General features: G+C 44.2%; 1 protein-coding gene across 2 annotated transcripts; it reads right to left on the bottom strand.

The window, feature by feature from the left end:
* Positions 1–37,381: 37,381 nt before the first annotated feature.
* Positions 37,382–65,222, bottom strand: faap100 (FA core complex associated protein 100). 2 transcript variants are annotated; one of them, XM_080209204.1, is made up of 9 exons: positions 65,064–65,222; positions 63,180–63,298; positions 55,231–56,213; positions 53,883–54,039; positions 52,106–52,896; positions 46,430–46,572; positions 45,613–45,729; positions 42,712–42,798; positions 37,382–38,783 (listed from the first exon to the last, which is right to left on the bottom strand). In XM_080209204.1, exons 1-9 carry the CDS (start codon positions 65,220–65,222, stop codon positions 38,652–38,654), a joined length of 2,688 nt encoding a protein of 895 aa, XP_080065330.1. In that variant the 3' UTR covers positions 37,382–38,651. The 2 variants fall into 2 exon arrangements, with proteins under 2 accessions (XP_080065330.1, XP_080065332.1); XM_080209206.1 differs by lacking the exon at positions 45,613–45,729.
* Positions 65,223–72,089: the final 6,867 nt, after the last annotated feature.

Raw genomic sequence — 72,089 nt, 5'->3', positions numbered from 1 at the left:
CAAATTTCTTTCATCTTTTAATTTGATGCCACAAAACCTTTGCAGCTCGCCAACACAGCTTCACTCATGCACAAGATCAGCCTACATTACTTTTCTGAATTTATGCCAAGACCATAATCATTTTTCTGGAGTTTTATATTGATCTTTTTAAAGTATTTATTTTTGTTTCTCCTCACTGGGACCTACAACAACCCACATTTTGCTGTAACATCAACAGTGAAGCTATCAGCACTCACCATTCTTAAGTGTGAAATGGGTCCGCAAAGTGTGGCTTTCCTTCATGTGCAGTTAAAAGGGAAATTGGAAAGTTGTCCGATTTTCCCTGATCCTCCACAAATGTGACTTGAGGAGGAAGCTGTGCCATAAGAGAGATTTGTAATTTGTTTGAATGGTCTGTCAAATCTGTAATTGCTTTTAAGAATATCTTGAAAGAACTTTTAAGAGTCATCAATTGTAAAGGAGCCAACTGTAATTTTCTTGAATAATGAGAAGCACTGATCCATGTGACCATGCAGCTCTTAACCTGGAAGTATAGGAAGGAAGTTAAGACAGAAGCCGCATAGCAAAACAAAAAGGGGAACTGTAAGCAAAGGACAGCTGCAGCAGAGGGAAGAACAGAGAAAGCACATTTACAAGGAGGGGTGTGTGTGCGTGTGTTTGTATGTGTGTGTTTGTGCATAACACTGTTAAACAGGACATAAATCAAAAGAGATGCTTAGACAAGGATTATGAATTGAACATTTTTACTGCTACTGCTTCAGTTTTGCCAGAGTCAACCAGATTGTTTTGTTAGGGGTTTATTAAGTTTCTGGGGAATCTGTGCTATCAAGACTATCATCAACCTCACTAAGGAGGTTCTGCAGGAATGTACTGTCTGGGTGATGACCAACATTGGGAATGTTGTATAGAATACAACTGACATTGAACCCAACTCCAGTGCCACATTGAGTGGGAAAGTGAGAGATCCTGCATACCAGAGGCTGAATTCGAGAACTTTGGAACAGGATGACGTGTGGGTGCTCAGGGTTTTGTAAGATGTATCTATGTTTGTATTGATAAATTAAAGTGAAAGTTACCTTTTCATTTGAAATATCATTTGCCTGTATACACATATTTACTTTACATTGATTTTGATCTGTTATAAAGTAAAAATTTAAAATGGTAACACTTTGTCAGTAATTTTTTTCATTTGGGGTCATTCCTTGAACTTGGTTCTTTTGCTTTGTAGTTCCCTCAGGAATGTTAACAGGTTTCACTAAACTGGTATTTCACTGAGAGATACTGCATTCTGTATGAAGGTGGGAAGTTGCTGTGCCCACCTGTTCATCACCCACAAAACATAACAGAAAAGGTCAGGGCTTTGTCCACTCAAGTGTAAATGAATTTCTAATGGTATGTTAAGTCATAAATACTGCTAAACAACTTCACCAGCACTGAAAATATATTTTTCAGGAGTTAAATTTCTGTTTTACTTTTTCTTTCAGTCTCTTTTATCTCTTTTTTTTTAGTACGTCGCGGCACAGTGGTTAGCATTGCTGCCTCACAGCACTAGGGACCTGGATTCGATTCCCGGCTTGGGTGACTATCTGTGCGAAGTCTGCACATTGTCTGCAAGGGTTTCCTCCTGGTGCTCCAGTTCCCTCCCACAGTCTGAAAGACCTGCTGGTTAGGTGCATTGGCCATGCTAAATTCTCCCTAAGCGTACCCAAACAGGCTCCGGAGTGTGGCAACTCAGGGATTTTCACAGTAACTTCATTGCAGTGTTAATATAAGCCTTGTGACACTAATAAATAAACGTCTTTCTTTTTTTCTCTCTGTTTCACTTTCTGTCGATGATTTGACATTGAATTGAATGGCCTAACTTACACTTCCTGGTTTTAACTCTGTGCCACAATAAGGATTCTTCAATTTGATTGGCTGAAGAGGTCTGACATGGCGGGGGTGGGAACAGGATGGAATTTTAACAGGATGAAAAGAACTGACAGCTTTGGTCAGGCAGGGTGTTAATGTCCTAAAGTTCAGGTTCTTCACCCACACCCGCCTCCATGTCTGCAATAACTGAACCTGGAAGGCAGGAGGCCAACTAACCCACTTGAAGGAGATTGGTCAGCATTTTAAATATGATAATGGAGCTCCGAGTATTTTAATTTTCATTCTGGTCAGCTGAGAATCTCAAGCCTCAGGGAACACAACATCTACGTGCAGGCAAATACAGGACGTACATTCCTTACATTGACATTCATTACATTGTAGCTTGACAGCCTGCCTGAAGAACCCTCATGATCAGGTACATCCCCAACTTTTCCTGAGGCCTTGATTCCACTCCCTCCTCTCGAGGCCCCTGATCTTCCCATGTATCTCCAACTGTCACCCCAACCTCCAATCCATACCAAGGCCTTTGATTCCCCTCCTTCTCATCCAAGCTACCCTTCCCCAAGCCCTTGACCTCCCCTTCCCTGACCTTTGATTCCCCTGCAACTCCCCCACGACCCCCAGCCTCCACTCAGCACCTGCAAGGCCGCTGACACCAACCTCTTTCACTGCCTATATCTCCAAACTCCTGTTCCCCTCCGCTCCCCTGCACCTTCCCCCCATTAGGCCTCCAATTCTCCCCATAGAGTTCAAAAGAATCCTGATTTGCAGGTTCCTGTGGATTTCAGACCCCTCCACTCCCAGCAGACATTCAGCTCATAGTGTTGTTTTCCCTGTTCACACAGGTCTCAGATCCCCCTCGCACTGTATAGAACATAAGAACATAAGAAATAGGAGCAGGAGTAGGCCATCCAGCCCTTCGAGCCTGCCCCGCCATTCAATAAGATCATGGCTGATCTGTCGCTGCTCAGTTCCACTTTCCCGCCCTCTCCCCATAACCCTTAATCCCCTCTCCTATCAAAAACCCATCAACCCGCGTCTTAAAAATATTTAGCGAGGCAGCCTCCACCACTTCAACGGGCAGAGAATTCCAGAGATTCACCACCCTTTGAGTGAAGAAGTTCCTCCTCAACTCCGTTCTAAACCGCCCCCCTTTTATCTTGAGGCTGTGCCCCCTAGTCCTACTGTCTTTTTTGAGCGGGAATCAATAACCATAAATTACCATTCAAAAATCCCCAAAACATCTGTGGGAGTCTAATAAATGGGCGGCACGGTGGCACAGTAGTTAGCACTGTTGCCTCACACGCCAGGGACCTGGGTTCGATTCCTGGCTTGGGTCACTGTCTGTGTGGAGTTTGCACTTTCTCCCTGTATCTGTATGGGTTTCCTCCGAGTGCTCCGGTTTCTTCTCGCAGTCCAAAGATGTGTGGGTTAGGCGGATTGGCCATGCTAAATTGCCCCTTATTGTCATGGGGACCAGCTAGGAAAATGCATGGATGTGGATAGGGCCAGGTGGATTGTGGTTGGTGCGGACTCAATGGGCCAAATGGCCTCCTTCTGGACTGTAGGATTCTATGACTCCATGACTCTAAATAACGAGTGCCACTTATTCACTGCTGACCACAACATCTGCGCACATGAGTTTGCTATATTTTTGAATAACTTTTCATGACATCAGAATGATTTGCACTAAAAATCCAAAAGCTTCCACAATTGCATCTTTGATATGTGTGTGCGGAATGGGCATAAATGATGGGTTTTTGTTCCACCCCATGCTAATGAGATTCTCAGAAACTTCCTGTCTGATTTCTGGCAAAACATACATTTCAGGGAATTCCAGATTGTTGACAGGCTGTTTGACTGTGACAGAATCACAGTGGAGCTGGATCCTTTTTCTCATTCAACGTTCACACATGGACACTTTGCACCAGGGATGATTGAACAGCAATTGAGAAGCAAAGCCCCTGCCGATTCCAGGTACAGCTCCTGCTACTGGGACCAGCTCAGACAGTTTGGATATCAAGCCAACATGGCTTTAGTGTCCTTAACCACTGAGCTCAGTGAGGGAGGCTATAAAATTGGTGACACAGTCCTTATTGCTTATACTTATCATGAACAGCCAGTTATATCAGGCAAATACATTAGTCAGTACATAGAATCATAAAATCCCTAGAATAGCAGAAAGAGGCCATTCAGCCCACTGAGCCTGCACTGACAACAATCCCACCCAAGCCCTATCCCTATAATTCACACATGTATCCTGCTAGTCCTCCTGACAATAAGCGACAATTTATCATGACCAATCATCCTAAACTGCACACCTTTGGACTGCGGGAGGAAGCCCACAGAGACACGGAAAGAATGTGCAAACTCCACACAGACAGCGCCCAGAATGGAACTGAACCCGGATCTCTGGTGTTATGAGGCAGCTGTGCCATTGTGCCACCGTGCCGCCCAGTTATAAAGCTACTATTCGCAGCAGACTGGCTAATTCATGAATATTTCAGTTAAAGCCCTTAAGCTGTAATTCTTGCAAGGTAACATTTTAAAAACTCTGCTGATTTCAGGCAAATTGATCTATTATTTAACTATCTTCCAGATGGAACTGTTACCTACAGCCCTGAGTGTCACTATGAGTATGGGGAGCCTGGTGAAATGGTAGCTGAGTGATGGGGCAAGTTGTATTCACAAGCCATGTTCAGGTTGCAGGATTTTATTGCATTGTGAAGCACTTCCTTTTCTCTTTCAGATGGCGATGGCTCCTGTATGAACAGGGTTAGATGCCAAAGTGGCGACTAACACAGATCATGTTCAACACAGTTTTACCATCCACTGCATATTGTGGGCAAACCCCGTTAGCATCAACACCGATTGTAACCAATAGGAGCTGTGTTTGAAAATAAAATCACTAATAAGTCTTTCTATGTGAGCTCATTCACTCAATTGTTAGGGTACAGAAGAAGGCCATTCAGCCCATCTTGGCGGTAGCAGCTCTCCAAGTGAGCAACTCACCTAGTGCCATCCACCATCTTCTCCCCATAACCCTACACATTCTCCCTTTTCAGATAACACTCTAAATAGTCTCAATGTTAATGCAGAAATTCATATGTATAAAGAGTCGGACGCAGTAACTTTATCAGGTGGATAAACGGGAAGAAATCCTAACAACATAATAACCTAATAACAATCGAATCAGAGACTCCAAAGAGTGCATCTTAAGGAGAGTCCAGTTTGTAACGTTCTGCTGCCCTGAAGACACATAAGGTCGGATTTCATGGAATGTCCTCTGCATCCTGTGAAATATTTTGGTTCAAGAAGAGGAGGTTTAGGTCACTCCATATCACATGTCTCCCTGTCACACATTAAGACTGTGCTGACAGCGCCATCCATCACCCCTGATTACTGATCAACAGTGCGAGACAGATGAACAAAGGAAAGCTAACAAACCAAAGAAAAATCGAAGAGGGGAGCTTGGAGATGGTGCGACAGTGGCCCAAGGCATCACATTACTCTGTAAAGTTAACCCTTCCGGAGGAACCTCTCACCGATAGCACTAAGTCCCAAAGGATGTTCCAGTGTCCTCAGGTGTTAGACTATTTTTATTTGACTGCCTATCCCTTGCCCCCATCGATTCATTCTATCTTCAACAATCACCGTTTGCTGATTTACCACTTCTGCTCTCTTATTCTTGCAACCTCTGTGGTGTCCTGAACTTCTGTTACACCATTGTGATGTCGCATTAAAAAAATACAGATGAAATATAAATGTAAGCCAGCATTGATAGCAGGATTCTGGCTGAGAGAGCCAGAATGTTAATTATTCATGATCAAAAGCAACTGAAAGATTAAAAAGATAGAGGTGATTCCTACAGGAAGACTGCAAAATTATTAATGTTTTGCTCCACTAAACCAGATACATGGAAACACTAGCACTAGGAAGTTCCCCTTCAAGCCATTCATATCCTGACTTGGAAATATATCGCCTTTCCTTCGCAGTTACTGGGTTAAAATCCCAAAATTTCCTCCCTTACGGCATTGTGGGTCAACCCACAGAACATGGACTGTAGTGATTCACAAATGCAGCTCATCACCACCTTCTCAAAGGCAACTAGGGATGGGCAATAAATGCTGTAGGATGTCTCACAACACCAGGTTAAAATCCAACAGGTTTATTTTGTAGCAAAAGCCACTAGCTTTTGTAACACTGCTCCTTCGTCAGGTAAGTGGGAGTTCTGTTCACAAGCAGGGCACATAAAGACACAAACTCAATTTACAAAATAATGGTTGGAATGTGAGTTTTTACAGGTAATCATCCTGTGTTGTGAGACTTCTTACTGTGTTTACCCCAATCCAACGCCGGCATCTTCACATCAATAAATGCTGGCCAGTCAGAGACGCCCATGCCTCACAAATGAATAAACAAAAAATGAATCAGTTAGGAGTTTAATCATCTGTATTTGGCACTGTGTAAAATTAACTGATGCAATCTGCAATTTCAAACCAATACATTTTACAATGTCTTGTACTGAGAGAGTGCACTTTCTCAGTTGGACGCATGGATTGTGACAAACCTGAAAGGCCCCTAAATTCCCAGAGCTGGGGCAGGGGGAAGATAATTGTGTTTGGAGAAGAAGGGAGATGGGATTTGAGGGAACCCGATTAAACCAGACCCTCTTTTTTCAAAGTGGGAAACAATGTGAAACTCTTCCTGTGTGGCTTCACTCAGAGCTGGAGCTGGTGGGGTGGCAAAGGAAGGAATTAAGGGTTATGGTGAGCAGGCGGGTTAGTGGAGCTGAGTCTATGAAAAGATCAACCGTGATGTTATTGAATGGTGGAGCAGGCTCGAGGGGCCAGCTGGCCTACTCCTGCTCCTAGTTCTTATGTTGTTATATCCTCACCAGCTCTCCAATCAGTTCCACCTTCACTCAGCCACAATACAATCACATTTACTCCATCAAGGTGATCATGGTCTGTTTCACGGTGGCAATCAATGGCAGAAAGACCAAGAAAACACTGCAATTCGGTGGGTCTTTGGCTGGATGGAATGGCACTGGCTCTCAGATAAAGAACAAAGAAAATTACACCACAGTAACAGGCCCTTCAGCCCTCCAAGCCTGCACTGACCATGCTGCCTGACTGAACTAAAATCCCTTACCCTTCCAGGGACCATATACCTCTGTTCTCATCCTATTCATGTATTTGTCCAGACGCTCCTTAAAACTCACTATCGTATCCACTTCCACTACCTCCCCTGGCAACGAGTTCCAGGCACCCACCACCCTCGGTGTAAAAAGGCTTGATGATAAGAGAGGGGATTAAGGGTTATGGGGAGAGGGCGGGAATGTGGAACTGAGACACGACAGATCAGCCATGATCTTATTGAATGGCGGGGCAGGCTCGAGGGGCTAGATGGCCTACTCCTGCTCCTATTTCTTATGTTCTTGTGATGAGACAGCTATTCCGATATACCCGGTCTCCAGTCAGACAGACATCGCAGCTGTGACATAAATTGCACACAGTTTGGGACATAGTTAAGATTCAAACAGAGCAGTTATTGGAAGCCCCACTCCAGATGTGGCAGTGGAGCAGAGCTCCAGCAAATTTGGCCCCGAAGTTTTGTATGTGCACAATGAGAGGAACACTGTGGCCAGAATTTCCCTGTCCAGCCTGCCACAGGAATCAAAGCAGGCGGGGAGGGGTGAGGCAGAGGGTGAGGGAGGAGGGTAGACCGTGCAATCATCCATTGACTTTGGATGGAATTTTCTGCCCTTGGGACGAGTGCGAACGGAAAATCCTGCCCTGTGTGAATAACACTGTATTATTAATATAAAATTTAAACCACAAAGTGACCAGACTGACCCACCTTCCAAGGTAAGATCTCACAATGTATGGGTTCAAGCCCTTATTTGAATCAATTGCATAAGATGTAGGCTGAAATCAATCCTGCCATTTAGATTAGAACAGTAATAGTTCATTCAGCCCCCTTCAGTTTATTCTGATATTAAGTTACATCTTGGCTGATCTGTATCCCAACTTCATTTGCCTGTCTTTGCTCCATATCCCTTGGCAACCTTATAATTTAGGCAGTCAGGTCTTCGAAATTACGCTGGTATTCCCCTGAAATTCTTCTCTCCCTTTATCAAAGTGGAAGCCTTAACCAATTTATTTTGAACAGATTACACTTGCTCAATCTTAAGGTGAACAAGGATCCCACTCTTGTTTTTTTCATTTACAGGCACCTCTGGCTAGGCCAACACTGAGTTCCCAACCCTAATTGCCCTTGATAAGGTAGTGGTGAGCTGCCTTCTTCACTCCAGTGGGAACTTTATAGAGGGTGTTCCAGGATTTTGACCAGTGACAGTGAAAGAACAGCGATATATTTCAAAGTAAGATAGTGAGTGGCTTAAAGAGGAACCATCAGTTGGTGGTGTTTCCATGACCTTGTCCTTCTGGATGGTAACGGCTGTGGAAGGAGCTACCGGCAGAACCTTGATGATGGTACACATGGCTGCCACTCTGCGTCGGTGTTGGAGGGAGTGAATGTTTGTGGAAGGGATAGCAATCAAGCGGGTTGCTGTGTCCTGGATGGTGTTGAGTTTCAAGTGCTGTTGCACCCATCCAGGCAAGTGTAGCATATTCCATCACTCTCCTGAGTTGTGCCTTGTAGGTGGTTTTGAGGACTGCTGTGTGTACAGATGTTGGTTAAGGATAGAAGCAAGCTTATTTTTGATGCTGTGTATAGTTGAGTGTCGATGGACCTCACCGCAATGCCTTATGTGGTTAGATAGTCCATTATTGACCCGTGTGAGCTTATAAATAAATAAGGCACTGTAGAATGGTACAGCAGTGTAAGTTGGCACTTACAGGGGAGAAGGAGGGGAGAGTGCTGGAGCAAGGAATTGATTCAGAAGTATTAGAAAACAATGCAATCCGTAGGTCAGCTTGAGTCATGGAGGGTGCTGAAGAAAATCCAGTATTTCCAGAGTTAATAATTTCTACTATGCTGGGATCTCCTTTACTGTTCTACTCCTTGTTTATCCTGGAACCCACTGCAAACCTCATAGCTTACAAAGCTGTCCTGTGCAAACATCATTTTAATAAAGAATCCACTGATTTACTAATGTGACTTCAATGATGCTGGCATCCCCCTGCATCAATATTTACTCAGTATGAAGAATACATGCTGCTCACAAACTTCTCCTCTAGTCAAATGGCATTGTCATGAATCTTTCTGGCTTGTGAAGTTTACATGTTGCTAATGCCAAATATTTGCAGCTTCACAAGTTCATTTTGGTCGCCAAGGGATAACGCCGTCAGCCAGTGGGGCACTGAGTTTGTGGCTGGTGGCTTCAGGGCCCTGGTTGGTGGCCAGTGGATTTTATGCCTGGCAAACATTCGAAGTTCGCAGCTAATGATTTTAGTCTTGGCACAGCAGTGAGTTTCTGAGTCTTGTTACTGCCCCAGGCCTAACATGTGGACATTTGTCTCATCCGATACAGTTCTGAGTTCAAGACCCAGGGCTGCCCAATTGCACCCAGAAATCTGGAGCAGATGTTGTTGGGTTTTGTTAATTCGTAGCAGGACCATTAGAGAGGCAAAGCACAGCAAGTCACCTCAGTTTGGAAGCAGCACTAACACAGCACGAGAGAGCCTGCTGCCCTTAGATCAGTCACCTTTCACCTTTAGGCAAGTCGCCTGGTGCATAGCAGCACAGAGCTAGCTCACAGTGCCAGGAATCCGGGTTCGATTCCAGCCCTGGATGATTGTCTGTGTGGAGTTTGCACATTCTCCCCGTGCCTGCGTGGGTCTCCTCTGGTTTCGTCCCACAGTCCAAATTGCCCCTTAGTGTCAGGGGAATTAGCAGGGTTACAGGGATAGGGCCTGGTGGAATTGTGGTCAGTGCAGACACGATGGGCCAAATGGCCTCCTTCTGCACTGTAGGGATTCTATGATTCACAAGACAGTGATCACGGGTCTCCTCTTCATTGGCAGGGCTGTGCACTGCCACCTCTTTGAATGCTTTGGCCCCTTTGTTTGAATCTGAGCTCTGGATCTAAAAAGGATGCACAGCCACTCCATCCAATGCTTTTTAAGGATCTAAAACAAAATGGGGTTGATCCTATCACAAATTAATTCTCAGTGAGATAAATGCTTTATAATTAGGGCTAATTCAAATGCTTCACTGATAAGTAGATTGGAAAAAAACAAAAACACCATATTGTTGAGAAGGCATAAGCCACGTTTCTGAGTTTGGAGAATGCCTGAAGAGAGATGCTTGGCATCTGACCCACATTAGTCCAGGCCAGGAAGTACTTCATGTTAACACTAAATGCAAAGGGTTCAAAATATAAAAGCCTGAAGTTTGGCGATCTATCACAGGAAAGAATGCATAAAAATCACGGTAAAATCGTGATAAATATCGGGAGCGCAGATTCCTCTTCAAATGTTCTGAGGTAGCAGAAAACTGGCACCTTTATTTTATCTGTAATTTTGCTTGGATTATAAAAAAATGATGAAGTTGTATTTTTATATCAGAGCTGCCTGGTTGCGGGGTTGGAGGGGTCCAAGCTTCCCTTGATCATTCAGTGGGTATATTCGAAGGGCTGAATGATGTCCTCCTGCTCCTATTTTCTATGTTTCTATGAAGGCAGGGTCAGGCTATCGAGTTGGATGATCAGTCCTGATCATAATGAATGGAGGAGCAGGCTCGAAGGGCCAAATGGCCTCCTCCTGCTCCTATTTGCTATGCTTCCATTATATGGTGCTGTGCAAGACTCCAGTTTCATTCAATGTTGTGTGCTATTAGGTGCCCTCACTTGGTTATGGGGAATCTATGATTAGCCTCTGAACTAGGATGGGGAAAAATCAGCCAGTGCTCTTCGCGATCACCTTGCCATGAACTGTATCCAGCACATTTCCATCAATAGCAGAGTAGAGCAAACTTCCGCAAAGCAAGGATGACTGAATTTACTTGAAGCGTAAAAGATGAATGATTGGGAGTAAAGTGCTGTGGTGAAGCTTGAACCTTGCACATACTTTGACTTGTGCAACAGTGCGAAATGCTCAATGTTAGATCAAATGGCCATTGTACATCTCAACCCAATCTCCTTTCCATTCAATTTAAAATTGAGAGGGATGTAAAAAGCACACATGCTCCAATATTGCCCATTTTACACTACTGTGCAAAGCCAAAATTACCCCACTGCCCTCAATCTAGTCCAAATCATTGGGTTAATAAAAAGGCAGACACCCTAACATTCATAGAGAGAGATGCTTGATTCACTGATCCATATTTAAAATATGATGGATTTTATTATTATTTCAGCAAATATTTTATCCTCAGCATTTGACACGCTTCTTTACATGTCCTTTAGCTTCACGATAATGAAACTCCATAGATATTAAAATTATGTCCTGTAGCAAGCTTGACGTATCAGACCCATGGTCCCTTTCATCCAGGCTTTCTAATGGCTAAAGCACCAAGCCTTGCTTCACTCGAGTGCCCAGTTAGCCACCTATCCACAAACTGGCAAAATTCGCCACCGGTGTGGCTGGCAGAGTATCCACTGGGCAGCATGTGGGCTCAAATCCATGGCCAAAGGTGGAGAATTTCTAAAGTCAAAGGGTCACCTGGATTTGAAATCAGCTCTGTTCTCTCCTCAGCCAGACATGCTGAGATTTTCCAGCATTTCCTCTTTTGGTTCCAGATTCCAGCATCCGCAGTAAATTGTTTTTATCCACTTTTTTTCTGAAGGCATCCTGTTTGCTCAATGTCACCTTGACACATCTGCAAAGCTGAACTTCAGCCCTTACGACTGCCAAGGATCAAGATGGCAAATGTTAGTTTGCTGTTGTTAACAGAGCAGATATCATCACTTTTACAAATGCAATTTCTAAATTACGGACAATCCTGGGAATCTCTAAACATCACTCTGCCGTGAAAACATTGGTTTATTTGCACTGACAGCCATCTTTGATGCTGTCTGATGTTCCTTAAGATGATCCTTAAATCAAGCTTTTGGTCACTTGCCCTAATACCTCCTGATGTGCTCTGAATTCAGATTTTATTTGATATTTGCTCTGTGAGGTAGATGCAACCCAGGATATGGTGACAGTTGAGGAAATTCTGTCCTTCAAAGGGTTCAAAATTGATAAGGAAAAAATGTTGAATTGACAGTTGGTATTTAAATCTGACAAGGCACCAGGGCCAGATGAGATGCATCCATGGATATTGAAGGAAGTGCGAATGGAAATTGCAGAGATGCTGGCCATAATCTTCTAGCCTTCTCTAGACTCAGGGGAGGTGCCTGAGGATGGAGAAATGCAAATGCTAAGCCCTTGTTCGAAAATGGTTACAAAGCTAGCCCCAGCAATTACAGGTCAATCAGTTTAACACCAGTAGCAGGCAATATTCAAATAACAATTATTCGGCATAGAATTAGTAGTCACATGGAAAAATGCAGGTTCATTAGGAAGAGCCAGTATGGATTTCTAAAGGGAGAGTTTAACTAACTTGCTGGAGTTTTTTTGAGGCCGTAACAGAAAGAGTCAGTGAGGGTAATGCTGTTAATGTGGCATACTCGGACTTTAAGAAGGTATTTGTTACAGTGTCAAACAATAGATACGAAACTTGGACATATTATGAACAATGAAGAGGACAGCGTAGAACTGCAAAAGGATGTAGATAAGTTGGTGGAGTGGGTAGGTAAGTGCAGATGAAGTTCAATACAGAGAAGTGCAAAGTGATACATTTTAGTAGGAAGAACATGGAACAAGAATGCAATATAAGGGGTAAAATTCTAAAAGGAGTGCAGGACCAGAGGGGCCTGGGTGTATTTGTGCATAGATCATTGAAGATGGCAGGACAGGTGGTGAGAACAGTCATGAAGCATATAGTGTCATGGGCTTTACTTCTGGGGCTTAGAGTACAGGAGCAAGGAGGTTATGCTGAACTTATGCAAGACACTTGTTAAATCTCAGTTGGAATATTGTGTAGAGTTCTGGGTGCCACACTATGGGAAGGATGTGAACACATTGGAGAAAGTGCAGAGAGGTTTACAAAAATTTTTCCACGGACGAGAAACTTCAGTTATGAGGATAGATTAAAGAGATTGAGACTGTTCTCCTTGGTGAGATGAAGGGTTAAAGGAGATTTGATAGAGATGTTCAAAATCATGAGCAGGACTGGACAGAGTAGATAGGGAGAAACTGTTCGCCTTCATAAAAGGATTGGGAACGAGAGGGTATAGATTTAAAATGATTTGAAAAAGAAGCAAATGTGATGTGAGATTTTTTTTAAATGAGTGGTTCAGGTTTGGAATGCACTGCCTGAAAGTGTGGGGAAAGAAGATTTAATTGAGGTGTTCAAGAGCGCATTAAATGATTACTTGAGTAGAAATAATGCGCAGGGGTATGGGGAAAAGGCACCAAGGCATGATGCTCATTTGGAGAGCCAGTGAGGACACGACAGGGCAAATGGCCACCTTCCGCACAGTAACAATTCTGCACGGCATCTTGGGCTGTTTTCCTAAGTTAATGGTGCTTTACAAATGCCAATTCTTACTGCTGAGAGACCAGTACAAAGATTTACGGAAGGAATTTCAGAGCTGACAATATTACCAATATCAAAATATCCAAATGCGCTATCAACAAATTTGAATATTTGGGATTCAAAGTTCTTTTAGCTTCCTCAATGTTCTCCCTTTCTGTCGCACAGGTGCTAACACATGCTGGTACCTCAATCAAGTGTCCCTGTAACAGCATGTGGTAGCCAAGTGGTTAAGTTATTGGCCTATCAATCTAAAAGCTGGACTACTGATCTGGTGATGTAAATTCAAAGCCCATCATAGCACTTGGGGGAATTTAAATTAAGTTGATTAAATAAAACTTGGAATTAAGCGCAGATCAGTATTACTCGGGCAGGGATGAAGATTTTTTTCCCTCAGAGGGTTGCGTGACTTTGGAATTCTCTGCCTCAGAAGAGGGTATGGGTGATTGAATATTTTTAAAGCAGAGAGAGATGGGTTCTTGTCAGGCAAGGGAATCATGGGTTATCAGGGGATAGATGGGAATGTAGAACTTGAAATACAAGCAGATCAGCCAAGGCCTTATTGACTAGCAGAGCAGGCTCCAAGGGCTGAATGGCCTACTTCTGCTCCTATTTTGTATGTTTTTGCATATTCCGATCGGATCTTCGGTGGTATCTACAGGTGCCAGAACTAAACTCAGCCCTTCCTTTGCCAAAACATTCCACATTCACATTAAAAAAAAAGCAATTTGGATAAAGGAGCCATTTGTGATTCTTCCCCCCTAACTCACCGAGGTTAAGTGTAGCTCTCCTATTGACTCACTGACCAAGATCAACTAACACAGCACAGACCAGAAGCCATTCTGACCTTTATGAAATCCAGCATTTCTGAAGATAAAGGGCTTGAACTTTATTTAGCAAGCTGCCAGTAAACATTTGGGCTGAGTTCCCCCATCCCGCCCGCCACTGGAATTTTAGCAAGCGGGCTGTGGAGAATGTAAAACCACATTGACGCTCGGGCGGGAATTTCCAGCTTTTAGACCAGCACGGACGGAGAATTCCAGCCTTGGTTTCAGAGCACAAGCAAACTGGAATTCACCTATTTTTTAATACTTCAGTGCTAAATATAAACATAGAAATTTTTGGGTGACTTTGGAGGAAAGGTGCATTTCCTCAATATTACATTGCTGAATTCACCTCAGTTAGCCTTAAATAAGGAATAGGTGCTTGTTGGATTGCTCAAGGGAATCCCGGAGTGGAAGCAGATTGAAACTATAGCTGGTGCTAATCTTTCATTGGAATCCAGCCTGAGCTTTATTTCCCATCTTTTTCTGAATAGCCTGGCGGGGTTTTTTTCCTTCGTCGCTAACTGTTCAAAGGTCATGCTGAGGATTTGCAAAGCATCAGCAGGAATTTACACACCATTCATCACCGGGCTGCTTAGAATTCCTGTTGTCCTAAGGGATCAGGATCTGTACACACGGGAACAGAGATGTATTTGCATCGAGGGGTGCTTGCAATTTACAGTACCCTAGCAGATTTCGAGTCGTTAAGTGAGGAGCCCCGTGTACACTCCCCAAATGGAAAAAGCAGGTGACGTGTTGGATATCAGCTTTATTAATGAGTTTTCCCTCAATTCTTTTCCATTCAGCTACACATCCCCTGCTGCTGCTGTTGTTGGCAAGCTGTGAAGGGGCGAAGCACGTCAGAAGTTTGGCACCGGGGTGTTGTCAAGTGATTAATTTGATAATTGAATATTTGAGCCTTTATTGAAATGGCCAGACAGAAGTTCTGATAGATTGAAGTGGTGTAAAAATGTTAGTTTAACAAATTCTTAAGAATGACAGCAGATTTTGAGTATATATTTATCTGTGCGGAGTTTGCACGTTCTCCCCGTGTCTGCATGGGTTTCCTCCAAGTGCTCCCATTTCCTCCCACAATCTGAAAGACATGTTCATTAGGTGCATTGAACAGGCGCCATAGTGTGGCGACTAGGAGAATTTCACAGTAACTTCTTTGCAGTAGTAATGCAAACCTTACGTGTAACTAATAAATAAATTTACATTAATTAAGGAATCAGAGTTCAATATTTTGTGTGGGCTGAAAGAATGTCTTCCTGTTCTTTTATTTTCAATCTGCAGCCATCTAAAGCCTGGTCAGCATGGATTTTTAAAAAAATGAAAGCCATTCTCCTTCCATAACAATCATGTTAACCCAAGTTTTGAGTGTCCACTTGTTAAGTAAATATCCTTCAGTGGGTATCACATGGGTTTTACCATGTTAATTAAATACCCAGCCGTAAGTATACAATAGGATTTTTGCTGTTTCAGAAATGTACCCAAGTAGACCAGTTTGTTCATTGATTGTCATACATTTTGGAAATCCTTCCATAACAATCACTGCCAGCCTTGACTTAGTGGAAGTGCTCTCACCCTTGAACCTGGGAATTGTGATTGAAGTCCAACCCCACAAAATCCAGGCTGACACTCCAGCCTGGTATTGAGGGAGTGCTGCACTGCCGCAGGTGCTGCCTTTTGGATGAGGCATGGATCAGAGGCCCCACCTGCCCTCTCATAGGACATTTAAAAAAATGCGGTATTTGGAAAAAGGGGAGGTCTCCTCTTGTGGTGATCTTGGAATCATAGAATCCTACAGTGCAGGATGAGGCTATTCGGCCCATCGAGTCTGCACCGACCACAATCCCACCCAGGCCCTATCCCTATGCATTTACCCTAACTAGTTCCCCTGACACTCAGGGACAGTTGAACATGGCCAATCCACCTAACCCACACATCTTTGGACTGTGGGAGGAAAACAGAGCACCTGGAGGAAACCCATGCAGGCACAGGGAGAATGTGCAAACTCCACACAGACAGTGACCCAAGCCGCGATTTAAACCCAAGTCCCTGGTGCTGTGAGGCAGCAATGCTAACCACTGTTCCACCGTGTCGCCCCCAATGGTGGTGGCGTGTTACAGTTCACTTAGGGGTCAGAGTTGCTGTGGTTTATAGGCATGTTATGGTCTGGAGCAATGGACAGCGATGGTAGAAGCTCCATCATGTGTTTAACCAGGAATCTCTCTCATTCTCACTGCCTGCTATTGGCCTGTGTTGGAAGGATTTGCAGATGGATAGTCCATCTGATAGGCCATGTGATGAACACGCCTTTCGTGGCCATTAAGTTCTGACGTAGGACTCCAACTCGGAATTCCTAGTTTTACCCACTGCACCACATGACCTCCTGCTCCTATTGTACTGGCCAATATTCATCCCTCAACCAACATCACTGATGAAGATTATTTGCTCAATATCTCACTGCAGTTTGTGCAGGCTCAAAATAGACAAAATGGCTTCTGCCATTCGTACATTACAAGTGTATAAAAGAATGGAATTCCCAAAGTAGGAAGAAAAGATTAAAGAGGACGAGTTAAGGAAAGTTTTGATGAAGTTCTGGAAGTTGAGAAAAATGTCGAGAAAATGAAAGGCATATGGGGAGGGTGGCAGCGTGGTGGCACAGTGGTTAGCACTGCTGCCTCACAGGGCCAGGGACCTGGGTTCAACTCCAATCTCAGATCACTGTCTGTGTGGAGTTGGCACATTCTCCCCATGTCTGCATGGGTTTCCTCCAGGTGCTCCGGTTTCCTCCCACATTCTAAAGATGTGTGGGATGGTGGATTGGCCATGCTCAATTGACCCTAGTGTCAGGGGGATTAGTATGTAAATATACAAGGTTTCAAGAGTAGGGCCTGGGTGGGATTGTAGTTGGTACAGACTCGATGGGCTGAATGGCTCTTTTTGCACAGCGGGGATTCTATAAGAGATTTCCTGAGTACAGGAAAGGATGGAAGCTCTGTTCCCAATGGTGAAGTGGAGAGTATGGAGCACAGGGCGGGAAAGATTATAAGGTATAATGGAGCTATAGGAAGAGTTAAAGAGAAGGGAAAGGATTTTGAAGTAGATATGCTGGTGTATAAACAAATAAAGCTCACAATGATAAGGATGACAGATGACAGCCTCATAGTTTAAGATAGGATGCTGACTGCAGAGTTCTGAATGAGTTAACATTTTAGATAGAATTGGGGATCTGATAAGGAGAAGATTGGAGAAATTGAGCCTCAAAGTGATGAAGATGTGGATGAGGGTTTCATTACAAACCATGGGTGGTACGATAGCACAGTGGTTAGCGCTACTGCCTCACTGAGCCAGGGACCCAGGCTCAATTCCCTCTTGGGTGACTGTCTGTGCAGAATCTGCACATTGTCCCCATGTTTGCGTGGGTTTCCTCTGGGTGTTCTGTTTCCTCCCACAGTCCAAAAGATGTGCTGATTAGGTGCATTGCGTTTAACCAGAGAATTTACTTCAAAATATATCATTATAATTAGACTTTATTTTAATTCATGTTGTCTGAACTATTGCCTTACAGTGTCAGGTCCTGGGTTCGGTTCCTGGTTTGGGTCACTGTCTGTGCACATTCTCCCCACGTCTTTGTGGGTTTCCTCCAGATGCTTCGGTTTCCTCCCACAGTCCAAAAGACGTTCTGGTTAGGTGCATCGGCCATGCTAAATTCTCCCTCAGTGTACCAAAACAGGCGCCGGTGATGAGGGGATTTTCACAGTAAATTCATTGCAGTGTTAGTGTGAATCTACTTCATAGGATCATAGAATCCTGCACTGTAGAAGGAGGTCATTCAGCCCATCAAGTCTGTACTGACCACAATCCCACCCAGGCCCTATCCCCTACCTGTGACACTAATAAATAAACTTTAAACATTAAAAAAGGGCAGTGAAACAAGGGCGTAGGTGGTGATCTTTACTGGTAAGTTAGCTTTTGGCAACAAATTGGATATGAGATTTGGAACTGAGCTCAGGGTCAAATAGAAGTAGGTTCAGTCTGAGAAAGAGGCCAGGGAAAGAGATGGAAATCAATCAAGATTTTTCCGATGGGAGTGAAACAGGACATTTTACTGACATTGGGCTAAAGAAGGTTTTGGTTCTTCAGTGTTTGGCATTAGATGGGCAAACAGCACAATGCTGGTTGTCTAATCAAGGGTGGAAATGAAGAGGTATGGTTTGGGAATGATCAAAGTGGAGATGGAAGCCGACCTCATGTAATGGAGACAGTGGCCAAGGGGTAATATGTATAAATAAAGGTAAGTTCTTGAGACACTACTCAGAGTAGTGTGCAGACATGGAGGTTTACAAGGTACAGGAGTCTGCAAGTTTGGCTTCAGTTTACCTGGATTTGAGAGTTTTATAAATCAACTAGCAGCCTGATTACAATCCTGTTAGACATCAGGCAGAAATCATATGGCCGAACAGTCTTCTAACACTCATTATGGAAGCAGGCACAAGTGAAGTGACAACTTGGATCAGTTACTGGAGGGCAACAGTCACCCATTACACTGCACCCAGGCATACATCAGCCTCCAGGTGAATGGAAAAGAATGGGGTGGGGGTAGGTAAGTTGGAGAATAGTGAAAATTGAGGGATAAACTAGTCATGAAGAACCAGGGGTTAGAAAACTTAAGAACAAAGAACATTATAGCACAGGAACTGGTCCTTTGGCCCTCCAAGCCTGCACTGATCACACTGTCCTTTCTAGACCAACTACTTATATTCCTCTATTCCCTGTTTGTTCATATGTTTATTCAGATAAGTCTTAAATGTGACTAACATAACTGCCTCAACCACCTCACTTGGCAGTGCATTCCAGCCCCCCCCCCCCCCGCCACCTGCTGTGTAAAAAAAACTCCCCTCCCCCACACACATCTCCACTCAACCTTTCCCCCTTTATCATGAACTTGCACCGCCTTGTAGTTATCATTTCAGCTTTTGCAAAAATCTTCCAACTGTTCACCCTATCCATACCTGTCATAATTTTATAAACTTCAATCAGTTCACCTCTCGGCCTCTGTCTTTCCAGAGAGAACAATCCCAGTTTATTCAATCTCTTCTCGTAGCTAATACCCTCGATACCAGGCAACATCCTGATAAATCGAGGGAGATAAGGCTGGTTATAGCACACGCAATAAGAAGTCTCACAACACCAGGTTTAAGTCAGGTTCCTTCGTCAGGTGACGAAGGAACACCATTTCCGAAAGCTTGTGGAATTACTATCAAATAAACTGGTTGGACTTAAACCTGGCGTTGTGAGACTTCTTACTGTGTTTACCCCAGTGCAACGCCAGCATCTCTACATTATAGCACACACTTACAGCCATAATGTGTAGAGTTTACTAAGTGTCAGCAAGCTTTAGAAATTTGCCATTCTTTAATGGGTATCTCACTGCAGGTTAACCATTCACCAGTGAGTAGACAATCTGCCTGGGTTTCAAACTGTTTGAGGCTATCAGTCAGACTGCTGCGGCAACCTTAGCTCAGAAGATAATGGGTGAGCTGCGAAAAGTACGGGTTTTATTTTATGCCGATCAGGGCAATTTCAGTCAAATTTGAATCTGAATTGGCAATGGCACTTTATGCTTTATTTTCCTCTTCCCCTTGTTTGGTAATGGAGAAGACGCAGACAGTCGTCTCTGTTGGAACCTCTGATGGCTCCGAGAAGCAGAGTACGTTTCCTCCCCGGGGAGCTGAACTAATATGAACAGAGACAATCTGCAAGAGGCAGATAGAGAGGGGCAGCCCAGAGCACTGTCAAAACGCCATCTGAAAATTCCCACAGGGCCACTCTGTGGGGGCACGTTGTGGATTTTTTTTTATCATTCACATCACGCTGTTGTGTTTGACAAGGACTAATGAACGCTGACACTGGGAGGTTATGCAATATTTATACAGAGACATGGCAACGCATTGCACCGACCCTGTGGGCCAGTTATGGATCTCTCACACTATCTCTATTAACCCTTAGGTAACTGCAATCTCCCAGCAACAGCTCAGTGTCCCATTGGGAGGGGTAAGAAATTTAACCTTTTGTGCAGCAGGATCCAAATTCTAGCTTTAAGAGTGTATTTCACTCACTGCAATGTAACCTTGCCAAAAGTTATAGGTGATGCTGAATATTGTAGGTGGCTATTCAAATGGGTTGTGGTTAGCACTTGAGGTGCAAATATAGCAATGAGGAAGAGGGGGCAGAGCTGTATTTGTAGCTCTGAAATCATCCAGAGGTGAGTTGCAGCTCTTGTACCACAGAGGGAGGGGAGGGGCGACGGCCTAATGATATTATCACTAGACTATTAATCCAGAAACTCAGCTAACATTCTGGGGACCAGGGTTCAATTCCCACCATGGTATTTGAATTCAACAAAAATATCTGGAATTAAGAGTCTACTGGTGATGATAAAATCATTGTCGATTGTCGGGAAAACCCATCTGGATCACTTTAGGGAAGGAAATCTGCCATCCTTACGTGGTCTGGCCTACTTGTTGCTCCAGAGCCACAGCAATGTGGTTGATCCTGAACTGCCGTCAGGCAACTAGGAATGGGCAATAAATGCTGGCCTGTCAGTGAATAAGACAAAAATGAAGAGAAGTAAGCCTGAGTTTCCACAAAAGGGTGAAGGAGTATCAGATTCACCAGCATTCTGGCTCAGTCTTGTATCCAGAAATGTAGAAGAAACATTCAGAATTGAATACCATTGGTGGAGACAGGCCTGCACTTTGCATTATGCAAGAGGGCCAGCTCCCAAAATCAAGAGGGAAAGGGCATAGCTTAAAGTAGTAGCTAAAAGTTTTATTACCTTGGACCTTCACCTCACGTCTCATTTTCTCTGACACATGAGCCAGTGGAGACTGTGACTGGGCTGGCGGAGACGATGGTGGTGGGTGAGGGGGAATTTGTTTAATCGAATCGTCACACACTGATAGGGAAAGGTCAGCTGGTGGAATAATGTGCAAAGCAGGCTGTCAGTTTGTCAATATTCACCCAACCCCACTGATCAATCCAGGTCGTTTAAGTAGTTAGCGGGCCTGCGCAGCAAGATTTAGAACATTTTAAATAGACATCGATCAGGGGGCGACTTATCAGAACGTTTGATTTTTTAGACTTTGTGAAGAGCAGTGTTGACATTTCCAAAGCTCAGAGGAGCCACAATGGTCTGGGTTCGAAACAAGTGGGATGAGGTTGAGCGATTGTGTGGGAAAGACAAACAAGGAGGGAGACAAGGGAATGTGACGGAAGAAGTGTCAGTTAACTGGACAATTTCATTCCCATTGCAGCCCAGAGGCAGTTATATAAAGAGAAACAAGCCTGTTGTGTGGGTTGATACCATGTGCCCTTGGTTCACAGACGCAAGTGCCATGTCTGCCACTCAGTCTAGCTTCACAAGGCAGTCAGTCTGTCACTTCTTGACAAGGGGGCTAAACGAGACATCAGATGGAAGCAAAGCACTCCCAGTAGCAGGGCCATTGAAATGGTTCCGTTTTAATTGGTCTTCCAGACAGGCAGGTGAGTGAGCTTCTGTGACGAAGCGTACTCACAGATAATTCCAAACGTTGGATTAGTCTAACCTTGTTACAGGTGGTCCGCGTCAATCCTATCCAGTTCCTGCCACATTAGGATTCAGAGCTGAAATCACTCACCTGAATCCTCGAAAATAGACAAAGGAATTTGCAGTCAGGGTGGATCAATACTGGAAGATGAGACTCCGAACTTTATAGCTGAGTAGGACTGGAACTCAAGACCCCTCAACATGCTAATGTCCCATTAAATTCTACCCCATTGCTGACTAATCATACAGCAGGATCTGAGGATAGCTCCCCAAGTGGCTTGGGGCAAAATACTTGTAGACCAGAATGGCCTGTTTGGGCTTTAAGTACCTTATCAGTTAGTGCTGCAAAACAGACAGTACCATTGACCTAAGCACCCTCAGGTTCAATGGGAAAAATTGAGATTGATCCCTGCTTTTGATTACTGTCCATATCGGTGTTACAGTTAAGATGTTTATTGGATTGTTATGGTTTGGGACTATTTTATTCAAGGGCTCTTGTGACCTGTTCACAACTCTGCCTGACAGTGAGCCTGGTTAGTCTGATTGTTAGAAACTAAAGGAAGCCCAGATTGTTTCATTGGGAAGAGTTTGCAGAGTGTTTACACCTGGAAACAATGGCAGCAGCCTCTGCACTAACAGTTTATAGACTGAGAGTCTCCAATGTCCCAAAAAAGTATTCAGTATGTCAGGTTGTAAATTTTGTAAATTATCCATTTACTTTCAAAATATAAGAGAATTGATATCTCAAGGACAGCAAATCAAGTATTCATTTCTGGATATATGGTCCATATGACTCTCATTGCTCATAGGCTTGAGAGGGGAACGATTTCTAAGATATCTTGAAGCTCACAGACAAGCTTAGTCTGCCGGGATCTGGGAGAGACAGGGCAGCTAAAGGCAGCAAGGTGCTATGATTCGCTGTGAAGGAATGTGGGTAGGTGCTCATCTCGGACTGGAAACACCAAATTCATGGGTAGTTAAAACAAGACTGGAAGATTTGCCTAGCTTTAGCTCGAAGGAAAAGTTTCCAGGAAAATTCGCAGATTGTAAGCGAGTTTTGGAGTTACAAATTTCCAAACCGGGAAAGGGAAGTATCAGAAGTAAACCCTTGGGAGCTAAAAATCATTTTGGATGGATTCTGGGAGAACTAAATGTCGAATTAAAGGACAGTGTAATGGATACCTGTGAAGTATGTCTTCTTGGTTGTGCTAAAAGTGAAAGAGGATATGTTCAATGCTTTGGCTTAAAGTGTAAGTTGCCCACAAAACTAGTGTCTAGACAATACTGCTAATAGTCTGGTGTTAGGGTAAAAATCTTAAAACGTAAAATCTTGTGCTAAACTTTCAACAATTCACAAGTAGTTTGAATTCCTTGTTTTTTAAGTTATTGGTCTCCATGGTGATCATAACAAGGATGATCATGACTACGATCTAAGTGGCTTTCCAATATGCACACATGAAGTTTAGCTCACTAATTGAAAGAATACTGAAATGTTAGAAACTTGAAAATAAAACAGAAAATGGTGGAAATATTCAGCAGATCAGATACTATTTGTGGAACAAGATTTTGAGTAAGTGTTTCAGGTGGATGACTTTTCATTGGAACTGGAAAAAGTTAGGAGGTTTGGCGCAAGTGGCAGGTGGTGCAAGGACATAGGGAAAGTCTGTGGTAGACTGGAACACAAGAGAGATTCCAGGATTGGGTGGCTCTCTGTGTGAAGTTGGCACATTCTCTCCGCATCTGCGTGGGTTTCCTCCGGGTGCTCTGGTTTCCTCCCACACTCCGGAGATTAAGTTTAAGTTTATTAATTAGTGTCACAAGTAGGCTTACATTAACACTGCAAGGTTTTACTGTGAAAACCCCCTAGTCGCCACACTTCGGCACTTGTTCAGGTTCGCTGAGGGAGAATTTACACCTAACCATCACGTCTTTCAGACTGTGAGAAGAAACCAGGGCACCCAAAGGAAACCCACGCAGACACAGGGAGAATGTGCAGACTCCACACAGGCAGTGACCCAAACCAGGAATCGAACTTGGGTCCCTGGCGCTGTGAAGCAAAAGTTCTAACCACTGTGCCGCTGTGTGCAGATTAGGTGGATTGGCCATGCTAAATTACTGCTTAGTGTCCCAAGATGTATAGATTAGGGGGATTAGCGGGGTAAATATATGGGGCTACAGGGAATGGGTCTGGGTGGGATGCTCTGTCAGAGAGTAGGTGCAGGCTCGATGGGCCAAATGGTCTGCTTCAGCACTGTAGGAATTCTCTGATTCTACGAGATTGAATGGCAGTGAGGATAATGATGGAGCAAGGAATGAAACAAAATAAACTGATGAGCCTCGGCCAGATGTTCTGCTGCCTGAAGCTAAGAGAAGAGGAAAGAAAACTGAAACATGCGAAGAAAAGGAATCATAACAGGAGCAGAGATTATGATCTGAAGTTGTTGAACTCAGTGTTGAGTCTGGAAGGCTGTAAAGTATCCAATCAGAAGATGAGGTGCTGTTCCTCCAGCTTATGTTGAGTGCGACTGGAACAGTGCAGCAGGCCGAATGTGCGAGAGTAAGGTGGACAATTAAAATGGCAGCAACCTTGGGGATATGCAGACCGAAAGGAAACAGCTTCACAAAATAAAAACAAAACAGGTCTTTTTTTCAGAGGCAGCCAGGTGATTAGATGTCAGACTGCGCTGGTTCAGAGGAAGACAAGGATAGAAAGCGTGTAGGAGCCCAGGTGTTCGAGCTGACCCTCGATCAATGTCCAGATTTAGCCAGATGGGCACGACCCCTACTTCAGTCTGACTGAATAGGCCAAAGTCCATTTACGCACATGGGAATCTGGGATTTGTTCGCTGGTCCCCATTGGGATTACATCCCACAGTTCCTTCCATTTTCCATGAAAATCACTAACAGATGGCTGGTCTGAGAAGCCCTGTTTTGATTAATGAGCAGCCCGGCTATTAGAAAGACACCGAGAGCAGGTTCGAAAAAAAAGGCACAGCACCACCTACTGACACTCACGGGGAGCAGGGAGAGAGACAAATCGATTGACAAGGTTTCTAACCAAGCCCAATCTATTACATTAATCTGTTTGCATAGAAGCTGCAGTGCAACTTGATTCCTGGACTTGAAGCATTGATATGGAGTGGTTAATGTTACCCGAAACTGTTTAATCACTATCCAACCCGCAGGAAGAGACAGACAATTTACAATGCTGGTACAAATAAGCTGGGTGCTGACCACTCTCTGTTGCAGAGTATTTAGAAAGTTCATTTCTGAAAAAGCATATAATTCAAATCTTAAGTTAAAATTCTAATCACTTTGAGATATTTTCACAACTTTCCCCAACAAATGAGATCATCTAATTAAGCGCAGTCCAGGAATCATCACTCACTGGGTCGTCCAAGCCTGTACTCCTTAACATCATACCAGGTGGTGTGTTTAAAACATCAGGGCTTGCAACTTTTCTCCTTGTTTTTTACATAAGAACGTAAGAAACAGGAGCAGGAGTAGGCCATCTAGCCCTTCGAGCCTGCCCCGCCATTCAATAAGATCATGGCTGATCTGTCGTGGCTCAGTTCCACATTCCCGCCCTCTCCCCATAACCCTTAATCCCCTCACTTATCAAAAACCCATCAACCCGCGTCTTAAAAATATTTAGCGAGGCAGCCTCCACCACTTCAACGGGCAGAGAATTCCAGAGATTCACCACCCTTTGAGTGAAGAAGTTCCTCCTCAACTCCGTTCTAAACCGCTCCCCCTTTTCTTGAGGCTGTGCCCCCTAGTCCTACTATCCTTTCTGAGCGGGAAGAGTCTCTCCACCTCTATCCTATCCATCCCATTCATCATCTTATACGTCTCAATGAGATCTCCCCTCATTCTTCTAAACTCTAACGAGTACAAGCCTAATTTATTCAGCCTCTCCTCATAGCTCAACCCCCTCAACTCCGGCATCAGCCTAGTAAACCTCCTCTGCACTCCCTCCAAGGCCAAAATATCCTTGCGTAAGTACAGCGCCCAAAACTGCACACAGTACTCCAGCTGCAGCCTCACCAATGCCCTATACAGCCGCAGCAAGACCTCCCTACTTTTATATTCAACCCCCTCGCGATGAAGGCCAGCATCCCATTCACCTTCCTGACCACCTGCTGCACCTGCAAGCTGGGTTTTTGCACAAGGACCCCGAGGTCCCTCTGCACCGTCGCCTGATGCAGTTTTTCTCCACGTAAGTAATAATCCTTCCTACCATTATTCCTTCCTCTCCTGGAGCTGTTGACGGAGATAGTTTTGCATTGGCATCAGATGTCCTCTGTTATTTCAGACAAGTGGCCATTCCTCTATATGTAAGCCTCAACAGTGAGTGTTGTCAGAATCCTTAAGCCACATTATCCAGGTTGTCTTCCCTAGCTCCCAATCAGTCACTAACCTCCTCTTTCTTGCCGACCCACCCTCAACAATCTCATTTGTCGGAGAAAGTTGTGGAACTATCTCATTTCTTTATTTGAACACAGTTGGCCTCTGTTCTGCCCTGACCAAAGCACCAAGACCACATTCGTTGAACTCACCACAAATCTTGTGTAATTGCAAGAATGACAATTTACCCCTCCTTGCCTTCTTATTACATTCAACAGGGTTCGCCATGTTATCCTCCTTCACCACCTCACATCAATGATAAAGCTCTTGCTTGGTTTACACCTTACCCAATGCAGCTGGTATTTCCCCAGGGTTGGCATCTCCAAGGTCCCATAGACATGCAAATTGGCATGCTCTTGTTTTCTGACAGGTTCGCAGGATAGTGATCAGGAGTAGGAACTGTTACGATCCCAGTCGAAATCATAACTGGGCAGGAAGATTCCAGAACAGAACGCTGGCTCAAAAGACTAACTTTTACTTTTTTTAATAGAATGTAGAGGAACAGAATCACTGGACCACTAATTAGTTTTAACAACAAGAAAAAAGCAGTTATTAACAAGGAAAATTGTATTATTATACAGCACTTATTTGCCTGCCCTTTATCTCAACAAATATACACAGATTTTGAGATTAACACAGATTACTAAACATATCTTAAACTAAAAGATTTTCAGTAATGCAATGTCCCTTTAAACTCACAAGATGCCTGTGGTCAAATACACTGTCCATTCAGGTGAAGGTCTGTGGATTTCTCAGAATCCCCCCAGATGATTGTCACATGAAAGTTTCCAAACTCCACTCCCAAAGAAAAAACTTCAAAATTTTCTTTCACAATAATGCATTTCATTATCCATTTGAATTCTCCAATCCAGTCCAGGTTTTCCAAATGATTCTTTTAAACAAAGCTTCCACTTCACTTTAAACAATTAATCCAGGATCCAGATTTTATCACTTCTCCTTTAGGATGACAAATTGTTCACAATTACTTTAATCATCGACTCCCAGACTCTATTAAGATAGCATCAGACTTTTGATTTACCTCAGACGTCAGCTTTCCCACTTTAAATCTGTTTACTGCAACTGTCTCTTTAACTCGGAATATTCTGTTTACTTTTCCCCTTGAATGCTTCTGAACAATACCTTTGGTCTTTGTTCTTGTAACGTCAGTTTTCTTCAGACATTCTTTGTGTCCCAATTCCCTGGTTATCTGCATTGTATCTGGTTCTGTGGAAAGCCTGTCACCCTCTAGTGTCCTGCCTACAACTACCAACAAAGTCAAATTAACTAATAACAAAGAGCCTTCCTCTTTTAAAGGGCCCCCAGTTGCTAAGCAACCACTGCAACTTATATTTAATCTTTGCACCATAACCCTCTCAAAGCACAGTAGAATCACAGGCGGAATTGAAACCAACACCCACACATCTAAACAACTTTGTCCGACATGAATCTAACTATAGGTTTTACCCTTCCAAACACAGAAACATTAAATTAAATCCACTTAAAACTATACCTTACTTCTAACGTTTACCAAAACAAGTATAAATCCCCTAAAAACTGCCTTTGTTTTCCTAACAGAATTCCTGTTGAGTTACCATTTCCTTACCAAGGAAAGCTTACCTGAAGGTCAGAGGCTGAATGCCAGTGATTGCTGAAGTGTTCCCCGACAGGAAGAGAATACTCCTGCCTGGTGATTGTCGAGTGGTGTTCATTCATCTGTTGTCGTAGTGTCTGCAAGGTCTCCCCAGTGTACCGTGCCTCAGGATATCCTTTCCTGCAGTGTATCAGGTAGACAACTTTGGCAAAGTTGTACCGTGTACCTCATGGTGTTCTCATGTGAGATGACAGCATCTGTGTCGATGATCCGGCACGTCTTGCAGAGGTTGCTGTGGCAGGGTTGTATGGTGTCGTGGTCACTGTCCTCCTGGGTAGTTAGACGCAGACAATGATCTGTTTGAAGTTGTGTGTTTGAAGCAAAAAGTGGCAGTGTGTGGATGGCCTTGGCGAGATATTTGTCTTCATCGATGACATATTGAAGGCTCCAGAGAAGATGTCGTAGCTTCTCCACTCCGGGGAAATATTGGACGACGAAGGGTAATCTATCCGCCGTGTTTGTCTTCTGAGGAGATCGGTGCTGCCTCCAAGGCAGTCTTCATGACACACGACAACGCAGAATCGCTGAGCAGAAACTGATAGCCAAGTTCTGCACACATGAGGACGGCCTCAACTGGGATCTTGGGTTCTTGCCACACTATCAGTAACCCCCACAACTTGCCCGGGCTTGCAAAATCTCACTAACTGTCCTGGCTGGAGACAATACACATCTCTTTAACTTATGCTTAACCCTCTCTCCACTCACATTGTCTGTTACCTTTAAGACTTGATTACCTGTAAAGACTCACATTCCAACTATTATCTTGTAAATTGAGTTTGTGTCCATATAAGCCCTGTTTGTGAACACAACTCCTCACTCACCTGAAGAAGGAGCGACACTCCAAAAGCTTGTGCTACCAAATAAACTTGGTGGACTTTAACCTGGCATTGTGAGAATACTTATTAGGCAAGGGAGGCAGCTATTTTGAAATTCATACTTAGAAGTTGTGGACGTTATGTTATAGGTTTAGGTCTCCTATTGGATAGTATTCTGTTATTCATAGCGTTCGGGGTTAAGTTCAGATACTGGACTCTGTTTTATTTGCACTCTTCCAGTGAGGCTGTGTAGCTCTGTTCCTGTTATTGTGTGCGTAAGAATGCACCCTGTAATGCTGCATCTTGGGTTTGGGGTTGTATCCTAATTTTTTTTTTAACTTCATTCATGGGACATGTGTGTCACTGGCTGGCCAGCATTTATTGTTCATCCCTAGTTGCCCTTGGAGGGCAGTTGAGAGCCAACCACACTGCTGTCGCTCTGGAGTCACATACAGACCAGACCAGGTAAGGTTGGCAGATTTCCTTCCCTAAAGGACATTAGTGAACTGACAATCAACAATGGTTTCATAGTCACCAGTTGATTCTTAATTCTAGATTTTTTTATAGAATTCAAATTCCACCATTTGCTGTGGTGGGGTTTGAACCCTGGTCCCCAGAACATGAGCTAAGTTACTGGATTAATAGTCTAGCAGTAATACCACTAGGCTATCACCTAGTGGTATCCTTTTAATTGGGGATTTTGGGACACTATTTCAGGCTACAAATGGTTGTATTTGATCCCATAGGTGTTCCCTTATGCGATGTAGCTCAGACTGCGTTATTGCTTGAGTGAGGTATCCCCTACTCTATGCAATATCCTTTCATTATCCATACGAAGGGAAGAACTTATTACAGTGATCATAACTAATTCTAATTGATAATTAACAGGCCAAACCAATTGTAACGATATTTGACGGTCTTTTCCATTTGTCAATGTGGAAAAATGATTAAGCTGTACAGTATCAAACCCTGAGGATCTGTTGTGTTGTTTATAAAAATGGGGAAAAGTCTTCAATAAAAATATTCCGAGAAAACATTTTCTTTAATGAAAATATTCATTTGCTTTTTAAAAGAAATCTATATTTTCCTCCCTTTCAATTTGAATAATGACCATGTCCCAAGAAAGCTTGATATCAGAGGCCAAGTCAAGGATTCAGACAGGCAGGATTTTGACTATAACTAAACAAAACAACGTGAACCAGATGAACAAGCTTGTTCAATAGATCCACCGATAGATAATTGCCTCCAGAAAATGTCCTTCTTTGCTTGCTTTGTTCTAAATGCTACCAGCTTACCCAAGAGGCTGGGCAAGTGGATGAATGACTCCAGTTTTCAATGCTGAACAGGCCCGACCAATCGCTCACAAATCCAGTGCTGGGCCAGCAGTTCAATGCATTGGCCCACAATCAGAAAGGCAATCGGGGTAGTTTCTCTAAGAGCTTTGCCAGTGCTCTCCGAAATTTGTATTTTTTTCAGATGGAAATTGTTTTTACCCTGACTAAGCTGAGAGCATATTAAATAGCAGGAAACAAAGAATGTCACACAAATAACGCTGGCAAGACAGAGAGCCCCTGGGTTACACCTACCAGTGCCCTTCAGAGAATTAACTCCATAAAACCTACCAGTCCCAATGTGTTTAAATATGCAGATCTTACGTGCATATCTTAGAAAGATACGCACATATACATTTCTTTGTTCTTTTATGGGACGTGTGTGGCACTGGCAAGGTGAGGATTTGTTGTCCATTCCTAACTGCCCATGAACCATGTGGTCAGCTAGGCCATTTCAGAGGGCAGTTAAGAGTCAACCACATTGCTGTCAGTCTGGAGTCACATTAGGCCAAGCAAGGACTAGATTTCCTTTCCTAATGGGCATTAGTAGAATAGAATCAGAGAATCAGTACAATGCAGAAGGAGGCCATTTGGCCCATCAAGACTGCAGCGACTGCAATCCCACACAGGCCCTAACCTGTAATCCCATGTATTTACCCTGCTAATCCCCTGATACTAAGGGGCAATTTAGCATGACCAATCAATCAAACCCGCACATGTTTGGACTAACAAACTATAGATGGGTTTTTACAATTAACGAGTGTTTCATGGTCATGACTGAGACCAGATCTGTATTCCAGATTTGGTGGGATTTGAACCCACATCCCCAAAGCATTAACCTGTGTCTCTGAATTTCCCGTCCAGTAACATTTAAAAGTTGACATTAAGATCAGCATACCCTAGAACCTACAACTTACTTCGAGGATATGAAAAATTTACTGACCAGGCCCTTCACTTGAGATCATCACAGATTTAATTACTTCTCACATTGGCAACAGCACAGGGGGTGTGAGAAATTTCCCTCCTTTGTACATGGTTGGACAACAAATGCATTTGCATTTGAAGGGGTTATTTTATGAGGGAAGGGTGGGCCTGTATTCGTTTCAGTTTAGAAGAATTGAGAGGTGATCTTTTTGAAACATGTAAGTTCTGGAGAGGACCTAACTGGGTGGGTCCCCAAAGGGTGGTCCCTTTGTGGAAGAGACTGGAATTAGAAAACACAATTTAAAAATGAGGGGTCTCCCATTTAAGATGGAGGCAGGGGATTTTTCTCTCAAAGTGTAATGACCTCAACAAGACCGATGAGGTTGGTGTCTTGGAGTATGAGCTCCCTGATTGAGGTAATGTCTGCCTGCCCAATCGGGGAGTCTCACCTGCATATATATTGAGGAGTGTCAGAGTTACTGACAATCTGGATTCTGACTTTTTGAAAGACTGAAGCACTCGAAGGAGTGGAGATAGGTTTGTAAATAAAGGGAATTTGATGAAGGGGACACTGGCCTTTGAGGAGTTATTTCACAGAGTGTTGTTGGTCTGTGGAATTCTCCTTCCCAGAGAGCAGTCATGACAGAGTCACTGTATCTTTTTAAGGCTGAGTTAAATTATTGATTAAGAAGGGATTGAATCTACGGCAGTAGGATGAGAGCAGAGAGGAAAATAGAGAACACTATCATATCAGCCATGGTGGAATAGGCTCAGGGGGCTGAATGGCCTGCTCCTGCTCCTAATTCAACTTTACATATTTATCGAGCATTCCTTGCTTAGAACATTGCAGAGCATTTCGCAAGAAGAGTGATGGACTAGACTGAAGAAGTGAAGAAAGTTGGGAGAGATAAAATCCAAAGGCACAGTTTACAGGAGCCCCTTAATGTATTGGAGAGAATCAGCAAAGTGGAATGGGGACAAAATTCCAGCGGGAAGAGTCACAGAGGTTTCCCTGCTGATTATAGATTTCCATACGGGATCAGTGGTTCTTCATTCCCTCCATTGCAGAGCAGGGTGCTTTATAAACTGTTTCACCACATGCTAAACTATATCATCAACATAACTCACTTTAGCTTTGCTTTTCCTCAGTCTTTCCACAATCATCACTCAAACCTCAGTTCCCTGTGATTTCTCACTCGGCTGTATCATGAAGTAAAACCGAATAGTCTCTGTCAGACTCCCCTTACAATCCAACGCTGCAAATGCTTTTCTTCATAATCCAGCCCAGCCCATGATTGGCGATTGATGAAGTAAAGCTTTCCTTCGGGCAAGAGGAAAATGCTTCAACTTGAATCCAATCATCTCTCAATGTTATTTGGCAACAGCCACATTTTGTAACTGCTTTCAACGTGTTCCAGCTGCTTGGAGCTTTTCTTTTATTCCTTCATGGGATGTGGGCAGTGCTGGCTGGGCCAGCATTTATTACCCATCCCAAATTGCCCTTGAACTGAGTGGTTTGCTTGGCCATTTCAGAGGGCACTTAAGAGTCTACCGAAGAGTTTTAAGAGTTTGGAGTCACGTGTAGGCCAGACCGGATAAGAATGACAGATTTCCTTCCCTAAAGGACATTAGTGAACCAGATGAGCTTTTACGACAATCATTTTATGGTCATCTTTTAATTCCAGATTTTTAAAAATTGAATTCACATTTCACCAGTCACCATGGTAGGATTTGAACCCAGGTCCTAGAGCATTACCCTGGGTCATTCAATTATTAGCCCAATGACAATACCACTACACCACACCTCCTACTGGACATGTGCATTTAACAAACTAGATTAAAGTATTGTCAGTTCTTTGAAAGAGCTGTTTGAAAATGCTTCCCCCATTTTACTCACCATAATTAAAGATGAGCAATCTTTAAAATTCATTTATAGGATGTGGGCTTTACTGGTGAGGCCAGCATTCATTACCCAACAATAATTCCACTTAAGAAGATGATGGCAAGCTGTGTCCTTGAACTGCTACAGTCCCTAGGTTGTAGGTTCACAGTGTCAATATGACACTACTCACATTGTCTGATTACCTGTAAAGACTCACATTCCAAATATATTTTGTAAATTGAGTTTGTGTCTTTATATGCCCTGTTTGTGAACAGAATTCCCACTTACCTGACGAAGGAGCAGTGCCCTGAAAGCTAGTGGCTTTTGCTACCAAATAAATCTGTTGGACCTTAACCTGGTGTTGTGAGACTTCTTATTGTAGGTACACTCACAGTGCTGTTCAGGAGGGATTTTGACCCAACGACAGTAAAGGAACAGCGATATATTTCCAAGTCAGGATGATGAGTGGCTTTGAGGGAAATCTTGAGATGATGGTATTCCGAGATATCTGCTGCACTTGTCCTTCTAGATGACAGTGGTTGTGGGTTTGGACGGTGCAGTCTAAAGAGTCTTGGTGAGTTTCTGCAGTGCATCTTGTAGATGGTACACACTGCTGCCTCTGTCCATTGATGATGGACAGAAGATTTGTGAATGGCGTGTCAATGAAGCAGGGCTACTTTGTCCTGGATGGTGTTGAGCTTCGTGACCATTGTTGGAGCTGCATTCATCCAGACAAGGGGAGGATATTCCATCAAATTCCTGACTTGTAGATGGTGGAGCTTTGGGTAGTCAAAATGTGAGTTATTCCTAGCCTCTGACCTGCTCTTGTAGCCAAGTGTTTATATGGCTAGTCCAGTTCAGTTGCTAGTCTAGTCCAGTTAGGTTTCTGGTCAATAGTAACCCCCAGAATATTGGTTATCACAAGATGCTTACAGACAAGGTAGGCCATTTGGCCCATCTGGATTTTTCCATCCATATTCTATAGTCCATCCACCGTTGCAGTCAATTGTTTCTTAAACAATCCTGGAGATTTTACCTTCACTGTGCTATTTGGAAGTCCACTCCAAATGTTGTTCGCCCTCTGCATGAAGAATAATTCTAGATACCAGCCCTAGAATAGCCCTCTTATTGTTTGAAACCTGCGATCTTTCATCCAATTTCCACAGTTTAACTTATGGCTTTCCACATCAGTATGCTCCTTATCATTTACTATCACATATAACTCTGTAAAATCACCTATTAGATAACTACTTTCCAGGCTGATTAGTCAGTCTCTTCTCTTACCACTGGCTCATGGCTGGTGAACAGCCTCTGCACTACCACAGTGCATCAAAGCTACTCTTGTTTCTTTGATCCAGAACTGCGCACAGTATTGGTGGTGCATTCTGATCAGAAGACTGTAAGATGAGGTCACCTTTTCCTACAATTGCTTACAGATGCACTCAGAAACTGGCATTCTCCAAGATTGTGGTGCTTTGACAGTAAATCAAACCACAGGTGATTTTGGCACCTGTCATGTGTTCAGCGCAGATTGGACACACTCCAGCTATGGTGTTTAAGCTGGTAGTGGAACGCTGACCATTGTCCTGTGTTGGCGTTTCTGCAGTTACACTCATTCAGGCAAATTGACACTGTTTCCTCACATTTGTTATGGCATAGTAAATGGTATATGCCAAAGGAAACATGAATCAGCTGCCAGAACAATTTTGGAATTGATATATTATGAGGAGTTTTCTGAAGTCAAGATAAGTAACTTTCAGACCAATTGTGACGATTTTGTATATTAAAATCAAACATTCATTAAAAGAAAAAAGAAAATAACACTTAGAAAAACAAGAACACCATTGCACAGCTAACAGTACTTTTCCAATACTTTGTCAAAGATTTTAACTTGAATAAACTCAAAGCTAAACCCCCCTTTTGATGGCAACAGTCCTTTTCTAATCTATAAAATTCCAGTAATGTTACTATATAATGTCCTGCTGCTCTTTCGGTTCTTCCTGAGGCCAACAGCAAACTGGTGTTCACAAGTCTGGTTTCATCCACACTGTCTTAATCAAGATCTCATAACCACTATCCCAAAACAGTCTTCAATGTTTCCTTAGATCTGCTTTGCCCTTTGATCTTGCACTCTATTGTTTTCTACAATTCCTTAGAAATTCCTTTGCCCAGAATTGATCAACCCTTTGTGTTTAAGCTTATCGCTATTATATTTCAAAATTAAACTACTGATATTTTGTCTCATCTATTTACAATCTTTCAATTACATGTTCCTTTGGAAATACAGCAACCAACTTTAAGCCACTTCTTTTATTTGCTTTATGTAAGTTCCTACTCAAGCTCTCCTGGCTCTGTTAGTTACTATTTATAACCACTTGCCTTCACATTGCCTTTATTGATGTTAGACCTTTGCAGTCTATCTGTCTCCAATTAAACCAGTCACAACCCCCACAAACTTGTTTCCCAGTATATGAGTACATAAGGATATAGTGAGAAAAAAGCATTAGAGCTCTCATTTTCCCCACTCATGCCTGACTTGTAAGTGGTGAAAAGCCTTTGCAGAGTCAGAATGTGAGCCACTCTCAGAATTCCCACAATGCAGGAGAACATTCAGCCCATCATGTCTGTACTAGATCTCAGAAGGAACAATTCACTCAGTGCCTTCTCCCCATAACCCTTCAAATAAGTCTAGTTCTCATTTTAATGCCTTGACTGATCCTGCCTCTAGCACATTTCTGAGTTCCTGAGAATAGACCATAGACACTCACTGTGTGAACATTTATTTTCTCATTGCTTTTGCTTCTTTTACAAATTACTTTAAATCTGTGCCCTCTTGTTCTCAATCTTTTCACGACTGAGAACAATTCCTATCTACTATGTCCAGATCCCTCATAATTCTGAAAACCTCTTCTCAATCTTCCTTTCTTCAAGGAAAGCAGTCTTAATTTCTCCAATCCATCTTTATAACTTAAGTTCCTCATCCTGGAAACTTTATGAATCTTTTCTGCACTCTCTCCAATGTCTTCACATCTTTCCCAAAGTACAGTGACTGAACTGGATGCAATATTCCAGCCAGAGCCAAAGCAGTTTCTATACAAGTTCAATATAACCTCCGTGCTCTTGTATACTGTGCCCCTTTTACCAAGGCCTAGGATACTGTGCGGTTTATTAACTTTCTCTACCTGTCCTTATACACATATGCACCCAGGTCCTTCTCCTCCAGCACCCTGAAATTGTATCCTTTATTTTTTGTTGTCTCTCCATGCTCTTCCTATTTAAATACATCACTTCACATTTCCCTGTATTAAACTTCACCTGCCACCTGTCTGCCCATTTCACCAACTTGTCCATGTCCTTTTGACGTTCTACATTAGCCTACTCCCAAGTTTCATATCAACTGAAAATGTAAAAGTTGTGCCCTGTACACTAAATACTGAAGTTACTGACCTGTTCTGGTAGCCACAGTATCTATGTGGCTAATCCAGTTGGTTTTCTGGTTCGTGGTGACTCCTGGAAGGCTGATGGTAGGGGATTTCCTGATAATAATGTTGTTGAATGTCAAGCAGAGGTTGTTGGATACTCACTTATTGCAGATAATGTCTGGCACTTGCGTGGCACAAATGTGATTTACTTCTCATCAGCACAAGCCCAAAATTGTGTAAGTCAATTTGAATGTAGGCACGGACAACTTCATTAAAGGATATCACTCCAACCATCAGCAAGAACCCCACTTCTCACTGTTGTATCATGTACCATTTCTTCATCATTCTTTTCCTCTCCTATTTCCTTCTCTCTTCTGAAGAAGTCATCTTCCTCAGTGATGGTAGATCAACAAGCATTAGGCCTAATAGAATCCTACAGTGCAGTAGGAGGCCATTTGGCCCATTGAGTCTGCACCTACTCACTGACAGAGAATCCCACCTTGGTCCTTTCCCTGTAATCCCACACGTTCACCCTGCTAATCCCCCTAACCTACACATCTTTGGACACTGAGGGGCAATTTAGCATGGCCAATCCACCTAACCAGCACATCTTTGGGCTGTGGGAGGAAAGCCACGCAATCACAGGGAGAAGGTGCAAACTTCGCACCAACAGTGGCCTGAGGTCAGTATTGAACCTGGGTCCCAGGCACTGTGAGGCAGCAGTGCTAACCACTGTGCCACCATTCTGCCCAATGGACACTGTTTCTGTGTCACCCTCAGCAGTAAGTGCCATCTGGTGAAAACAGAGCCGTCATCAATCCAAATCTGCATTTCTCAGCTAGATGGCAATCAGGATAAAGAACATTATCAAACTTTCCTCATCCCTAATTCTTGGACATTGAAGCCAATTGTTACCCCATAACCCCATGTGTGAATCAGCCACCACAATGCACTCTGGGGGTCAAAACCGGAGCCTTCATAATCTTAATGATTGACGGGTAGTGAATTTACCTCTCGTTTTTCCAACATTTTACACTGCTTTGCACTAGTGTTTTCTGTGAAAAAAAACAACAGTTTTGAATACCAAACAGCAATTTATTGGCAAACAATTTTATTTCAACATTTTCAATTTTACAATCTTTTCAAATTGCATTTCTGTATCACTCCTGTCTGGTAAAACCAGTTTCTCATTTGAACCATCGCATGCCTGTGACCACATTGCCAGGCTCTGTGGAACACTGGATTCCTTTTAAACAATGAGTCTTATGCAAATTGTACTTAGACTGCAAAATATTGTTGAAAAATATCGGCCCACAGACCACAATTCTTCCGTGACCATCACTGCCGTTCCCCATAGAACTCTGTCACGTCACTGAAATGTTTCAAAGTGTTTTCCACATTGAGGTAATTTTGGAGTGCAGTGACTCCATTTCTGCAGACCAGCCCAGATATTTGCATTCCCCAAGGTGTTTGAGCACTTGGCACAAGGTTGTCTTCTTGTCCCAGTGTCGGGAGATCATGGGTTCAAGGCCCAACGCGGGATCAGGGCCACATGATCCAGCCCGCCAGCTGGATGGAGAACTGCACAGAGGTAACGTCTTCCACGTAGGTAAAGAAATCAAAGCTCCATTTTCCTGTCTACGTAGACATACAAGATCCTGCGGCACTGTTTGCAGAGGAGGCTTCTTCCCTGACATTCTGGCCAATATGTGTCCCTCAAACAACACCAACTAAACTGGTCAATGGGAATCATTTATCTCACCGTTTGTGGCACCTTGCTGTGCACAAATTGCCAAGTTTCACAGAAAGTGCTATTCTGCCCATTGAGGGTGCACCGACCACAATCCCACCCAGGCCCTATCCCTGTAACCCCACACATTTACCTTGCTAAAGCCCTTGACACTAGGTTAATTTAGCAAGGCCAATCAACCTAACCTGCACACCCTTGGAGTGTGGGAGGAAACCAGAGCAGCTGGAGGGAATCCACACAGACACGGGGAGAAAGTGCAAACTCCACACAGACAGTGGCCCAAGTCAGGATTGAACCCGGGTCCCTGGCACTGTGAGGCAGCAGTGCTAACCACTGTGCCACCATGCCACCCCATTTGTTTGCTGACAAAATAACAGCAAGTACACTTCAGAAGTAATTCACTGTCTGTGAAGTTCTTTGAGATTTCCTGAGAATGAGAGAGGAGCTACATAAGCACAAGTTATTTCCTCATGGCAAAACGAGAGATACCAGAAAATCAATGATAGTAATTTAAAGACAGTAATTTAAAACTGGCACAACACATAAAAAGCTCCTCTCCTTAGATGTAAACTGTGGAAAGCAAGTTCGGCGTCATCTGGAGATGGTGGCACTTTGGATAATTCTATTTGTTACACAATAACTAGATCAGTGCTCCTCAGCTGTCCATAAAGTTGTAGAAGTTTGTCCGCAGTGTTATTCAGATCCATTTCCGCCCCAATGCACAACCGGTCACGCAGTGACTGCACCTCTTTAAGAAGGGCCTAAAGTAAAGGAAGATCCAAATGAAGAAATTATCATCTCACCCAGGAGATTTCCTGTACTTTCAGTAAAACAAACTGGATTCACACCCAAAATTTGAAAAATCAACCTAGTTGTACAATGGAAGCAAAATGCTGAATCACTCAACTGAGTCCTGGGATGTGGGTGGATTGGCTATTCTCAATGGCCCTTAGTGTCCAAAGAGGTGTAGGTTAGATGGATTGGCCATGGTAAGCGCTTTACAGGGATAGCGCTTGTGTAAGATAATTCTGTCATGGAGTCAGTGCAGACTCTATGGGCCGAATGGTATGTTCTGCACTGTAGGGGTTTTATGATTGAGAAGATTGAGAGTTGATCTTATTGAAACGTACAAGATCCTAAGGGTTTGACAGGGTGGATCCTGAAAGGATGTTTCTTCCTCTACTAGGAGAGACTAGAACAAGAGGGCACAGTTTAAAAACAAGGAGTTCTCTCATTTAAGACAGAGATGAGGGGAAATGTTTTCTCTCAGAGGCTCATATCCCTGTGGATCTCTCTTCCCCAGAGATCAATGAAAGCGGGGTCACTGAATCTATTTAAGGCTGAGTTGGACAAATTGTTGATTGAAAGAGTATTGGGCTTGGATAGTAAAGCAGAACTGAGGCCACAATTGGCTCAGCTATGACTTTACGAAATGGCAGAACAGGCCAAATGGCCTATTTTTGCTCCCAATTTGTACGTTGGTGAGTATGTGTATTGTGATGCTGGAAATCTGAGATGAAAGAAAAAGCGCTGGAACTACTCAGCAATTCTGGCAGCATCTGTGGAGAAAGGAACAAAGTTTAGACTTCCAGCTGAATGTCTTCTGAAGAAGAGGCATGTTTCATTTAAAACATAGGCCAGAATTCTCCAGCCCTCCCAGCCGATGTGAACAGAGATTTTAACGGCTCGCCAACCCCGGGATGGCGGGGGAAGAGGAGAGGGGCTGTAAAATTTTGGCCATGAACTGTTTCTGTCTCTGCAGATCCAGCCAGACTTGCTGCCTATTTCCAAAATTTTCTGTTTTGGACCTAAATGTACAGCTGGGTGACGGACCTCAGACAGGTAAAAGTGGAATTGAACTTGGCTATAAGTAAAACAAATCTTATAATTGGCTGATTTAGGAATTCTAAACTTAACTACATTTTTGCTGGGATGGGAATTCCATTCCCAATGATTTTGGTTACTGGGAGGCAGATCGAATTCCACAATTGGAATTTTGGCAGATCAGGCAATTTCATGCCTGGAATTTTAAAAAAACGTAGCATGTATTTATTCTTGGAATGCAAGCAATCGCCATCTTCAGTTGCCCTGAGAGCACTAATAGTCTTCACCTCAGTGTGGGACTGGAGTCACAGTCCAGCTAGGTTACTGCATTCTTTTGAATGCAAAATAGCGAGCTTTTCGCATTCCCTATTACTGCCAGCAGAGGACTCTAGCAGGCCAGGTAAATTCTCCATCAAGAGTCATTGCTGCAACAGACATTTATTTTTAAAGTTGACATTGAATATTCAGGTAGGTTTTCTTTGTTAAATAATATGCAGGATTGAAGTTACTTGATACGGAGGTATACATGTATAAAGCTGGAATTCTTTTACAAATTAAAACAATTGAATCAAACAACACTTCAAGACAATGTACGTTCTGCATGTGGTTAACTGGTCACAAAGAGATCAAGAGCAATAATGACATTGGGAGCGATTCTCCCAGTCTGCCGCAGTGCTCTTGCAGCACAACAGACCAGGAGACATCAGCAGAGGCCGTTTCACACGCTCCCAGCTGGGTGCCCAAGCCTCCAAAGCGTCTCTGTGGCAAGGTTTTTTAAGTGTCATCAACTCCACACTAGAAATCAGAGCTGATTTCAATATTTAAATTTGTATTTGTATCCCATTAGCAGGACCAGGACTGAAGTCTCCGGGCCTGAGTGTCTCCCCTCTGCCAGGAATGGTTCGCTCCAGCGGGGTTTTTGACCGCTGCCCAATAACGGGGAACAGGCTGTCAACCTCGCTGGAGTGGAGAGAGGCCATTGAGGCCCCCTGTCAGGTTGCGGGTAAGGGGAGTGCCAAGGGAGCAGGGCCTATTGTGGGCGGGTCTATAGAGTGTGATCAGTGCAGATGGCGGTTCTGTGGCCATTCTTCAAAAGATTTGTGGGCAGAGGGAGGGAGGACAGCAATCAGGGTTTGTCATCCGGATGGAGAGGGAAGTGGGGAGGGGGTTCAGGACTGCTGGTGAGGAGGGAGGAGGGGGGAGGGGAGGGGGGAGGGGGAGGGGAGGAGCGGGATCAGGACTGCTGGGGGTGGTGTCTGAAGATTGGGGCTCACCCACAGAGGTTCGGGAGACCAGCAATCGGGGGGCCGGTCAGAGAGGTAATGATGGGGAATTGCGGGGCTGGCCAGTGATCGGGAGGCTGGTAGTGCGGGGCCACTGCGCACGCGCTGATCTCAGTGCTGACAGATTGGCGCATGTGCAGCGGCGCACTCAGCGCTATGCTGCCGGCCTCTCCGGATTTTTACAGTGAATCCCGCTAATCCACTCTGCAATGCTCAGAACGTGGCAGATTTATTTTGAAAATCCTGCTTAAAAAAAAACGCAGCAGGAATTACTCCCATTTTCATGCAAATTGGCACTTTGAATTTTTTTGGGAGAATCCCAGCCAGTGTACTATACTATATACTAAATACCAAACACTAACGTGGACAATTTGATACTGAGAGTGCGAGTATACTACTTTCCTATCAGTGATAGTAACCCTTCAGTGATTGGCTAGTTGCTTCACTATGTGAACATCACAACCAAGCTCAATCCTGCTCACATCTGAAATGCCACACATGCAGTTTCCAAAAGGAGTCATTTGATGGGAAACTGAACCTGGCTGTGTGTTTCCCCTTCTTAATACAGGGAAACTGACTGAATTGTAATGGCTCTGCCTGTATTTGAACAAACATCCTATGTGCACCAGCAGTCAAACCTGAGACCCTGCTCACATTGCTGCTCCCTGTTCTTTCAACAAATCTGACTGCAGTCCATCAGCAACCGTCTCACTCACCCAAGATATTACCGAGAAAGAGAGAGACTAATTCAACCAGGGAACAGCTCATTCATCCTAGTAAACCTTGACACGGGCATGTTAATGATACAGCATAGACCAGAATGAACAAATGGTAAGTAACTGGACCCAGGGCTATTCTGTAAATCATTTCTACCTGTGGCAACAGAAAACACATTGATCAAACACACATCAGATTAATTTTCACCTCCCCACCCAGGTGTTCCACATGTGAATACTCAACTTCACTTCAGACAGGCTACCAATCGGCACGGTGGCAAGCACTGCGGCCTCACAGCACCAGGGACCCGGGTTCGATTCCCGGCTTGGGTCACTGTATGTGCACAGTCATGAAGTTCTCCCCGTGCCTGCATAGGTTTCCTCTGAGTGCTCTGGTTTCCTCCCGCAGTCCAAAGATGCGTGGGTTAGGTGGATAGGCCATGCTAAATTTCCCCTTAGCGTCAATTAGGGTAAATGCATGGGGTTACGGGGATAGGGCCTGGGCGGGATTGTTGTCAGTCCAAACTTGATGGGCCGAATGGCCTCCTTCTGCACTGTAGGGTTTCTATGCAGGTAAAATCACAATCCAGCTACTGCCCTTGAAGCTGTGACCTTCCTTTTCAATGGAGCAATGCTTTGCGTTGTCACATTTGCTACATTTCAGGGACTATCTGAGTGAGGGGACTGATCCAGTAGAGTTCGGAGGGGGGGGTGGGGGAGGGGGCAGAGGCAGAATACACATTAATCTTGGGTTTTGAGTTTTTCAATTACATGACCACAAGCACTGTCTGCCTTCCCAACATCTGTCCGGCACCTTAACCCCAAGACTCTGCAGTATTCCCAAGTTTGCTTCACACGCCGCTTACCTCTGCACGGTGTACCAGCTGTCTGAGACACTGTACTCGAAGGGTAGGCAGTGAGTCACCACTGGGAGAACTCTGCTCCAAAAGCATCTGTTCAAAGTAAAATTAACACACATACAATTAATCAATTTGAGAGGAACAGTAAAATGACAGGTCTACAATGAGGCCCTTAAATGTGTATTTTAATGAGAACTGCGTACAATGTCTGTCCCTCTCATTTCATTATTTTTACAGAGTGACTGTTTGAATGAGAAATATCAATGATTACTCCACAAAGAATTAATTTATCTTGTAAAAGATTAATGATTTGGACATGTCGGTGCTTTGAGCTGTATTGTTCTGTGTTACGGAAACGTTGTGCTGTTAGTCCCTGCGTCCTGTTTCACCCTCTGTCCTTCCTTCTTCAGATCCCCCAACAGAAAACCAATTCTCAACTAAATAGATAGAATAAAAGCAAATTACTGCGGATGCTGGAATCTGAAACCAAAAAGGAAAGGGGCCCTTTGACAAAGGTCATCTGGACTCGAAATGTCAGCTCTTTCCTCTCCTTATAGATGCTGCTAGACCTGTTGAGATTTCCCAGTGTTTTCCCTTTTGATAAGTAGATAGAATCCCTGCAGTATAAAAGGAGGCCATTCGGCCCACTGAATCTGTACCAGCCACAATCCCACCCAGGCCCTATTCTCGTAACCCTTGTTTATCCTGCTAATTCCCCCTGACACTAGGGTCAGTTTAGCATGGCCAATCAACCTAACCTGCACATCTTTGGACTGCCCCAGTGAGTGGCAGAGCGGGTGGTGAGACAATGCTCCTTCCTCCGATATTTCCACCTTTCCTACGCAGAAGTAGCTGTGCTTTATTTGTCTCCATTACCTTTTTCCCTTCCCCCAATCGCCCACCACCTCCCCTCCAACCTCAACCTCTCCCCCTCCTCGCCCACAGTGGAGTTAATCAACAGGCCGGGTCAGGGTCAGGCTCCGCACCACTGAAGAGAACCTACTTTGTAATTTCCCACTAATGCTACGCATCAGCATCCCTCTACCTTCCATTCCAGAGCTGTAATATCAAGCTTTGCGAGTTAAGGGAATCAAATGATGGCGATCAACCTTGACTCCTCTTTACAAGTCTTTGTGTAACAGGCCAAATGATTCTTTCCTTGACCAGACCCGGAGCAATGGGAATTAAAGTCGAAAGGTTTCGATCTAATGTAAGGCCATTGATTCAAGCACCTATCCTCCTGCCTGTCAAAAGAGACATGTAGCACAATCCCTAAGTGAAAGGGAAATGCTCTGTTTATTCTTGCCAGCATGAAGTTCCTTAACAGTTTAAAGTTTATTTATTAGCGTAACAAGTAGACTTACATTAACACTTCAATGAAGTTACTGTGAAAATCCCCAAGTCACCACACTCTGGCGCCTGAATGGGTCCACTGAGGGAGAATTTAGCATGGCCAATGCACCTAACCAGCATGTCTTTCAGACTGTGGGAGGAAACTGGAGCACCTGGAGGAAACCCACGCAGACACAGGGAGAATGTGCAAACTCCGCACAGACAGTGACCCAAGCCGGGAATTGAACCCGGTTACGTGGCGCTGTGACGCAGCAGTGCTAAGCACTGTGCCACCGTGCCGCCCTGTTCACCCTTCTCAGATTTTGTCCCCAGTGAAGTCTTTCCATTGGGTAACATGACTCCAGAACAATTTGGATCCCATTACACTCTCCTACAGATCTCACTGGTGAGGACACAGCAACAACTTAACTCAAGGATCGCCGTCCGAGAGAAAAATTGACTTTATTCAAAACCATCAAACAAAATTCTGTCCAATTACAGCAGAAAGTAAGTGGAGCATTTTGAATTGCAAGGGGCTCCCCTCGAACATTTCTTTGTCTGGGTGACATGGTGACACAGTGCTTCTGTAATAATAATGACCCTAGGATGGCACAGTGGTTAGCGCTGCGCCAGGGACCTGGGTTCAATTCCAGCCTTGGGTGACTGTCTGTGTGGAGCTTGCACATTCTCCCTGTGTCTGCATGGGTTTCCCCCAGGTTCACCAGTTTCTTCCTACAGTCCAAAGATGTGCAGGTTAGATGGATTGGTCATGCTAAATTGCCCCTTAGTGTTCCAAGAGGTGTAGGTTAGGGAGATTAGTGGAGTGAATATGAGGGGTTACAGGGATAAGGCCTGGGTGGAATGCACTGTCAGAGAATCTGTGCTGACTCAATGGGCCAAATGGCCTCCTTCTGCACTGTAGCGATTCCACAATTTCACTTTCCTTTCAATGACTGAGTAACACTGCAGACTGAGATCAGATGAAAATGAAGCAATTTTTGAACCAAGCACCCAGATCAAAACTAAACTGGCTTTAGCAGCTCCATTTAACAGGACTGCTGACCAGTGGAAACAAGGAGAAAATAAATAACGTTCAAAGTGAATCTTACCATTGCTTCCCAATCAATGGAAAAAAATACTGGACTAAGAGCTGGCACCGATACAGTGGGCCAAATGGCCTCCTTTCACGCTATGGAATTCTATGAAATAACAACAGCCTGCCAGTTCAGAGCTCAGTCAATGTTTCACTTCCACACACAAAGTGAAACAGGTAACCCACAGCACAGTTCCTCCCACACTCCAAAGATGTGCAGGTTAGGTGGATTGGCCATGCTAAATTGCCCCTTAGTGTTCCAAGATGTATAGGTCAGGAGGATTAGTGGGGTAAATATGTGGGTTACAGGGATAGGGCCTGGGTGGGATGCACTGCAGGAGTTAGGTGTAGACTTTATGGGCCGAGTGGCCTTCTTCTGCACCGTAGAGTCTAGCTGAATGTACGGACTACAAAAAGGTTGCATAATGCACAGCAGCAAAAGCGGGGATAACTCTGCGCTGGGCAGATAGCTGACATCCTACCTGGATACGCCTTGCAATTGCCTGATGCAAGAAACAAAATGTAGTCAGCGAGGAACACTCCATCATAATTTCCACTGCACTGAGTGCTGCATCAACAGAGAAATCATTAACAGCAACCTGTAAGGAAAGGAGTAAAAGAACATTGGAGTGGCACTTGGTTTGATCACACCATCCAAATATCGCTGATGAGAGGGCTATAACTCAGTGGCAATTAAATAACGCCACAGAGATTGAAGTGAATAAGCAAACACTACACATTCTGTACATCAAGAGCAATGTTTCAATTGCGCTCTACAGAAATTAATTCAAAAATTGTGAGCTCCCCCCTTGTATCATAGAAACCCTTCAGTGCAGAAGGAGGCCAGTTGGGCCATCAAGTCTGCACCAAAAACAATCCCACCCAGGCCCTATCCCCAAAATCTCATACATTTACTCTGCTAATCCCTCTAACATACACATCCCCGGACACTAAGGGGAAATTTAGCATAGCCAATCAACCTAACCTGCACATCACTGTACTGTGGGAGGAAACCACAGCACCTGGAGGAAAACCCACGTAGACACAGGGAGAATGTGCAAACTTCACACAGAGAGTGACCCAATCCAGGAATCGAACCCAGGTCCCTGGAGCTGTGAGGCAACAGTGCTAACCACTGTGCCAATGTGCCGCCCATCAAATGTTCATAAGAAATAAGAACAGGAGTAGGCCATCGCTGCTGCTCCCTCCTGCCTCTGAGTTTATAATAATCAGCAGAACATTTAAAGCCGGCAGTAACTGACCGACAATTTCCAACAAGGCCGAGTATTCGCCACTCACCTGCTTTGAGAGTAAGGTGACATTGCTGCCATCCGGTGTGGTACAATGCACAATCGGCACAGGCTTCACCCTCAGGGCCGTTACCTCAGGATTGCCAGACAGCAACCACAGCAGGACATCAGATCCATTCTCCACGGCATTTCCTGAGGGGGGGATGGGGGGAGGAAACACATTGACTCGTTGGAAAAGCTCAGAAAGGGCCATTGCAAAGTCAGCCGTGTCAGAAAATGTTCATGCCATTAATCGTGAGGAATAGAAATCATAGAGAACTTCCAGGACAGAAGGACAGCATTCAGCCTTATCTCAATTTCCAGCTCTTGGTCCAGACCCTCGCAGGTTACTGCACTTCAAATGCAAATACAAGTACCTTTTAAACAGTATGAGGTTTTCTGTTTCTGCCTTCCCTTCATTCAGCATATTCTAAATCCCTACAGCCCTCTGGGTTCAAAACCTTCCCTTCAAATCACAGCAAGACCTGTCAACTCTTCCCTTAAATTTGTATTCCTTATTATGGACCCCTCAATCGCGGGGAATAGCTCTGGAGGCTAAGGAAATTCAGAATGTCTGCTATGACTCTCATCAATTTTTACAGAGACATCACAGAAAGCATCCTTTCCTGATGTATCACAGCTTGGGACGGCTCCTACTCTGACCAATACCGAGAGAAACGACAAAGGGTTGTGAACGTAGCCCAGTCCATCATTCAAACCAGCCTCCCACCCACTGACACTGTCTACACTTCTCGCTGCCCCAGAAAAGCAGCCAGCATTATCAAGGACCACGGACATGCTCTTTTCCACCTTCTTCCGTCAGGAAAAAGATACAAAATTCTGAGGTCATGCAACAACTTACTGAATATCAGCTCCTTCCCTGCTGTCAGCAGACTTTTGAATGAACCTACCTTATATTAAGTTGATCCTTCTCTACACCCTAGCTGTGACTGTAACACTACATGCTGCACCCGCTCCTTTCCTTCTTCCCTCTGTACTCAATGAACAGTATGCTTTGTATATTGTGCAAGAACTAGCACTTTTCACTGTATACCAATACATGTCTTTCAAATCCTCAATCTAGACCCTTCAGAATTTAATGTACTTACATTTGTTTTCCCCTCAGTCTCCTCTGTTGCAGAGTAAATAATCCTAGCTGATCCAATCTTTCCATGTAACTAATATTTTCCAGTCCACGCCAAACCACAACTACAAAAAAATCATCAGATTCAAATAAGGAAACTATATTCTGAGTAATGGACCAAATTGTGGTTTAGCATCTGTCTCTCCCATTTTAAATTGGTAACTGCAGTAATATCAATCCCAGATCACACACACAAGTAGAAAGTAATATTGCAGCACTGCAGTACACAAATCCTGCTAGCAGATTCCTGCGGCACCTTCAGAGTTAAAGTTTATTTACTAGTGGCACAAATAGGCCTACATTAGCATTGCAGTGAAGTTACTGTGAAAATCCCCTGGTTGCCACAGCCCAGCACCCGTTCAGGTATACTGAGGGAGAATTCAGCATGACCAATGCACCTAACCAACACGTTTTTCAGACTGAGAGAGGAAACTGGAGCACCCGGAGGAAACCCACACAAGACACAGGGAGAATGTGCAGACTCCGCACAGACAGTGACCCAAGGCCGGAACTGGACCTGGGTCCCTGGCGCTGTGAGGCAGCTGTGCTAACCACTGTATGACTGAGTAAACAGCAGCTTCAGCAATGTGACAATAAATTTCTAAGCTTCAGCCTTGAGTAGAGCCACTGGCAGAAACTGGACTGTCAGACTGGGAAGCACTACAGTCTCTGCCTATCTACCAATGAAAATCAGGATCAGCTAAAAGCCCATTTCATTCCACACTACTGATCATTTCTCGGTCCCACTTGCTCGAGTCTGTGCATTTTCAAGTTGAGGCGTGTGCACAGTAAGAGAGTCACGCCCTGATACTGTGTAACACTGCTCACACAACACAAACAGAAAATGCTGCTCTGACAGCATCTGTGGAGAGAGGATAGAGCCAACATTTCCAGTCTGGATGACCCTTTGTCACAGCTGACTGCTCATCTCCCCAAATCAACATTATCTCAACATCATTGTATGTGTGTGTGTTGTTGGGGGAGGGGGGGTGTGTGTGTGTGTGTGTGCTGAGCAGGGCAGGGCAGGGAGATACCATCGCACACAAAGTGGGAAGAACTTAGTCGGTTTTAATATACATAAATTAACTGTTGCTTGATTCTCATAAACTACCTCTTCTGAACCACATAACCCTTTCCTGAACCTAGGCCGTAAGTAGTATTGCAAGGAGCAGCAAGCACTTTAAGTGGACACTGTCTTCCTATACATGTTAGGCAGGGCAAAGTTAGATACTTCCCTTGCATACCTGCTGTATAATCTTGGTGATTGTCACGCTTTATGCACCACGGGTCCTGCTCACCTTTGTCAAGTTACTCAAAGACGACCATTTTCCAGCAGTGTTTTGTTTTTATTCAGTTGTGAGACATGGGCATCACTTTGCCACTGGAGGGCAGTTGAGAGTCAACCACGTTGCTGTGGCTCTGGAGTCACATGTAGGCCAGACCAGGTTAAGGACAGCAGATTTCCTTCCCTAAAGGACATTAGTGAACTAGGTGGGTTTTTCTGACAATTGACAATAGGTTTCATGGTCATCAGCAGATTCTTAATGCCAGATATTTTTATGGAATTCAAATTCCACCATCTGCTGTAGCAGGATTTTGGGAGTCCCCAAAATGTTAGTTGAGTTTCTGGATTAATGGTTTAACAATACCACCACCAGGTCATCTCCTCCCCAAGATATCTATTAAAACTAATAAATCATTGAGACTGGGGTCCAGGAGAAGCAAATGCGCCCTCAGCTAACAAACCACCCAGGGTAATAAGCCCTGCCTCTGTCCTCAGCCTGCTGCAGTGAAGCTTATTGCAAGTTGGAGAATCACCTCAGCTTCCGATTAAACAGAGATCAACAACTTCAGGCTGTCAGCCCCGTTCTCTATTTTGTATCCCACACCCACTGAGTGTTTCCAGCATTTTCGGTCTTTATTTCAGAGCTCCAGCACATGCAGTGTTTTGCTTTTGTTGTCAATCCCTCCCTAAGGTTTAGTGAACCCCCACCCCAGGCTAATTCAACTCACTCCAGGCTCGTGTAACTAACCCTAGGCTAATTTAACATCTTAGTATCATTAAAGTAAGCGGGGAGAATAGTTAAGCCACTTCATTTCTTATGGGAAACTAAGTACTTCACTCCAGTTGCGTACCACTCAAAATGCTTGTTTTGGGCCATTAACACTGTGCAATTGTCTTGGAGTCTCTGGGAATTAAAGATTAATCTCTTGGATGAAGCTGTGAATAACCCAGGGGAAAAATTGTGGATTTTTTCCTCCCCTCCCACCCCAACTTTCTTTAAACGCAAGTTTTATTAAATATTGGAAGATGGAAAACATGCTGTTTGACTGCTAACAGAGGGAGGTCAAGTGATAAAACCTCCAGGAGTACATCCAACTAGAGTTGGCAACCATACATGCTCTCCAGGCGCAACTAGAGTTGGAAGAGTCAAAATCTTTGATTATCCTGCTGCCTGTTTTTCCACTTTCAATGGACCATTATACTTTACCGAAATCCTAATGACAAAACAGCCCCTCAAAGCAAAAACCCCATTGACAGTAACATCAACTGCAACATCTGGTAAAGACTGCAGTTCGTCAAAATGCTCATGGGCTTTTCTATGCTTCAGCCCAGAGAAAATTCCAGAACATTCCATGCAGTGAACTGCCAGAAGGGCCACATAGCAGCTCCAAGGAGCTCGCAAGTCATTTAGTATTTCATGACCAGAGCACAAATAGAACGCAGAAAAGATTCACTAGGATGCTACTGGGACTTGCATTATAAGAGGCAGCTAGACTGGGACTTTTTTCCTGGAGTGTAGAAGGCTTAGGCGTGATCTTTTCGAGGTCCATAAAATAATGAGGGACATAGATAAGGCCGACATCTTCTCTCAAAGGTAGGGGAGTCGCAAACTAGAGGTTTTAAGGTGAGAGGGAAGAGATACAAAAGGGTCCAGAAAGGCAACTTTTTCACTCAGAGGATGGTGAGTGTCTGGAACGAGCTGCCAAAGGCAGTAGTAGAGGCGGGTACAATTTTGTCTTTTAAAAAGCTTTTAGACGGTTACAGGGTAAGATAGGTATAGAGGGATATGGGCCAAATGTGGGCAAGTGGGACTAGCTTAATGGTTAAAAACTGGGCAGCATGGACATGTTGGGCCAGTTTCCATGCTGTAAACCTCTATGATTCTAACCTCTCTGACTGCAGACGGCAATGAGCTGCTCTGGTACACCATCCACAGCAGCACCAAAGCACTGTACAGTCCATCAATCTCCTCTGTACCTCCAATAGACTCTGACTGAGATACCGGTTCATGTCTGAGCTGTAGAAAACACTGATTGATCTTAGCGATGGGGATGTTGTCCTTAGCAATCCCTGCTATAAATGTACACATACATTCAAAGAATTGAATAACCTGCCGAACAATGATGGACAAGAAGACAATGCCTGAAAGTTGGACCAACCTTGCTGTCTCAAACAGGAGAAAAATATGATGGATATGATAACCCCCAGGACTTGCATGGAGACATCACTGATTGGCCTGTCTGTAGAACTCATTGAATATCAGCTCCCTCGGGATTGGTAATTAACTCACCAGGCAGAGCTCGTATACCGAGCTCTGTATAAAGCAGGCCCCTGAGTGGGTCCATTGTTATATTGCCTGGTTGGGACCAGTGTGTGATCACAAGCTTGTGGTTATGTACTTCTTTATTTTGTGCAATAAAGCATTGATCTTTTACAGCTAACTCCTGGAGTTATCAGAATGGAGAAAAGAGCAAACCAGTGAAGTGGCAGAGGAAGATAGATTTTGACTTTGTGCCAGGATGAAATTGGCAGCCATTTTACCTCTCTACCTATTTCTATTTCCAGTGAACTCTGGAGAGGTGTACTATGTTAGGGTGGCACAGTGGTTAGCACTGTGCCACCTTCAGAGCACCAGGGACCCAGGTTCAATTCTCAGCCTGAGTGAGTGATTGTGTGGAGTTTGCACATTCTCCCCATGTCTGCGTGGGTTTCCTCCGGGTGCTCCGGTTTCCTCCCACAGTCCAAAAATGTGTGGATTGGGTTGATTGGCCATGCTAAATTGCCCCTTCATATTAGGGGAATGTCAGGGAGATTAGTAAGGTAAATATGTGGGGTTACAGGGATAGAGCTTGGATGGGATTGTTGTCGGTGCAGGCTTAATGGACCGAATGGCCTCCTTCTGCACTGTAGGTATTCTGTGATTCTAATGTGCTGTCAATTCACACATCTCGTGCTCTCCTACAGTCAAAATCCACCTCAAAAAACCTCACAATGTTTTCAGTGGTAATTCCCACAAAGCAAACCATTCAGAGCTGGGTCCTCGAAGGGAGGGCCAAGTGGTGGTCAGCTGGGAAATTCTGTGTGGCAGTCATCCCTCTGTGTTATCTGGTAAGAAGCTCTGGAGAGACAGTGACGGAGGGCTTGGCGTAGGTCAGCCGCGTTGCCTCTCAGCGGGTGAGCGATCCAGAAATCAAACCTCAGATTTACACATTTACAGCACACAGATCACCATTAATAAATAATTAAAATCTCCGCACCTGTACCCAAATCCTTCACAGCAACCTTCACCAGGTCAACAGACAACTTGATGGAAGCTGAGAAAGGTCCTTTGGCCGCACTTCCACCACCTGGAGTACTGAAAGACCCTTTTAACTTTTCACCAGTAACTGACCGTAGAAATATCTCCAATGGGTCTGATGTGCTCGCTTTGCGACTGCTATTCAGAGCTGAAGCCATTTCAGTTGCTCCCTGAATGTGCAAGCAATCTAACAAGTCAATAATGTGTGTGTTTAGAAACAGGCAAATTCCAGCAGTTTCTGAAAGACCAGGAGACAGTAAGGGACTATGAGGGAAAGGCTGTTCACAGGCAATCCCCGTCAAAACACTGTTCAAACTATAGTAAAGGGAGCAGTGAACTGACACAGGCAACGGTATAAAACTACCACTCTCAGAGTGCAGAGGGACGGTGACCTCCATCGTCTTTCCAGGTGCAAGGTCACTGATGGGAAAGCTGTAGGTAAAGGCGGTGCTGTCCGAGGCCTCAGTCAAAGCGGGCGTCTGGACAACGAGTTTCACGCAAAGAGACCACCTGCCTTCCAGTGGCCAATCGCTGAGGTTCTCCAGAACGCAGGAAACAACTAGCGAATCCCGCAGCAGCAAACAGTTCCACTTCGCAGTGACACGGCAGCCGATTGGTTGGTTGGAGGGCACCGTTCCTTTCTCCTGGCTTTCCTGATAGGACAACAGCGCGCAGCATATGTTGAAGTCCTGGTTCAGCTCTTTCAAAGCCTTGTCTTTCCGCTCCATGACGCCCCTCAAGGATGAGATTCTGAGGATCAAAACAACAGTCACGGTGAATTCTGTGTCCTGATTGTCTCTCCTCCTCTCCTACAGATGCTGATTTACGCTGGGAAAAGTGTCCCACGGGTGGCGGCCACCCTAGAGTCATAAAGTCTTTATAGTGCAGAAGCGGCTAATTGGCCCATCGAGTCTGCACCGACTCTCCGACAGGGTATCTTATCTCGGCCCTCTCCCCTGCCCTATCCCTGTAACCACACATTTACCTTCGCTAATCCCCCTGATCTATACAACGTGGGACACTAAGTGATCAATTTAGCACGACCAATCCAACTAACCAGCACATCTTTTGGACTGTGGGAGGAAACCAGAGCACCTGGAGGAAACCCACATGGACACGGGGAGAATGTGCAAACTCCACACAGACAGTGACCCAAAGCAGGAACTGAACCCGGGTCCCTGGAGCTGTGAAGCAGCAGTGCTAAGCATTGTGCCACCGTGGCACCCTTCCTGTGTATAATCCAAGAACATAGAACATTACAGCGCAGTACAGGCCCTTCGGCCCTCGATGTTGCGCCGACCTGTGAAACCAATCTAAAGCCCATCTAACCTACACCATTCCAGTATCATCCATATGTTTATCCAACGACCATTTAAACACCCTTAATGTTGGCGAGTCCATTACTGTTGCAGGCAGGGCATTCCACGCCCTTACTACTCTCTGAGTAAAGAACCTACCTCTGATATCTGTCCTATATCTATCACCCCTCAATTTAAAGCCATTCGTCATACGCGAGCTTGGACAGTGATGGGTAGCAGGCTATCCGAATGGGGTCACAGCAGAACCCAGTTTGATCGGTTATCACTGTTCACACTTTCAAATCAGGAGCAGCAACTTCACCTTAATCCAGGGACACTGTCACCAACTGCAAGACCCTCACTGCTGTGAAAGAATGGTCTACCCATCTGAGTACTAAACCAGACGGTGGCAATATAACTTAAGCACTGTCCTCCTACCTGTCGGAGACATTGCCAATCCCAGAGAGAAGATCCTTAATGCGTTGTCCTGCACTGGCCGCCTTCAGGTTCATGCTGTGGGCTGCAGTCGAACTGTGGGGCAAGGTACACACCATCACCTTGCCTTTCTCAGTCAGTGCTGCCAACTCAACATCACCTGGTTAAAAACACAAGGTGTGAACAAAGGGAAGCCTCACATCGTCCGTTCCAGCTCACCTACATCCCGGTTTCTGATCCCAATAGCCAGCCCGGCAGCCAGCAGGATTTTAGAGCTCGCTCGATCCTGCCACCTGAGTCAGGATTCAGAAGCAGAACGTTCAAACGGAAAGAAAATGAAGGGGCCTTAGCCAAGTCTCCCCTCTCCTCATAAAACACACCAAAGAGTTTGCGGTCGGAGTGTTAATGCAATCATGTGACACCTAACAAAAAATATTTGCTCTCCCTAGAGATGCAATATTCTACAGCGGTTAAATTAGAACAATACCTAGCAACCTCACACAACAGATTCCAGACATTACCCTCCCCCAGAATCACTGGCAGCTCCTGTGGTGAGGGAGTTACACAGCAAGGAATACTCACCGATCATCAGTTAGAAATCTGCCAGCACTTACATTAAAGGAGTGCAGTGGGCCTTTACAACTCTGTGATCGTGGTTAACGGAATCAATCCCTCTCCCCACAGCAGGATGGACAAATTTAAATGCCAGTGTCAAAGAACAGGGTGAACCATTTACAACGTAAACTTTCGGACATCCCGCCCCCGTCCCTTTATTTTCAGTCTGCGCACTCAGCACAGGACAAACAGAATCCTTTTGCGGGCACCAGGATAGGGATTCTGAGGGGGGAATGTAGATTAGCATCTGTTCTGACCCTGGATACTAAAGCAGCAGGAGCCAAGATGGGAAAATTTTAGTACAAAAGATTTTGAGGAATTCTCAAAGGTTTCCTTTAATAGTGATTTAACAGTGTACCACCTGTTACTCTGTTTTGTTCAGGTTCCACGCTCCAAACAGGTTCCCTCAACCTTCCACTCCTTAAGTCAGATAGGTGAGAGTGTGTGTGTGTGAGTGAGAGAGAGAGTGTATGTATATATGTGTCTCTGTGTGTGTGTGTGTGTGTGTGAGTGTGTGTGAGTGTGTGTGTGTGTATGACTGTGTGAGTGCATAAGTCATGCGAGGGGAGGGTGGGGTGGAATACAATGAAATCAGGAATTAAAGAAAGAACATGCTGGAAATGCTCAGCAAGTCAGTCTGCGTCTGTGGAGATAGAGAGACAACGCAAACGTTTCAGGCTGATAACCTTTACCTGACAGCAGAGACCCGGCTAAGGATGCAGAGACAGATTATTACCTTTAGTTGTCAGTGAAGGCTTGGAAACAGCTACAACCCCACAGATATTCAGACTAATGGGCGTAAGGATGGAGGGCAGAACACCATCCGACTGGCCGCTCCTCTCACCAGCTGCCGTCCCTGCCGCTCCAAATGATGTATCCCTTTGTACAAGCTCAACACTGAACAAATCCCAGCGAGTGCTGTAGTAAAGCCTGCCAGCGCGGCAACAGGCACTGACAACGGGCCCTCGAAGATGATACTGAGTGAAATTGGGAAGCCACATCTCCATCTGAAGACTGGCTTTGATGATCACCACTTTGCCGCCTTTCCCGATCACCACAATAGCATCAGGAACTGGCGGTTTGTCTGTTGATGACTGGTGTTCCTGATCACCGCTCCCCCTTTCTTTAACCGTCACCAGTCCAACAAAAACCACTGGCTGTTCGAGGTGGTACAACACTGTTAGTCGTGGTGCCTGACCTTTGGCCTCCGCTCTGGCGTGTTTCAGGGGCATGAAGCAGACCTGCCCATCTGGCAGGCCGCAAAGGATGATGGGTGAATTCAGCATGTTGGCATCAACACTAAAGAGGAGACTGAAAAGAGACGTTTCCAAACAGAGGTAATCATCACCCCTTGCCTCGGTATCCTTCACAGTCTGAGGGTAAATGCAACATAACACTGGCGGGTGATGCGATGGGGGAGATTGCTCGCAGCGGGTTAAATCGGGACGCAAAGCAAAATCTATCTCTTCAATTCTTCTGCACAGCTGAACCTCAGCGCTTGCAGGCGGGAGCCTGAGGAAGAACATCTTCCATTTGTGGTCCCCGCTAGCCACTGTCACGACAATGTCATCCAACACCACGAAGGAGCAGATTGCGGAGTCCTTGATAATGCAGCTTTCAACGCCGATCACACAGACGCGAGGCTTGCGACGCCTACCGTGACTTTCCGATTGGGAATCATCGAGGAACGATTCCTGAGCTCCTGTCTCTTCGACAAGGCTGGAAAAAGAAGGGGGTGGTTCAGAAAATAAACTGCATAATTATTGTGTACGGCACTTAAATGGAAAAAATCAGCCCACAAAATCTTTGACACATTGTGATAGTTTAAAACCTTGCCGAGTGTCAGTATCTCTCCATTTTTCAGGGGGCTTTCCAGTTCAAGTTGCCGGATAACAACTCTAGATAACGGAGCAATCAGTGGGAAGAAGTCCAGATGTTGATGCAGAATACACTGCGTAAACACAACAAACCCAGAGAGGGAAGCGGACTCCATTATATCATTCCACAATCCCGGAAGGTTATAGAAATGGAAGCTGAGGCCTTGGCAACCATGATAAAAGCAAAACACTGCAGATGCTGGAATCTGAAACAAAGACAGAAAATGCTGGAAAATCTCAGCAGGTCTGACAGCATTTGTGGAGAGAGAGAATAGAGTCAACATTTCAAGTCTGACTCAAACCATTGGATCTATTCTCTCTCGAGGTGGAGATGCCGGCGTTGGACTGGGGTAAACACAATAAGAAGTCTGACACAACCAGGTTTAAGTCCAATCGATTTATTTGATAGTAAACTTGTAGATCGTAAGCTTGTGAGTTTACTATCAAATAAATCGGTTGGACTTAAACCTGGTGTTGTCAGACTTCTTACTCTATTCTCTCTCCACAGATGCTGACAAGCCTGCTGAGCTTTGCTTGGTAACTATGGTTGGTCCAGGATACATTTCTCCCATTTCTGTTTTAAATACAGGCCCAATGTTTTTCTACCTCTTCTGATTGTAACAAAAAATCTGGCATGTCATGACAGAGCCCGGCAAATTTTTACAATTAATCTTGTAGTTTGGTTTATTCACCAGTTCCTTAACTTTGATAAAGTGCCACTGAAACAGTCACATGTCTTTACCTAGTGCCTTTTAACATAGAATAAACGAAGTGTCCCCAGGCACTTTACAGAGGCGCGAGGTACCAAAATGGATGCTAAGCCAAAGGAGATATTAGCCAGCACGACCCCCAAAGCAGAGTCAAAGTGGGGAGATCTTAAAAGGAGAGATAGAGAGACATGGGCCTAAAAGAGAATTCCAGAGTCTGGGGCCTGGGTGATGCTGAGGAACAGGAAGGAGGGGCTGCACAAGAGGCCAGGGTCAGAGGAACTTGTGGTTCAAAGGAGCAGCAGAAGCAGCTGAATGTATGATCTCAACTGTACTGGACAACAAAGCAACCAGCATAAATAAGGACCCCACGCATTCTGGACATTCTCTCTACCACCTTCATCCGTTAGGAAAAAGATACAAACATCTGAGGTCATGTGGCAACTGATTCAAGAACAGCTTCTTCCCTGCTGCCATCAGACTTTTGAATGGATCTACCTCATAATAAGCTGATCTTTCTCTGCACCCTGCCTACGACTGTAACACTACATTCTGCATTCTCTTGTTTCCTTCTCTATGTACGGTATGCTTTGTCTGGATGGTGCCAATTCTTTTCACTGTATACTAATACATGTGACAATAATAAATCAAATCAACAAATATTTTATAAGGTCAGGTGAGCAGGGTGAGGATCTCAAAGAAGGAGATACCAAGGAGTGAGAAATCAAGGTGTGACTTGCTGAAAAGGATCACCCAATCATGGTTTGAATGGGGTAAGTGGTAGAAAGTTAGCCAAGGCAGTCTGAGAGAAAGAGGCAAGCCACAATCGAAGAGTGAGAAATCAAGGGTGGCGTGGTGGCGCTGTGGTGAGCACTGTTCCTCACAGCTCTAGGGACCTGGGTTTGATTCTCAGCTTGGATCTGTGTGGAGTTTGCATATTCTCCTCATGTCTGCATGAGTTTCCTCCGGGTGCTCCGGTTTCCTCCCACAGTCCAAAGATCTGCAGCGTAGGTGCACTGGCCATGCTAAATTGTCCCTTAGTGCCTCGGGATGTTAGGTTAGAGGGGTTAGCCGGGTAAATATGTGAGGTTATGGGGATAGGGTCTGGGTGGGATTTTGTTAGTGCAAGCTCAATGGGCCGAGTGGCCTTCTGCTTGGTAGGGTTTCTACGATGTCAAAGAAAATTTGTCAGTGCCATTGTCCATAACTGAAAGATAGCAGGGGGCCTTATTAATGAGCCAATCAACATTTTGGAGGAAATGTGGAGAGAGATGATGAATGATCCGTTGGCAGCGCTCAGAGGTGGTGATGGGAGGGCTGAACAGGTTGGGAAGACTGGGAGACTTCGGAGATTACACTGGGCAAGGAGGTCAGCAAGAGGGAAGGATGTGACAACTGGGATTGATATTGGACAATGAAGGATTCCTCAAGGCATCCTTTGCAGAGAGGCTGGAAGGAACACTGGGTTTGAGCCTGTATCAGCAGCATGCAAGTAGAAAACCAGAGGATGGGGTGGGACACAGATTAGCAGAGGCAAAATATCCAGGGGGAGAAATGAAAGACCAGCAGGTAACAAGAGTGGACTGAATAAAATGGGCCAGAGTAGATCAAGAAGAATCATACAGTGCAGAAGAGACCCTTCGGCCCGAGTCTGCATCGACACGCGAGAAAGACCTGAAGTCTCACCTAATCCCATCCACAGCACTTGGCCCATAGTCTTGAATGTTATGACATACCAAGTGCTCATCCAGGTACTTTTTAAAGGATGTGAGGCAACCCACCTCTACACCCTCCCAGGCAGCACATTCCAGACCATCACCACCCTCTGGGTAAAAAAGATTTTCCTCACATCCCCCTTAAACCTCCTGCCCCTCACCTTGAACCTATGTCCCCCCGTGACTGACCCTTCAACTGAGGGGAACAGCTGCTCCCTATCCACTCCGTCCATGCCCCTCATAATCTCGTACACCTTGATCAGGTCGTCGTCTTCCATTGCTCCAATGAAAACAACCCAAGCCTACCCAGCCTCTCTTTATAATTTAAATGTTCCATTCCAGATAGCCTCCTGGTGAAGATGAGCTTGGATCCAGAGCAGCAGCTAAAGCGCACAGGAATTTGAGTGATATGGGCCAAAACAATGAGAAAGTCTGAGTGGCTTGCGTTAATTATGAGATGCTTACATTTCCCACGAACGGTCATGAATAGCAAAGCAAAGATCTGCCCTCAGGTTGTGACTCTGCCCAAAGTCCACTCCCACCCGGAAACAGGTCCACCTTTAGCACCAGCAACAAGTGGAAAGTGGCCGAGGATGGTGGTTGCAAATTGAGTGGTTGGCATTTTGTTTCCTCCCCATTGCCCATCACGTTTCAGACAGATCCAGTTCCTTTGTCAGCTCGAGAGGAACCGCACTCAGTCCCCTCCCCCACCGTGTTTCTTTACTCTCACAAGGTGATTGAGCAGATACTTAGAAACATAGACCCTAGGGAAAGTCTGGGTATTAAATGGCAGTCTAGACCAGGATTCCTGTTTGAAGGCAGCTGTCACGCAACAGCTATCAAGCTGCAGCTGTTAAATATTTTATGGTCCCGGTTTTATTAAGAGCAGAAAATATTCTTCCAACGTGAAGCAGAACGGTGCAGCTACATGATTACTTTTAAAGCTAAATGTCATTTCAGTTTTTGGCTCTCTCTGCAGTTCATATCTCAATCTTATTCCATTCATTAGCTTCACAAAGACAGTTGGTGCCATTTTTACTCAAGTGAATGTCCAATAACAATGACAAAAAACATTCAGAAACATTACTTTTCCATATTTTCACCTGTCTTTACCAATTTTTTTTCTACACATTGATGCCTTAAAAATGGTCATTTTTGTTTCCTTTCTCACACACTTCCCAAATTCACAGAAGTTGAGAAACAATAAACTGGGTTGGTCTGGCAGCTAATGCCAAATTAGAATCCTATTGTGCAGAAAGAGACCATTCAGCCCATCAGGTCTGCACCGTCCACAGTTCCACCCACGCCCTATCTCCATAATTCCATGCATTTATCCTAACTTGTTCCCCTGACACTAAGAGGCAATTTAGCATGGCCAATCCATGTAACCTGCACATCTTTGGACTGTGGAAGGGAATCAGAGCACCCAGAGGAAACCCACACAGACACAGAGAGAATGTGCAAACTCCATGTGCAAATTCATCTGCCTATTCCTAGCATCCTGTTGTGGTGTAATGACCAACGTTGCTTAACCAATTTTAGTTCCTGTCTCACCTGCTTTGATATTTTAGTTTTATTCACAATCCACATAGAAATTTTCTCCTAAATTTCATTACTGACAAAACAAAACAGTGGCTAGCACTGCTGCCTCACAGCGCCAGGGAACCAGGTTCAATTCCCAGCTTGGGTCACTGTCTGTGTGGAGTCTGCACATTCTCCCCATGTCTGCATGGGTTTCTTCCAGGTGCGCTGGTTTCCTCCCACAGTCCGAAAGGTTTGCTGGTCATGTGCATTGACCATGCTAAATTCTCCCTCAGTGTACCTGAACAGGTGCTGAAGTGTGGCGACTGGGGGATTTTTCACAGTAACTTCAAGCCCACTTGTGACACTAATAAATAAACTTCAAACTTAAAAAAAAACTTTTGTCAACAAAACACCCATTTTCACGGATGAAAATCCTGCTGCATAAAAACTGAGCGCATACAGATTTACTCTATAGGTGTTTGTCATAGCACTCGGAACGACATCTACTGTTACACATCAAGCACCCCAACAGTACCCAGCAAACTAATAACTTTTGTCTCAGGCCTGACTGGTTTGATAGCCTGTGGCTTGGATAGATTGCGTTTCCTGAGAATGTCTCAATAACAGGATTACTTCCCCAATAGCTCATTGCTTGAATGGAGGCACTTGAGTCCAACATGCAGGTTCATTGAAGAAACTATAAAGTAATTGCAGAATGAGAGTGGATTCAATCTCAAGGGGTGAGGGTGTCGTTTCGCAGCACAAGCAAGGTGCAGATATTTCAAAATGAATATACACAAGGCGATTCGGTCCATCGGGTCTGATAGCCCCTTTGGGAAACAATCACATATCACTGCAATATTTTCTACTCCAAGTATTTTGTCCAATTTCCCTTTGAAAGCTGTTGTTGAATCCATTTCCACCACCTCATCCGACACTGTGTTCCAAATTCTATGATGTGGAGATGCCAGCATCGGACTGGGGCAAAACACAGGAAGAAGTCTCACAACATCAGGTTAAAATCCAACAGGTTTATTTAGTAGCACAAGCCACTAGCTTTCAGAGAGCTGCCCCTTCATCAGGTGAAAGTGAGTGGCTTGTGCTATCAAATAAACCTGTTGGGCTTTAACCTGATATTGTGAGACTTCTGTCCAAATTGTAACCACTCATTTCATAAAAAGGGGTTTCCTCATGACTTGATTTGATTTATTATTGGCACGTGTATTGCGATACATTGAAAAGTATCATTTCTTGTGCACTACACAGCCAAAACATACTGTTCATAGAGAACATAGGGGAGAAGGGAAGGAGAGAGTGCAGAATATAGTGTTACAGACACAGCTAGGGTGTGGAGAAAGATCAGCTTAATATGCGGTCGGTCCATTCAAAGGTCTGATGGCAGCTGGGAAGAAGCCGTTCTTGGACCCAGACTCCTCAACCAATAATTTCCGCCAATCGACCCCACCCTTACCCTGAATGATTGGAAAGCTTCAATCAAATCACCCCTAAGAAGCAAAATACTGCAGATACTGGAATCTGAAACAAAAACAGAAACTGCTGGAAAATCTCAGCAGGTCTGACAGCAAAGGGTCATCCAGACTTGAAATGTTGGGTCTAAGGGTCATCCAGGCTCAAAACATTGGCTCTGTTCTCTCTCCACAGATGCTGTCATTCCTGCTGAGATTTTCCAGCATTTTCTGTCTTTGAATCGAATCATCTTCTCACTGTCTAAATTCCAGGGAGTACAACCCTGGTCCTCAGAACTAAACCTTGGAGTCCACGTTATTATTCTGCTAAATCTATGCTGCACTGTCCCCGTGCTTTCTAAGGGGTGGTGTCCAGAATTTCTCACAGTTGGCATGATCTAATCCGGACTTCGTATAGCTGAAACATGATTTCTACCTTCCTTGCTCCTTGCTCCTCGAGATAAAAAGGCCAGCACATGTATTTTCACAATACGCTGAGCAGAGTTCAATTATATTTTTTCACCCAACACTATAAGTTCTAAATGTTATCACAGCAAAACTAGGAAACAGTTAACCATGAGAAAACACACTGTAAATTAGACATAGCTTAACATAGAATAAGGTGCTAACAAACACCAGCACAGTGAACATTGCTATTGCAGATTGTGGCTGTACTGCAGACCATTAATCAGTATTATAATATACCAAAACTATAGTTTTTCAGCTTGGTTATATTAGCTAGGCTGTCATAATGACTAACAGTCTCTAACAACTGAACCTTTAATGAAAAAAAACCCCAGCCTATGAAATCATATGATTTGGGAAATTATTTGATTGGCTGATACTAAAGAATAGGGGAGTTTGCGTGCATGTTTATTTTACAGTTTACTCCAGAATCGTGAAAATCCTAACTTACCATGACAATGCAAAAGACACTGAACGAAGTAGCATTTTTTGAGTTACTCTCAAATATGTGCCCAAGATGGCGCCAGACGATGGCAATTTCTTGCAAGTTGTACCCAGCATACCCTCTAATTCTATCTTTTACTCTTGTTCTACGCTTTTAAAACTCCACTCTAACTCTTTTAAACTCTATAACAATGCTTTAGTTCAATCTCTTACAGATTTGGTACATATTAAGATGATCTTTCTCTGCACCCTAGCTACGAATGTAACATTGCATTCTGCACTCCCCTTCTCCATGTGCAATATGCTTTGTCTGTATAACGCACAAGAAACAATACTTTTCACTCTACACATGCGACAATAATAAATCAAATCAAATCAAAAATAATAATTGAGGTCTGCCTCATTCAGGTCAAGTGTTTGGCAATATATTATACATGCACATTTGCTACTATTTAAACAGCATAGTATTACATAGATTGCATCTTACCTACACTTCTGGTTTAACGGTATGCTGTAAATTCCACTGCCGGCACACAGCACGAACAATCGCTCACTCTTCCTGTCCACTTCCACTTGCCACACAGAACTAGGTAACCGGTACACAATCTAGTAAGACAAATGAAATATTTTTCAATCTGTCCAAATCTCTCTCCTCATCTCTTCCAACTGCTGTGGGGACAGTTCTTTTGGGACTAACACCCCTCCACCATCCCACCCAAGAAAGTACTTAAATTCATATTACACATTTCGCAATCTCAGTACTTTTTGAAATTTAAGCGGCTGGAAAACCCCACAAACAGCAATGTGATGAATGACCAGATAGTCTGTGATGTTGGTTGAAACATAAACATTTTCCAGGAGAACCCCTCCACCCTCGCTGTCCTTTCTCGAAGTAGTAAAAGGGATCTTTTACTTTTACCCGAATGGATAGATTCGAATTCAGTTTAATCTCTGATCTGAAAGACGGCACCTCCGACAGTGCAGCACTCACTCAGTAATGCACTGAAGTGTCAACCTGGATATATATGTCCGGATTCTTGGACTGGGACTTCAACATATGGCCGTCTGATTCGGAGGTGAGAGTGCTACCCATTGAATCACAAGGGACTTAACTCTTCATCCATGAAACCTAGACAGAGTCAGTGAAACACGCGGCCATTGAGGGTATCGCAGCTAATTCCAAATCTGTTCTCACTTGATGGCTGGGATTTTACATTCCCCCTCTCAGCAGATCTTTCTGTACCGAATGCAGTGAGCTATTATAGGGTTACAATGAGACAATGGAGATGGGTCTGGGTGGAATGCTCTTTTGGAGAGTTAGTGCATATTTGATGGGCTGAATGGCCTCATTCTGCACTGCAGGAATTCCAAGGCTTAATTAGTATCAGCATGAGAAGACCTTCCATAAGCCCTGGACTTAAGTCGGGGGTGGATGCAGGAAGCTGACAAGAGATCACCAAACTCACCATAGGAGGGCACAAGATTCCACCCATCCTCTTGGTGTATCTATCCTGTCAACTAGCTGGTCTCCTGTGATGTGAAGATACCAGCTTTGCACTGGGCTGGACACAGTAATAAGTCTCACAACACTAGGCTAAAGTCCAACCGGTTTATTTGGAATCACGAGCTTTCGGAGCTCTGCTCCTTCATCAGGTGAGTGATTTTGAGGAAAGAGCAGCACTCCAAAAGCTCGTGATACCAAATAAACCTGTTGGATTTTAACTTGGTGTTGTGAGACTTCTTACCGTGACCTCCTGTGGGGGATTAATTGCACAAGGATCAACACCTTGACAGAAGCTATACTGAGTAGGAAAGATCTATAAACTGTGCTAAGTGGATACAGTTGGACTGTATCTGTAAAAAGATACAGGCAACAGACACAATGCAGCAGCACAGCCACCCACTGACGTCACATAGGAGCTGATAATTGACAGTCCTGATGTCACAAAGGGGGCTGATGATTGACAGGTGAACCCCTGACATCACAAAGGGGCTGATGATTGACTGGTGAACCCCTGACATCACAAAGGGGGCCTGATGATTGACAGGTGAACCCCTGACTTCACAAAGGGGGCCTGATGATTGACAGGTGAACCCCTGACTTCACAAAGGGGGCCTGGTGATGGACAGGTGAGCCCCTGACAAAGGGGCTGATGATTGACAGGGGGCACAACATCACAGACTAACAGATGAGCCCCTGACGTCACAAAGGGGGCTGATGATTGACAGCCCTGACATCATGGTGGCTGATGATTGACAGGTGAATCCCTGACAAAGGGGCTGCTGATTGACAGGTAAGCCCCTGAAAGGGCCTAATGATTGACAGGTGAGCTCCTGACAAAGGGGCTGATGACTGACAGCTCTCACTTGCCTCCAACAAGCCGCTGTCCCTCTGATAAACGGAGACGAACTCGGAGCCGCTCCACACGCAGAGGCGGTCTGTAGCGGCCAGAAGCTGCAGCCCTCCCCGGGCCGGCCCCGCTTTAATCTGGTCCAGGTACCGCACTGCCTTGCAGCCGGATCCCGCCATCCCCCAAATGGCGCGCCAAAAGCACCTCCAAAAGCCCTGCGCTGCGCCAATGAGCTGGAGATCCGCCCTACGGCTCGCCGCAGAGGACAAAATAATGCAACAGAAATCAGAATAAAAAATGCAAAGTGTTGAACTGACTGGGTTGCACCATTCACCCAACCCCTCAAATAAACATCTAAAATCAAAAGCAGCTGCAAATGCAGCCAGCCTGCAGAACTGTGGATTTTGAGCATGTTCCACTATTTTTCTTTTCCCCCTGCACTGGCCAGGATATTTTGTTCCCTAATTATTACGAATCGTGGCAATCTTTCACAAAGGAATTGGAGTGAACAAATTGGATATTTTGGAGTATCAAGTTGACTAGCAACCTCCACCTCGCCCCCCAAGCCACAAGACTCCAGAGTCCCACCATAGAGTATTTGGAATTTCTATGTGTTTATATAACACCTCTCTCAGTACTCAGTGAAACCACTACCTATATGCTCAAGTCAGTTTTAAAACATCCAAAAATGCTCTTTTTTTGGCTGATATTCTTTTCTAAATAGATGTCTAAATTAATCCTTTAAAAAGTTTGTTTTGTGACAATGTGAATAGAGTTCGCCCTAGCCGAGGGTCTAGCCAGCTTGACAGCCAGAGACAAAACTCAAAAGATGCCAATTTCTTTGTGCCAAAAGCAAAACTATTTTATATTTTGTGATTTTCTTTCCCTCTAAATTTCTGGATGAAATGCTCCATTAAACCCTTTGCTGGACAGTTTTCCAACAGCAGATATATGACTGAAGAGGTGAATGTGAGTGAACTTAAGTCAGAGAGCTATTTTTTGGTACTCAATCAAAAATGCCTAATCAAATGCACCAAAAATGCCAATTAAATTCAATCAGAGTCCCCACATGGGGAATAAACTGGATCCAAGCAGACAAGAATATACATCCCATCTTGGGCTTGATCAAACAAGATCCAAGCTGGCAGAATGGGGCTTACACCCTCTCCCAGGCTTGATCTGAGCTTTATTTTAGTCAAAAGGCTGAGATAGCTTTGAAAAATTGCATCAGGTAAAGCCTCTGCTTAGCATTCCTGCCTCAAAGTGCCAGGGACCATGGTTCGATTCCTGCTTGGGTCACTGTGTGTATGGAGTTCACACATTCTCCCCGTATCTGTGTGGGTTTCCTCCTGTGCTCTGGTTTCCTCCCACAGTCCAAAGATGCACTGGATAGGTGGATTAGCCATGCTAAATTCCCCTTCAGTGTACCCAAACAGGCGCCAGAGTGTGTCAACTGGGGGATTTTCACAGTAACTTCATTGCAGTGTGAATGTAACTTGTAACCAATAAATAAACTTTACTTTATTGGCCACCCTGATTGCTTGCTCTACCCTAGCACAGGAAAACCACGTTCGTTGGCATCAGCACGCCCCCAGTGCAATGGGCTAGCCATGTCCCTGCCTGATCTAGTTTCTTTCCTGCCAGGTAAGTATGCTTTGGCAGGTTTGTTGCAAAATGCAGCAGTAAGACCTGGGTGCTTCAGTTTATAATGGGATTATATGAGGCCATTAAGAGGCAACAAATTGTCCCTACCTGAGGGTGATGCACTAAATTATTCTCCAAGTGCCTCTTTCCTAATCCAGAATGACATTGCAGAATCCTGGAAGTGGATCATTCTCTCATCCAGCTGCAGATGAGTGGTGAGGAGAGAGACACAGTGCAGAGGGAAGACAAATTACTCAGTCCCTCAAACTCACTCTCTTTTACTCATGGGTGGCTGAAGAGAAAATATAAATATTATGTTTTCTAACAGCAAAAAAACCATGCATCAAAATGGTTCAGATTGGTGACCAATCTGGGATGGCACGGTGGCATACTGGGGCAGCATGTTGACACAGTGGTTAGCACTGCTGCCTCACAGCACCAGGAACCTGGGTTTCCCAACTTAAGTCACTGTCTGTGTGGAGTGTGCAGATTCTCCCCAGTGGGTTTCTTCTGGGTGCTCCAGTTTCCTCCCACAGTCCAAAGATGCGCGGGTTACACGGATTGGCAATGCTAAATTGCCCCTTCGTGTCAGGGGACTAGGGTAAATGCACGGGCTTGTGGAGATAGGGTCTGGGTGGGATTGTGGTCAGTGCAGACTTGATGGGCCAAATGGCCTCCTTCTGTACTGTAGGATTCTATGATTCTATCGTTGTGTGAATAATGAAATGTCGATTGCAAACTGTATCCACAGTAGTACAGTTTCAGAGATTTTCTCAAACTTACGCAGAACTAGCATTTTGAAAGCAATTTAGCAAGATGTATTGAAAACTGGAAAATATACATTCAGTTATGAAGCTGCATATTTTTAAAATCTGATCGGCTGATTTCACAGAGACAAATAAGGGATTTGTTTGGAGTTCTTTTGTTCTGATAAAAGGGAATTAAATGCTTAAAAGTCCTTTACAAGAAATGCTACAATTTGCTTCATTTAAACTTTTCTGCAGTGCTCCCTAAAACTATAGGGCATAGCAGAATAAGTAAGTTAAACAAAATGAAACCCTAATGGGAACAAAATTGTTGTCTCATTTTATTAGTTTATTGGGTGGGGGAGAGTGAATGAGAAGGCCAACATTCATTTCCCATCTCTAACCGCCCTTAAATAAGTGGTGCTGAGCTGCCTTCTTGAACTGTGGCAGTCCTCATGCTGCAGGTACACCCACAGCGCTATTAGGAACAGTGATATATTTCCAAGTGATGGTGTTCTCGTGCATCTGCTGCCCTTGTCATTTTAGGTAGTAGAAGACACAGGTTTGGAAGGTGCTTTTGAAGGAGTGCCTTACTGCACTGGAATTTGTAGGTGGTCCACACTGCTGCAACTGTGTGTTAATGGTGGATGGTGTGCCAATTAAGGGGGCCGCTTTGTCCTGGATTGGGGTCAACGTTCTTGTCAGCTGTTGGAGTTGCATTCATCCAGGAAAGTTGAGCATATTCCATCACACTCCAGACCTGTGCCATGGTGGACAGGCTTTGAGAAGTCAAGAGATGAGTTATTGGCCATTAATTCCTGACTTACTCTTGTAGCCACAGCATTTATATGGCTGGCCCAGTTTATTTGCAGTTAATGGTAACCCCAGGGACGTTGGTGATTCAGTGATGGGGCCTTTGGCCGTTGAGCAGAGGTGGTTCGATTCCCTCTTGCTGGAGATGGTTAAGAAGGAATGTATCAGAAAAATAGAAGGAAATTGCTTCAGTTGCAGGTGTGGTTCATCCAGAAGCCTGACGTACCATGTTAAGGGTAGAATTTTTCCGTTCCACCCACTATGGAAATTGTAGCAGGCGGGACACAGATCATGGAAAGGTCCCTTGACCTCTGGCAGGATTTTCCGGTATTGCGGTGAGTGTGGCTGGAAAATCCCACCCGAATTGTTTATTTAGATCTCTTCATCAAAAGAGGTATTTATTATATAGATGATTATTTGAATAGAAACAATGTGCAGGGATACAAGGTAAAGGCAAGGGAATGGTACTAAGTCTTAAAGCACCTTTGGAGAATCAGTGCAGACACAATGGGCTGAATGGCCTCCTTCTGCACTGTAACGATCCTGTGATTATTGAGTAATATTATGTTCTAGTATTTCTTGCTGAAGTTTAGTGATTCCATAAATTGCAAGTAATTATGTTATTCAGTGAATCGTGTTACCGTTAATCTATGTTTGATATTCCCCATGTTGATTGGAAAATGTAACACAAGTCTATGTATAGCCCAATGGACAGATCGCTGCAGTGGAAGTTTATCCCATGCTGTACTGACGACATAAAGATAAGTCTCCAACAGGTGTGTAAGGAGATTTTCTTGTGGTAAATGTAGGAGTAGGATCTGGTACATACAGGGTTAATACTAAGTATACCACTGCCCACACAGTAATGTAAGAAGGCACATGGCCCAGAGCTATTCTCAAGATGCACAGAATTGTGTAAAATACTAAGATGGAGTCAGCTCCATACCTGTACTCTCTGCTGTAAATATGTATATACTTCTGAGTTGTTAATAAAGACTTGTTGTTAATATACACTAGACTACAAAGTCTATTTCATGGTGTCTGAAGCAGGATTCTTCAATAAAGGTGGAAAAACCATTGAAAGAGAAAAGAACACTATAACAACTCATAACAGTTTGCCTGCAAACACAGACTTTGGTTATCTGTTACCTGTAATAGCATGTGTGTGAAATATTTCTACTGCCTCATTGTGACATGATATAAAGAAATGATTGCTCTTTTTGAGTTTTTTTTATTCATTAATGAAACATGGGCATCGCTGGCTTGATGTGGGTATGCCAGCGTTGGACTGGCGTAAACACAGTAAAAAGTCTGACAACACCAGGTTTTAGTACATCGCTGGCTGGCCAGCATTTATTGCCCATCACTAGTTGCCCTTGAACTGAGTGGCTTGCTAGGCCATTTCAGAGGGTAATGGAGAGTCAACCACATTGCTGTAGCACTGGAGTCACATGTAGACCAGACCAGGTAATGGCGGCAGATTTCCTTCCCTAAAGGCCATTCATTAGTGAACTAGATCAGTTTTTCCGACAATTGACAATGGTTTCAGTAGATTCTTAATTCTACTTTGTTTTTATTGAATTCAAATTCCACCATCTGCTGTGGCAGGATTCAAACCCGAGTCCCCAGAACATTAGCTGAGTTTCTGGATTATTAGTCGAGCGATAATACCACTCGGCCATTGCCTCTTCTTAATTTGTATTAAAATCATAATTATTTGGCCTTTTCTACAAATCTCAGCTTAATGGAAAGTAATCAGTGCAAAAATGAGAACTGGAAAAACCTGTGGCTGTGGTTTGTTTTTCCACCAAGGCATAAAAGAATGATTTTATTCAACAGCACCGTCACAAAATAGCACTTACTCAATAATTTATTCATTTAAATATACTTTCAACATGTTTGCATTCTTAACTGGACACAAAGGATGAAATGAACACTCCTCTGGCAAGGGAAGTTTAAAGAGAAATTCCTTGCCTTATCACTGAGCCAAAAATAAAAAGCATAAATATTTTTTTAACAGACATTTTGCTTCTACAGTGGGAGTATTAAAGCAGCAGTTCTGAGCTTGTGTGATGGCGATCAAATATCTTTGGTTGATACAATGAAGTATTTTGAATCTGTTGTTTTCTTTTGCTTTTCTCTTGCGATTTCATTACACACACACACACACACACACACACACACACGGTTTTTTCCAATTTCTACAAGTCATCATAACCCACTTGGTTCCCGTTGAGAAAAAGGAATTCAATATGTTTATTCAATACAGACGAAGTCAATTTGTTGAGTAGTTGTCTCAATAGCCAGTTATCCAATGAGTTAATTTATCCCCATCACAAATTATTCAAACATGCTGCATAATGGATTCAAGGGAATAGGTGAAAGTCAATAAGACCAAAAGATATAGCAGCAGAATGAGGCCATTTGGCCCATCGAGTCCATTCTGCCATTCAATCATGGCCGATAAGTCACCCAATCCCATTCTCCCGCCTTTTCCCCATAACTTTTGATCCCCTCTCCAATCAAGAACTTTTCTACCTCTGTCTGAAATACACTCAATGACCTGGCCTCCACAGCCTTCTGTGGCAATGAATTCATAGCTTCACCATGCTTTGACTGAAGAAATTCCTCCTCATCTCAGTTCTAAAGGGTCGTCTCACTATTCTGAGGCTGTGATTAAGGAATGGAGTAATTGATAGAAAGGACTGAGCATTAACATTAAGTTGGGTTTCACAGATCTCAGAGTTTGGACCATGACTGGTTCTAATGACTTGGGATTGAATTTTCCCAATTTTGGATTATCTGGATCCTGACCCTACTCATTGCCGCATTGTGCCCACTAGCTTATACTTATCGGAGGTGACTATAAATATAGCAGGGTTGTTGGGTGTCACTGTCTAATTAAAAGGAGGTCCAGAGTGTCCAAAGTGAAGAGTGGCCCGTATGGGAGTTGGAGTCAGCTGTTAGCAGGTAGAAGTGTGGGTCTGCTTAATCAAGCGTAAGTAAGTATTGAAACCCACTTCTGGGTGCGGTTTGAGGTTAGGGAAAATAGGGATGCTTACATAACATTGCTAAAATGTCAAGGACTCTGTACATCTGCGTGTATAGCGATAAGTATGCAAACTAGAGATTGAAAAGATGCTGAATTGTATTGGTTGAAAGTGCACACCAAACTGCAATGCTATTGGCGTTTTAACTGGTGTGTATTGGCTGCAAAATGTTACAATTGAAACTCTTTTGTGGAACCTGGTCAGAACATCATAGTGAGACACATTATGTTGTTCTTCTTGTGCACAAGCATTAAAGGAGTCATTTTTGAGTACTCACTGTGCACCGTCTGGTTAATTCTTGTCACCAGTAGCCTTGTTGTGATGTCCACGTGAGGCTGAACTGCACTAAGAAGGAGAGTACATCACACAACAGAAGTGTGATATTGATGATAATATTGGCAGTCATTTCCTCATGTCCAGCACTTACCTGCTGGATCTGGCTACAGGTGAAACACATCGATTTGTGAGTCCTTGCAGGATCTCTTGAGAATCTGGTACCTCAAAATGAACATTGCATAAGCATCTCATGGAGTTCTGAGTTCCAGCTGTGCTCTGTCACATTGTGTGAGTAGGTGAGCCGTGGATAGAGTGGGGTTCCCATACATGACTGGTAAAATTCAAGTCCCTTTACAAAATGCCCACGAATTGGCTAAATTATGAACTCCGTTGCCACCCTGTAGCTGCCAAACGGATGGTTGAACCCACATTCAAGAAAATCACGAAGAAGCAAGCTGCCCCACACTCTTTTCTCTAAATCTCTTTACCTCAAACCTCCAAATCCCTCTCCATATGG

Source organism: Carcharhinus amblyrhynchos, chromosome 21 (genome assembly GCF_965287045.1).
Source record: "Carcharhinus amblyrhynchos chromosome 21, sCarAmb.v2.hapA, whole genome shotgun sequence".
NCBI lineage: Eukaryota > Metazoa > Chordata > Chondrichthyes > Carcharhiniformes > Carcharhinidae > Carcharhinus > Carcharhinus amblyrhynchos.
This window is presented reverse-complemented; position numbering and strand designations above follow the sequence as displayed.

Excerpts from the sequence above, each read along its gene's own strand:
- faap100 (XM_080209204.1), bottom strand. The coding sequence starts at position 65,222 with ATGGCGGGATCCGGCTGCAAGGCAGTGCGGTACCTGGACCAGATTAAA. Across the intron at positions 54,040-55,230 it reads GCCTTCACTGACAACTAAAG|GTGATGTTGAGTTGGCAGCA; the intron begins GTAATAATCTGT and ends GTTTTTAACCAG. Across the intron at positions 42,799-45,612 it reads CAATTGCAAGGCGTATCCAG|ATGCTTTTGGAGCAGAGTTC; the intron begins GTAGGATGTCAG and ends TACTTTGAACAG.